This window comes from Lygodium microphyllum, chromosome 21 (genome assembly GCF_053477565.2).
Source record: "Lygodium microphyllum isolate KBCC chromosome 21, Lygodium_microphyllum_v1.1.10, whole genome shotgun sequence".
Classification (NCBI taxonomy): domain Eukaryota; kingdom Viridiplantae; phylum Streptophyta; class Polypodiopsida; order Schizaeales; family Lygodiaceae; genus Lygodium; species Lygodium microphyllum.
In genome coordinates this window covers 46,833,983-46,906,071 of record NC_141155.1, presented here as the reverse complement: position 1 = coordinate 46,906,071, position 72,089 = coordinate 46,833,983, and the positions used below count along the sequence as shown (strand labels likewise).

The following is a 72,089-nucleotide window of genomic DNA, read 5'->3' as shown; positions in this document are numbered from 1 at the left end:
AGGCTCACCAACATCTATCACCATAACATAATCCATAGAGGGCACAAATTGATCAAGCTGACATCTATCTCTAGTAGACCACTGCAATATAGGGTGGGGGCCTGTACCTCATGCCTAACTAACATCATGGTCCTGGGTCACTAGAGCATCAGCTGTTACACAGTGTCTAGCTAGTTGTATAGTAATAGAAGGCTCCTCTTGAAATATTACCCTGCATATCTCAATGACCTACTCAGGCTACTTATGCATCTTCTCCTCATGGAAAACATCATAGCTATGAATGACCTTTTGAGCTTGCAAATCCCATAGGTAATAGCCTATCTCACATGCATCCCCATAACCAAGAAAGATGCATTTCACAAACTTAGGATCTATCTTATTGTGCTTATCCTTGGGAACATGATAGAAAGCTTCACAACCAAAGAGATGAAAATGAGCATATGATAGAGGTTTTTCAAACCATACCTCCTCGACAACTTGATAGTTCAGACTAGTCCATGGGAATCAATTAATGTTTTGAATGTGACACATTAAGAACCCCATGAGAATGCTTGAGCGTATGTCAAGAAATTGAAAAGGTGTTTTGAAAATTACAAAATTTTATTCATATTCCACTTGTTGCCTAACTATAGTACTTTTTACATGGGTTAGACTTTGACATCCAAGTGCAATTGAGTAATGTTGCTTTTGCTGATATAGACACTACTATTACACGATTAGAGTAGGTAGAGTCATGCTTACAAGAAGCTTAGGCATCTAAGAAAACCCTAATTTTGAGTCTAGGGCTTGGAAATAATTTTTCATTGATCAGTGGAAGTCAAGTGTGACTAGGACACCTATAACCAATTTTAATGGAAGAGGAAGTATAATGCAAAATGTGCCCACACTGCCAGCTCCTCTAAATGTTGCTATGCCAATGGATAGCCAAATGGTTCCACCAAATGATGGAAGCCAAATGACGAACCCTAATGTCATGCCAACTAATCAACAATCCATCCTAAATCAGATGGCTAGGCTAGCTGTCTTGGTTAAGTCAAGAGCATGATGAAGTATTATACCAATATGATAATGGGATAGTATAGACAAATAGATGTAGATGTTAATTTTCTAAAGAAGTAGAAAAACTTGATAGAAAGTCAACTTCTTGAAGAGGGTGATCCATCAAGATCTAACCGTAAATGGTGTGGTGGTCAACACTTTTCAAAAAACTGCCTGAATGTTAAATGTGACATATGTGGAAAGCCTAGCCATCTAGCTAGTACTTGCTGGAGTAAAATTAACTCTCTTTAGCAAGGGAGTAGGTAGTCTGATTCGATTAATCATTGAACACAAGGAAATAAATTTGAGTAGGATGAGGGACCAAAGAAAATATTGTGGAGAGGAAAATCTATCATAAAAGAGGTGCCTAGTGGTAGTGGTGTTAGTCTTATCGAAGTTATATGTGTCAACACCACTAAGGCTTTCAATTTACGAGCCATTACAAGAGGGAAAAATATTAAATAAGGAAAATGGGATAAGGTAAAACCTGGTGAAGTAGACCCTAAATAGGATGAAAAGGGAATGCAAGTCCTTAACCCTGATGTAAAAGCCTATCCTCTAAAAGCTGTTGATGAAAAAGTTGATCCAATAAGGAGCTACCAAAGAAGAAGTTACAAGATAAGAAATAGGCACTTAAGCTTATTCAACAACCAAGAGAAAGAATGGTCTATCAGGATAAGAGAACCATTGCTAATTATCATAAATTTTACTTAGCAAATTCTCTTTGCGAGGTAAAGGTTGATGTGAACCTCTTACAATGATCAAGTTATCTTCAAGAGTGCCTAAAGATAAGAAGATCCTTTGCACTAGGTAAATTCTCAAAACCTTGGGAATAGCCTATGTAGAAGATGATTGGTTTGAACATATTGAAAAGCATTGTTGAAGGGTGGTAGCATATGTTGATGACGACATATTAGTGGATCATACCATTGTGGATAAGGGATCCTCCATCAACATTATGAGTTTACAATTTATGGAAAGGCTGAGATTGGAAATCCCAAAGGATGCCTCCACAATTCTCTGATGTGCTTGATGATAGTTTAAGGAAACTAGAAGGTTGCATTACCAAATTCCACAAGATTGTTGCTAATGTGGAATGTATTTTTGACTCTAGGGTTATTAGATTTGTAGGGTAGCCAAGCTATTAAGTATTATTAGAAAGGCCATGATTTTTGCAATCCAACTATCAAGTTGATATACCGAATGGTTGTTTGATTTTTAGCAAAGTTGCCACACCCATAATAGTTGATAAGTAAGAGAGTACCCTTATCTTTGATAGAATTAGATGCATTAGAGGATCCTTCTAGTAGTGAGACTTCATCAAGCGACGAATTAAGAGAGGGATCCACTACAAAAGATGTCTACCAAGAGACTCTAAATGAGCGAAGCTCAAGATAGAATCAAAGATACAAATGTGATTGAGCTAGATCTTGGTATGTTGAATGAGCCATGACTAATTAAATTAGGATCTATGCTTAGTCTAAAATAGGGGAAGGACTATGTGTCCTTAATCGAAGAATTCTGTGATATTTTTGCCTAGAGCTATGATGAGCTGAGAGGCATTCCTCTTAGTTTGGCTATGCATACTATTCCCTTAAAGGAGGGTAGCCACTGTGTTTGACAAAAAGTGAGGCATATGCCTTTTGAGATAAGTGACAAACTATTTAAGGAGCTACAACAAGTGCATAAGACTGACCTAATATTTTCTACATAACACACATAGTGGTGTTTGCCCAAGTAGTTAGTAAAAAAAAGAAAAATAAATTTAGCTCTGCATATATTTTAGGGAGATTAATTAAAAAAATGGCTAAAGATTACTATCCGCACTACCGTTCATTAATCAAATTCTAGATCAGTTAGTGGGTAGGGATATTTATTCATTTATGGAACACTTTGCTGGTTATAACCAAATGGCTATCATGGAGGAAGATAAGTTGAAAATGATATTTATTATTGTATTTGGTAGCCTTGCATATCATGTTATAGCTTTTGGATTATGCAATGCACCAAATTCTTGATAACATATGGTTGATAAAACTTTCGATGATATTTTCCCAGAAGAGATGAAGCTCTTCATTGATGATATGGGGGCAAGCACCACAAGGGAGAGGCAGCAGATTATTTTGAGAAAATGTTTTGAGTGGTGCAGGTAGTTTTGCATTGATCTCAATCCAAGTAAATACATCTTTGGAGTGCCCTATGGATTCTATTGGGCCATGTGGTTAGCTCGGCTAGTATTGCAATCAATCTTGAAAAGATAAAGGTTATCATCATTATGAGTCCACCATATATGCCTAAAGAAGTACATAGCTTTCTATCCTTAGTTAGATATTATTGATGATTTATTAATGCATTGGCTAAGAGGAAATTTCCATTGAAGAATCTTTTATCCTTTAACTTTCTATTTGATTGTCCTTGTCAAGTATCCTTCAAGGATGTGAAGCAAGAATTGGCAAAAGCACCAGTCTTGAAAGCACCTCAAAGGAGTGAGATATTTTATATATTTTTAGTAGTTATGATGTATAGTATTATTTGTTATTTAGCTCGGATTTGGAAGGAGAAATAGGATCATCCGATTACATTTGCTAGTCATAAATTGGGAGTGTTTGAGATTAATTATATATACATGGAGAAATTGTACCTTGGGATAGTCTTTACAATGAAGAAATTCAAGCACTACATCATATTTGAAAAGATAGTATTTTATACAAAGGTAGAGGGACTGAGGCTATTGTTGAATAAGTGGTTGGTGGCACAAAAAATAGTCTTGACACTAGCTTTGCGGCTCTAGCTGGGGCCTCATATACTCACCAAATAACCCCATGGCCTCACAGCCACTAGGAGCGTATAGAGACTATCAAAAGAATTTGTTTATAGATACAATATCTAGATTGTAGTCCAACCTAATGCCCTTTTCAACTCCAAGTAGAGGGAGTTCCCAAACATATCGATGGCTAGCACCTCATAATACAAACAAAGGGAGTACCTCCTAGCTTATCACTGTGGTCCCACTACGGCTCTTCTATATCCTAGGGATTGGTCCTAGGATGCATCATCTCAATATATAACACATACACACAAAGTATACTCTTCATAATATTCATTTTTTGGGAGATAGTATATTCCTCACCAAATTAGTCCCCAAGGAAACAATTATGCTAAACCTACAACATAGGGAGCCTCACACTCATCATGGGTCAATAGTTTGAAATCTGAAGGGGATGCAATGGCAGTGGAGAAGGAGAAGAGGAAGATGGGGGAGAGAAGAGCACACACAATGTAGGTGATGTCCAATTGAATTGACAGCCTTATTGCACTATTATATTATATATGAATAAAGAATGGGCGGTCACAGTATACACGGGTAGGCCCAGAGGCCTTTTACCCCAACAACCTCCCACTAAAAGGCCAATGTGACTAGGGAGTGAAAACAAAGAAAATAAAAAAAAAGACAAGGTGAGGAAACATAATCCAACGCCCAATCGAAAAGCGAGCTGTGCAAAAAGTGTCGGGAACCTCTGTAGAAGAAGAGTCAAGCATCCCCAAGTCCATGACATCCAGGAGATAAATGATCCTGCAACTCCCTATAATGGAGCAATCCAAGAATGCTTCTCATGAAGTATAATCTGTAGGCCTTAAAGTCACCATCTCCATAATCAAGGAGAATACATCTACGTGACATAGGCTCATGTGGCATACCTATAGATGCTTGGCAGCCAAACATCCTCAAGTAATCATAGGAGGGTTGCATGCCACTCCATGTCTCATGGGGTGTAATACCATCCAAGGTCAAGCACGTCGTCCTGTTAACCAAATAGACTGTTGTCATAAGGGCCTTAGCCCAAAAGCCATAAGATATCCCAGCTGTCGTAAGCATAGAAGTAACCTTTGCCTGTAAGGTTAGACACATGCCATGAGCAATCCCATAATACCGTGGGCACAAGAAATCAATGCCATACAGGTGACAAGAGGTCCGAAAGCTGGGAGAGAGAGCATGACTCTCATAATCCATCTGCAAGCACCCAGGCCTACTACCAGTAGAATCCATAAACCTGTCAAGCATAACTCCAACATCCTCAATCTATACCAAGGGAAAAGCCCAAACATGATGGGTAACATGATAAAAAAAAGGTCACAAAGTACGATGCTCCACCAAGTGACTGGGAAGGCATAGGTCCGCAATGAGTCTAAACGAGACAAGATATCCATCTCTTTATGGTGCATATGGCCTACGCAATAATGCAATAACAATGCATGTGGTATCTGAATAACTGCAACCATAGAATCTCCCACATGAGAGACATGCACTGGGTAATGAGAACCAACTCGAGAACCTCTGGCCAAAACCAAGTAACCATGACAAATCTTCCATGACCTATCCTGAAGAGAAACAGAGTAACCTACATCATGCAACTGACTGACATAAATTAGGCTCTTACTAGCATGGGAACATGTAGAACATCCCTGAGCATAAGAGAAGTCCCATTAGGCAAAGCTAGGTGTATGTTTCCTGTACCAAAAATAGCATAAGTTTGCTCAAGGCCCAAATCAATACATCCATCAACCTCCCTATAAGAAGAGAACCATGCTCTATGAGGGGTAACATGACAAGATGCCATAGAGTCGAAAAGCCAATCAAAGGCATGGGTCTGATCATTGAGCAAGTAACTGTAAATCCCAAGCACTATCCAAGTCCACTGATAAGTAAGCATCCCGCATATCAAATGCAAATGGGCAATCACAACTCAATAGACAACTGCCAAAACAAGGAAGCACCTCACTGCTCAATACTTGTAAGTGCATCCAAGTAATAGCCAAGATCCATAATCGAAGCATCAAATCCCATATAGCATCCAAGGTCATAACAGAAAAAGCCAATTCAATGTCCAACTGCTCAAGGGAATACTCAAATGAATGTCGAGACGAGCTCAAACAACTGCCATCCACAGCCAAAGCATAAAGCATTCACTAAGACATCATAACCCGTACTGGGTAGCCTAGGCATAAACCATGTCAAAGATGAAATGCCAGCTACAAAGAAGTGACAGTCAAACCCAAATCAAGCTCTAATCTCAGCTCAAAAGCATTCCCGAGCATAAACAAGACATGTGGCATAGTCCAAATACATCATGACATCATATCGAGTAGCTGGGAGCACCCCATGAGCAATAGGCATAACCCAACTGTAGCATAAATAGCTTTAGCCTTGAAGTTTTCAGCAGCATATAACCTCTGTAAACTGAACAAATTAGTGTCAATCCAAGCTCAAATCCATAGGCAAACCATAGGCATACATTCATGTATGTTTAGGCACCAACCGGGCATAATCAGGCATCAAATGCCAAGACCTGTAAACATAAAATTGAAGTAACAGGTGGCTGCCCTGTTTTGGACAGATCTGGGATTTTTCAAAATAGTCAATGGCTGAGCTAAATCAGCTCCAAATGGGTCTCACATAAGAGGCATAACATCCACAAGTGATCCAGTATCAATAGACATCAGTAGAAGCATCACATAAGCCATAGGCATACAAATACATGCTGTCTCAGATCTGAAATCTATTGTAGAAATTTTTTTCATCAAAATTTGGCAAATCCAACATCACCATTGCGTTCGGAGCATGCCAAAACCCCAACTTAGACTCTTACCTTGCATGAATCGGGTTTCGAATGCCCGAGATATGACAAAAAGAGTGATTTTTTTGCCAGATTTTGAAACAGGCGTAAAAAAAACGTGAGCTGGGTGGAGGGGGGTCTGCTGTCCCACATGTCAACAATGGGGCCCAAAGGGGGCACAAATGGGGGCCAAAGAAGGCCTACACCAAGCCTCAGCAAGCCTTGATAGGCTGGAAGCAAGATCCAGGTGAAGGAAGCTTCAAGAGGTGTGAGCTATGGCTGCCCACAACCTGTGAAAACCTTGTTGAGCTGCAAACTGAGTGAGAATAAAGATCTTATACCTTGTGTGGAAGGCCGGGATGAGCTCTTGAAGACCCGCTCTGATAGATTGAAGAGGATACAATGGCAGTGGAGAAGGAGAAGAGGAAGATGTGGGAGAGAAGAGCACACACAATGTAGGTGTTGTCCAACTGAACTGACGGCCTTATTGCACTATCATATTATATATGAATAAAGAATGGGCGACCACAGTATACACGGGTAGGCCCAGAGGCCTTTTACCCCAACAAAATCAAGTGCTATGTATCCAGAAGATAGTTCTCTTTATACCATGTCGATGCAATGCAATGCAAAGTGGATGACTTTGAGTGCACAAACATTTTACTTAAACAAAATTATCATTATGAATGTGCTCAAACCTTCTTTCCATGATTTTCCTCTACTAACAACTTTGCTGCAATGATAAGGCAGTGTCAGACTACTCTGTGCCACTATACCTCTTAACACTTAAAATAAGATCGAATCCTATAGGAAAAGTATAGCAAAAAATTTAGATTTTGAACTATATTCAATACATAAAACCCCGTTTCCTATAATTTAGGATTTTGCTTGCGATGGGTAGGTTTAGAGATATTTTCATTATGTTTCTTTGTAATAAAGCCAATAAACATGCACTAAAACATACAAATGGGGATAAATTGAGGCATATCCTCATGCTTTATCTCCATTATACTTGCACATGTAATCTAAATTTTTCATAAATTTTCACTTATAAAACCTATTTTTTCCTATTTTATTTTTTTAAAATCGTATTTTGGATATTTTTCTTATTTTTAAAATTCATTTTTTGTATTGTTAATTTTTTTAATTCAAGAAATTAATTTGAACTATAATCCATGTGAACATGATTTGGTCACCCGAAACCACGAAAAATATTAGTTTTCCTCTTAAAACATGCATTTCAAATTTTAAGAAATTAATAACTCACAAGCATGGATACAAATTTTACATTTTATGGTTCATAGCCCTCAAATACATCACTAATAAGCTTTTTTTAAAAAAAGAATCATCACGTATGAACAAGATTTGGTCATGAAATGTTAAAAGGAATCCAAATTTTCATTAAAAAATAGACTTACTGCCATTTTCATGTTTTGAGTCTCCAAAATTGATTTTACGCATATCAATCAAACCCACCATTGTTCTCCGAATAGCACTCATCATCACTACTTAGCATCGGCATATGGTCCCACATCAATCCAGCTAGATAACCGATCTCCATCTTGATCTTCTCACAAGAATCCCTGCATGAACAAGCCATTGGAGAAGAGAGAGGGAGGAGAGAGAAATATTGATTTTTTACCTTCCTAATCAAGCCATCATTTATAGAGCTGAGACTAGTGATTTGAAGTGAAAAATTGGAGCAACATGCTGGTGTGATCAAACTATATGTTTCTTCTTTGGCTCACTAGCCCTCCCCCTCTCAATTTCATGGAACCCTGTAGGGCCACCACATCCCTTCATGATTGGGCACTTGTACCTCTAGTTTTCGGCATCCAATTTGCAATTCAAAAATATTTGCATGACTGTCTTGGATTTTCGCACTATTTGAAACTTGTTTCACTTCATTTTAGCACCTAGAAAATTTATTGAAATCCAAGACTATTATGAGATTTTTCTTCGGAAGCACTTTTAAATCTTGCTTTCCATGGGTACTTAAAATTGTCTAATCTACATCTACTACTTCTAGCAAGCTTCTACTTTAGCTCAAATTAATGAAATTTGGCACATTCTGGCTCTTCTTTAGGCTTAAAATCTCACTCTCATTAGTGACATGAGATAGGGCGACTTAGCCCTTCGAATCCATGAACTGATCTGCACATACAGAAACCACAAAGAGCATCAAGCTGCTACAAGGAAAAAACACAACAAAACAAAAATAGAGCTCTCACCCTACTTCTTGACCACATCAAGGCATGAAAATCCATGAGGGATAGGCTGAGCATTCTGAGTCGAAGTCTAGAGTCAATTGCTAACCAACTGCTCCAACAGAGACATGCTAACAAGAACTATCAAAGAACTCATCCTAAGAGGTGGTTTGGCCTACCTACCCAATCTAGGGAAACTAGACTATGAACTCCCACTAGCGAGGACTCCTATAGCCTAGTCTATGATTTTTAGATACTTTTAATTTATCATTTTTTTATACTTTACAATGTGATAATCAGGCATGTAAAAAGGAGGGAGTTGAGTATATTGTGACCCAAGGAGGATAGGGCATCAGTTTCACGTCTTGTCTCGGTACCCAAGAACCTACTAAGCTCTCATGAAGCAATATTAAGTCATTTTCTTCTTTTCCTCACTTTTATTTTTGCTCCAATCATCCTTATTTGTTTTTATTTCTGGTTAAATGTAAACTCTAGAAAGACAAGATATCGGCCTTAGGTCTCTGACTCATCCCTAGGAACCTACCAAGCCTTCACAAGGCAATGATCATCTGCTCTTGGAAATTTTCATTCTTGATTTTCTTATTTTAGGGGGTTTGAATCCCTTTTTACACACCTTTATATTTTCTATAAGTTTTCCAAATATATTCATTATTTCTTCTCGTTCTATTATTTGGCAAGCTTCTCTATCCACTTGACAACTAATAGAAGTTCCTAGAAACAACTGCCTAGCAGGCTAGCAAGATAGGGTCATTATAACTACTCGTAAAAATGGCTCTTAGAGTGCTTGACAATGTCGTTACAAGAGGGGACAATTGCAAGTCCTCCCCCAAATATACCAAACCAAACCCTAGGACTTTATGCCTTGACTTGCTGGTCCCTAAAAGAAGAAAATTTCCCATAAACACATATAGATTCAGATTAAGGGAAAAACAACTCAAAAAGGAAGAATACAGCTGGACTTGGCCATGAGAAGCTTATGTCTTGCAAGAGGCTCCCACTAGGCACTTCTTTAGATGTGCCTAATGTAATACTAAAATAAAAAACCATCAAATGCACCCGCACCAAATAAATACATAGCTCTCTTGGCCTAATGAGATAACCCAATCCATTGCAAATGGCACTCTTGGCCTAATGAAATCAAATGTTAGATCTAACAAGAGTAAACCTCTTTAGCATAGTAAAAATATGGCTACGAAGCACACCATTCAACATCCTATTGTTGAAAAAAAACCCTTGGTCTCCACATAAATCATACTAAAGTACAAAACTAAACCAAGAGGATGGACTGCTCATGCCTTGCACTAAATGTATTAAATTATTAGCTAGCCCACTGCAAAAATGGCAAGGGGTGTCTGATGAATATGTCATTGAATGATTTGATACATCCATAAAAGAATAGGAAGATAGTCAATTGCTACCTGGATCATCACCCATATTAACCATTAGCATCCATAACAAGACATGTCAATAAGGAGTCCTCATAGTAGTCTTGGGCTAATAAGATTGGAAAATTCTAATTATCCCTTAGGACCATAGTTGAGAAATACGTCCTCAACAAAGGCATACTTTACCAACGAATCTACAAAGTGGTTCCATTGACAAGAAACTAGTTGACAAGTCACTATCTAAAAATTTTGAAGTATATCCAAGATGGATGATGACACATCCGCAAAATGGGATCCCTCACACTATAGGTGCCATTCAATTGGTTGATCACTAACTATGAGTCACCTTTAACCAATAAACGATAGATACCACCATGTCGGCAACCCCATGAGTAATGCCTTGTATTTTTCCATATTATTAGTAAAAGTGGTACCTAAATAAACTCCCATTTTCATAATGACTCTATGTCAAGGTTTTTGATAACCATACTAACACTCGCATGCTTAGTGGATCCTCATGAAGCTCCATCAAAATACAAAGTATAGACCCATTCTTCATTGATAGGCCACACAATACCAATTAGTCTACTTGTACTTATGGTATTCAAAGTCGAGCTGAGAGGGAGGATGTATGATAGGTACAATCTCTCCTTCCTCACTGAACTCAATAGGGACACTACTAATGGTATTCAAAGTCGAGCTGAGAGGGAGGATGTATGATAGGTACAATCTCTCCTTCCTCACTGAACTCAATAGGGATGCTACTAAGAACCCTATGACAATGGTGACAATAGACCTTAATATTCTACATAAAAGATCTATCTTACCACTCCGTAGTATGATAACGCTTACTCCACTAGATCACTCAATCTTGGTGGTAACATTGCTCTAGATATGAAAGTTCAAGATAAGGAATGATTGTGTCAATTCAATTGCCTTAACCTACTACAAGTTTAAGCTAGATCATGGAAGACTTGCAAAGGTACCAAGTCCGATGTCATCCCCTACACATAATAGGGCTTCAACTTATTAAAGTTTACTTTAGTTTTAAACTCTAACCCCTGTTGAGAATTCATTAAAAGAATCGTGGAGCCATTCTTCCCTATATGAACAATCTTATAAGGACCATCCCATTTGGGTTCTAACTTGCCACGAAATAATTTGCTACATGCATCATAATATAGGACTGAGATTATCACACCTATTGATAGGTAATGCATGATAGGCATATACCACGATAGAATACTAGAGGCTACATCAATTTTACATAAGTTCTTGCAATCACTAATATCAACCCACTCTTCCTTAGACTCACCAAAATCTACTAGAAACTCTATGATATCTTGCAACTTTGGTGGCTTTCTCCTAATCTCATAGTCAATCTCCTACAAAGAGACCAACCATAGTTAGGTGATCAGGGGGGTTGAAGATTGTTCAGTAATAACTGCAATCCCTTTGCCTTGGTTAAGAACACCACCTTCTCATAAAGAATATACTATCCATAATGGCTAAAAATGCTTCAAAAAAGGCACTTGTAAGAAAATGATTAAGTTGCTAATTAGTTGATATTTTGGAAGAATGAAACCACTAAATTTGGTTGCTCGGATGTGACTAATGAGAGAATATTCAATTCATTGAAGGATTCAACCATTAATTGCCCCTTATCTTTAATTTATGTTAGGGTCACCTTTTCGGCCGTTTTTGTCTTGAACCTTGGGAGGATTTGTATTTTTGCGATATGCCTACCAAAATCGTGTTCGTCTTCTTTTCACACACCAATCACTCTTTCACCATTGTATTTTTCCATTCTCTTCTTTCTACTCACTTTCTTATCACTTTGAGATTCATTTATCATTGTTTTGCTAAAATATTTAGTAATACCTCTACAAGTAATACACATGCAAGTACAAACTTACCATCCAACTAGATTACATTTATTCATATTTGAGAATTATACATCATCGAGTACTAATAGATGAGACAAAGGCTAATAGATTGCAAACTGAAGGAAAGAAACATATAGATTTGTGGGTGGATGGAAATATTTATCCCAAGGATCCTTCCATAGGTAAACCTCGTAATTTTTTTAATATTCATGACTACGTGAGATATGTTCAAGAAGGTTATAACGGGATGCTTGGCTATTGTACAAGGTTATACTTTACATCTTACACATACATGGCTCAAATGAACGAAATGAAAAAAGCATTATTAATTACACAGACAAGCATTTTTGGGCTTACAAATAGGAACCATGATCTTGTTTCCAAGATCTACAAGTAAGAACTGATTTATGCGTAATGGAGGAGCTTGCTCCTTGTCAATAATATAGCTCCACAAGGGGGGGGGGGGGGGGAGGGGGACTGGCCCATCTTCTAGTTCCCTAGTGTGTTGACAATTTCTCTATCTCTCTCTCTCTCTCTCTACATCTTTCTTTTCTCTCATCTATTCTCTCTTTGTGCTAGCATAATATTCACCATATATATTTTAAGTATACAAGAAAGTTGAGTGTGTATCTTGGATATTATAACAGTGGTATCAGAGCATGTCTCTTTGCTTTTCTCAAAGTAAAGGCAATCCTTTCAAGAAGAAGGAAAAGATGGCAACTGATAAAGTGCCTACAAGTGAGTAATTACAGGCTCAATTGACATACCATCGTAGCTTGTTGGAAATTCCCAATGTACGTCAATTGATTGACAGCTTAAGGGCAAGGGAAGAAGCTACATATGAAGGACAGAATCCTCCAAAAGATGGTGATACTGGAGGAAACACCATTGCACCAATTGATGGTGAAGGTGCAAAGCATTCAATTGTTGAGAAGCTTCCTAGAAGGAAGAAGGACTCTCAGGTCAAGAAGAGTAAAAAGACCTCACCTCGAGTGAGGTGGATAAGCAGGGAGCCATCTCCCTTAACAACGAGCTACTCCCTTGATTACTCAAGTTCCTCCTCCTCCTCATCGTCTTCTGTTTTCTACACTCTTAGTTCTAAGTCTCATGCAATCCGCAAACGAACAAAGAGGGACCATAAGAGGAGCAAGCTTAAGAAGACTAAGACTTTCAAGTTTGGGATAAGGACATAAAGTTTGACTCTTACTCTGGTAAGAGAGATCCTGCTAACGCATTAGCCTTTGTCAAGCAAATTGAAGTTGCTTTTTCTTATGGTAATTTCTCAGAAAAGTCCAAGCTCAAGCATGTAGGCATGCTCTTGAAAGACACAGCTAGTAATTGGTGGTTGACTCTCATTTTGGAGGGAAGGAAACCTACGACTTGGAAAAATTTCAAGAAGAAGTTTTATGTTTAGTTCTTGCCTCCTAATTTTGAGAATGATGTCAAGAAGGAGTGGGATTGGCTAGGCCAGAAAGAGCATGAGAAGGTCACTAGTTATGTGGACAAGTTTTGGTCTACTCTTCTCAAGGTTACTCCTTTCATGGAGATCAGCGATGAAGAGAAGAAAAGAAAGTTTGAAGTTGGCCTACTTCCTCATTTACACAGAACCATGAAGGTGTATCCACATGAAACCTTATCTCGCATGATGAAGTCTACCATCATAGCTCAAAGTTTGCATACACCTAGTACATCTCAAAAGTTGGAGATGAGTTCTTATAGAGCTAGACAAGATCAACTCTATGATCAACCAAGAGACATGACTAATTGAAGAAGACCTACCTTTACCCATGACCAATATTCAAAGCCAGAGGGTAACAATAAGAAGTGTAACTATCTCTCACCCTCTGAGATACAAAAGTACAAAGAGGAAGGAAGGTGCTTTCTTTGTGGTGAGTTAGGGCATATGAAGCCTGATTGTCCTCACAAAAGGAAGGAAGAAAATGTGGTTAAAGGTCCTCCTCCGCCATCCTCAAATTCTATTCCGGATGTGCAAGCTAACACTCATTCAAATGAGAAGAAAAGACAACTCTTAAAGGGTTGGGGGACACTTAATAATCAATTAGTTTTAATACTCTTTGATCGAGGGTCAACAGATAATTTTTTGTCAGCAGATACATTGAAAGGCTACAAATTCCACTAGATCGATTGGGAACACCAATTGGAACATCTTTGATATTTGAAGGACTTACAACCAATTCTACTCCTATCTAAGGGAAGTTGAATCTTAGAATTGGGGATTACCGTGACCAAGAATCTTTTCTACTTGCACCCATTGGTAACTATGATGTTGTTAACTGCTAGACGAACAAGGTGAAAAATCTGAAAAAGCTAAAGTAGAAGACAAAGGCCAAGGCAAAAGTGAAACGGAAGACGAAGGCGCGCCAAGAAAAATATGAAAGCACAAGAAATGTAGAAAATTTCTAAATAAAGAAAAAGGACGCACAAGAAAAAGCGTGAATCAATACTTTTGTAAAAGAGCGCAAGTGCATCATGGTTTAATTTAAAGAGCGTTGGGCTCTCACCAATGCAATTTGTAAAGGTAGATGGGCGGTAGGAAGGAAGCTAGGAAGATAGAAGGGCAATGGGAAAAAGGGCCTAGTGTCGGCCATGTAAAAAAGGGGATAAGGGGATGATCGCCCAAAAGGGATTTAGGGTTTTTTATATAAAGTTGAAAAGTGAATGAGAAGCTCATTCTTGTGTGTGGCCAAAAGGAGCTCTCCTCTTCTTCTTCTTCTTCTTCTTCTTCTTCTTGCTTGCTTGAGCTTGTGCTTGAGAGAGGGAGTGAGAGAGTGTGAGGGAGTGAGTATGAGAGGGTGAGGGACTGTGGGGTGGAGAAGCTCTCCATCTTCTCCTCTCTTCTTCTCTTCTCTTCTCTTCTCTTCTCTTGCTCGTGGTGATGGAGCTTGGAGCATGGAGCTTGAGGATGGAGCTTGCTTGAAGCTTGCACTTGGATCGTGGAGCTACCAGAGTGCACGGGAGAGGAGGTAACTCGAACGGCATGGAGGTAAGCTCACTACACCCGTAGATATGGATGGCGCGTCGGCTATGTGACAAGTAGCCATTAGTACTCGACTTGGAACACTTAAAGCAATAAGCGGTCTGTGGGTCTTGGCGATCGAGCGTGAGCTCCTGCATTTTGGTTCCGTTGCCAGAACCAGCGGATTCAAGCCTTGAGCACTTGCGCGCTTCGAATCGAGCATTGAAGTAGGGTCTTCTCCGAACCGGTGCTTGAGATAGGTAGGAAGTGAGGGGGTTGAAGATGGTATTCGATCTCCTTGGCAAGTAGGTTTTTTGCTTTTTTGAGGTTTATGTTGTGGGATGGAGTAGTGTAGGTATTTACTCTGTGATTTGGATGCATTAGAGTAGAAGAAAACAAAGAAAAACAAAGAAAATAAGCATTAGGATTTTTGCTGTCAAAATAGGGAAAGAGGGTTTGATTTGCTTGCCGATTTATATTTTGGAGGTTATTTGCTATTCCAAGGGTATAGAATCCTTCATTCATGTCTATTCTTGCATTCTGGAAGTTTGTGTGACCCCTCAAGACCAAAATCATAAAAAACGAAGCATTATTCGGCAAATCTGCCAAAACTGCGCTGCATTCGGCCCGTTCGAGTGACGGCCATTTTGAGCCGAACCCCAGAATAGGCCCTCGATCCTCGCCCATTCGGCCCTCGGTTCGGTCGACTCAGCCCTAACATTGACTCAACCCGTCCGAGCGATCCACTCGGCCCGACCGACTCGGCCCATTCACATTCGGCCCTCGGCCCGGACAATTCGGCCCTAACATCGACTCGACCTGGCCGACTCGACCCATTCAGCCCACTCCCATTCGGCCCTCGGCCCACTCGGCCCTCATCCCTCGGCTGGCCGAATCTGGGACTCGGCCCAAAAACTGCAATTTTTCCAGATTTCCATTTTGGCCAGAAACTAAGTTGCCACCACCAAAATAGACTCCATAAATCGTATAGAGCCAAAGGCACATCATAGATCTATCACTAGGCTACCAGAGGTCCTCCCAATCATGCATGGTATTTACCGAATGGCCCTTCGGGCCAAGGGGGACTGCCCCCCTCGGACCCCCGCAGAGGGGGCTCTGCCCCCTCCGCACCTCCCCTAGTAGGTTGGAGAGAAAACGCGCGCCACAACAGGTCCTCTAGATTAGGCCCTAGTGCTATAATGGCTCTACACAAGCATAGATCTTCACTTGCAAAGTAGCAAACAGAAGCCCATACCCAAACAAAGACAAACAAATACCCTAGAACCTCAATGGGCCAATCTAGCCATCAAGGGAAAAAAGGCCACACCACATGAACACATGTACATAGTATTCAAACTGCATCTAGTCGAAGCAGAATGCAACATCATCAAGCTATCAATGCGAGGATGACTAGACATGACAGTCCTGACGATAGATGTACCTTGAGCAGCGCTCCACAGACGACCCAAGACCTCAGTAGAGAATCCACGTCTGACTGCGCAGTTAGGGACTCAAAGGCATGTATCAGAAGGCTTGAAGCTGTAAACCAAGACCCGAAAGATGAAGATATAGTGCCACCTGCTTATCTTAGGGTCAAACTCATTGCAAAAAGAGAGCATAGTGTTGATGCTCTCATTGATGAAGGAGCAGATTTCAATATCTTGACTTTCGAAGCATGGACTCTACTAGGTCAACTAGAGCTCAAATCGACTGATGCAACTCTTAATCCTTACGGGGAGCAACCACAAGCACTTCTAGGGAAGTGCAGAATCCTTGTAACCATTGAAACAGAATTCTTGCCAGTCCTGTTCTATGTTTCTCCAAATAGCGAGAATTGTGGAAAGGAAATCCTCCTAGGAAGGCCCTTCAAAAAGGCAACAAAGTGTGAAGCCAACTATATAGCACACAGGATACACCTAACACTACCAGGCATGAGGATAATCACGACTTTTAGCAAGGATGACCTCACCAAACCTTGAGGGAAGGGCAAGGAGCATTCTGACATACCAAGCAAGCCTAGTAACGAGAGCAAGGAGTTGTTGAAAGAGTTGATACAAGCACAGGTTGAACGCAGAGAACTAGTGAGTGAGGCCATACTTGAAACAAAAAGGTTAGGAGACAAGGCCAAGGATAGGGTTTGGACTTACAAATATTGTAGAAGACCACGAAAGAAGCCCAAGCCTTATAGACAAAGGTATCGATGGAGAGCTAGCACAACGCCATGATGGATATCCAGGGCATTGCTTCGTGCTCAAGGGTATTATGCAGGCAACCGATGGATATGGGTACCAAAACCCCCTGCTAAACCACCTCTATCAGAAGCCCAAATTATGTCAAAAGCAAAGAGGTGTAGGAGGAAACCTAAACGAAAATCCAAGTCTCGAACCAAAAATATTGGAGTGATTGAGCCCCTCACAATTGAAATCAAGAAATCAAACATGACCTATCAAAAAGTAGATCCTTAGCCTAGCATGCTTAGCAAGCAGATATCAGAGATAACTATCGAGCGTGCACAAGGTCCAGTAGTGCCCAAGGAGCCTTTGACTTCCCAAGAGGATAATGAGCACCCCAAGCACAACATTGCTCATGATAAGGCTGATTGCTCAACAAAGCTAATGATAGAATCATCTAACAATCACAAACAAATTCTCCAGTCAGTGCCAAGCCCATGTAGGAGTCCCAAATCTCCTACATCCTCTTCACCTAAATGGAAACAGGAAGCACGGCAGCAGCAATCTCGTGCCGCTACTCAACCTGCACAAGTGAATGCGCAAAGGGCAACAAAAGACATGACCACTTTTGATCTGGCTAAGGACTTGACACTGTAGTCTACCAATGGTAGCCAGTCCACTGAACTAGCCACCACTACTTCCAATCAGGGACCACAGCAGTCACAACCTTTGGCTGTGACAACACCCATTGCGGAATATGTCCTTAGCAATTCACCTTTGGAAGAGATGTCACAATAAACATCCTTGACACCTCCAATCCTTCCAAAGCACCTAAGGCCTAGGCTTGAGGATACATCTCTCAAAGACTTGGCCAAAGAAATGGCGCATCTGACCAATGAACGAGAGATGAAGTGTGTGGTGAAGCTTGATCACAAGCTGACAGCCATCACACGTGCATACATCCATGTGGACATCGGAAGGCCAACACCAGAGCACACAAAGCTCATAGCTAAACCACTAACTTGGTATAAGCAGCAACATGTTTGTTTCTGCTATGCAGCTATTGTTGAAGAAGTCATGAAGGACATCCCCAAAAGCCACAGCTAGAGAATTGCACTTAATACCCACATTTTATACAGCTCTATGTGAGACAAATAGGGAAAAGGTTGAAGCAATCAAATGAAAAGGGAAAGGATAAGGTAGCTTTTCACAAAATTGGTACTCCAACCAAAGTTTGGCAGCCAAAATTGGCCACTGACTAATGACACTTACTGAGCAAAGCAAAGCCCTTTGGACATCAATACATGATTCCACGTACTTTTCCCCGACCTCATTGAGAGTGTTGGCAACTGCCCATGATGTCCAGCTTCCTAGCACTATCCAAAAACATCCCTTGTATGATAAAGTGCTTCTAGAAGAAGATCTACACATGGCTAGCAGGCTAGGAGTAGGGAGCATGGTACTTGATGTCAGTGCATATGTCTTCTGCCTCACTCAAGACCCTACAATCCTAGATCTCTATGGTTCCTATCAATACAACCCTGACTTCTTCAATTGGTTTCTTCCAAGCCTACATGACAAAAACCCTAAACCGTCTCATGGTTCTACACTAGAGTCACCCAAACCTCCAAAGCAAGAGAACAACAGATCTAAACACAACACTCACCTTGACAAGAAGCAATGGAGACAGGTTCTAATAGATAAGGACAAAAATCTAGAGCAAATACCTAACCAGGAGCAACTATCAATGCAATCAAATGTGAGGCTGAACAGAGGAGAATTAGCTGGACAGCTAGACTCTCCAAAAAGAGAGGTAGTTGAACCCTCGCAACCTAGCAAGATTGTTCAACCTAGTGAGGCCATAGCAAAATCCCATGACGACATGCCACAGAAAGAGAATGCTAAGGCCCAACCAAGCACATCAACTACTGACCTAGTTCAGGATCCTGAGTCCTTAAAGGATACACCTCTAGTGCCCAAGAGAAAGAGAAGAAAACAACAAAAACAACAACAGTTGCAAGCTACTGCAAACGACAAAAAGATTGGGACCAAGAGTACTAAAGAGATGATGAACAAAGCATCTCTCCTAACAACGGTGAAATCTCAGACACATCCATGTGTTCTGATAAATCAAAGCAACAATTACCATCAATCGTTGCTTGCGCGATAGAGAAACTTGCATTGATCAATCAAGAGTGGATACAACACTGTCACAACAGGATGCTAAGACCATGCCGATCACATTCGAGGAGAACCATGACACAACTACCATAAAGCCTCAGGAGAAACATGAAAACCTCAAAGAAGCAATCCTGGCATTGATCAATCTTGCTCATCTAGCCTGAGCCCCCAGCTATGCTAAAGCCTAAGGAAACCCTTAGAAATTTGCATGAGATAGCAACCGAGTAAGCCCTCATAGAACATAGAGATGTCGCAGAGTGCTTGACCGAGTGGGACACTAAACTGAAATTATTCGCATGTGTCTATGTTCATGCAGACATGGGCACATTCCCTAGGGAGCAGCTTGAGGAATATTTGCCTTACCCACTATCATGGGAAGAGCAAGAATATCTTGACGGACATTATGACAAGCTCTTACATGAATGCATGCGACTCATCTTTGACGAGGAGGCTGACGAACTACACTTAACCATGAAATTTAATGAAATGCTCTGCCAACCAAATCTCTTAGAGATAGAGCAACTAAAGCGACAATCAGAGGGTAGAAGCCAATTTGAAAAACGTTGGTTTGAAAACCGCGCTACAATGGCCGAACTTGGAGCCCAAATCATGACAGTCTCAGAGGAGCGACTGGCCAAATGGAGGTCCCAAAGAAACCTGACCTATGTGGCACCAACTTCATTTCGAGTTCTAGCTATAGTTCGAGGTATAGACCTAGCTGGAACTAGCCTAGAGAGCCCTTTGATTGATAAAGTTCTCACTGAGGAGGAGCTACATGTTTCCAGTAGACTCAGACAAGGCACCATGCTACTCGATGTTGCCAAATATTTATTATTGCTAAGTAGGCTACCATAGAAGCTAGATATGTATGCCACACTCGAGTACAATCCTGAGTTCTACAATTGGTTTTTATCCTCACGGAGTGACATGGCTTCATGAACATGTACATAAATAAACAACGTGTTTTATGACTGTGTAAATAATACCAAAAGAAGCAAAGGCCAACACACCCCATGACCAATGATGACCAAGTGCAAGTGATACGCATCAAGTCAAAACTAAGGGATTCAGGTTGGCGATGTCTTGTTTAGCTAGACATTTTCATTATGGTTGAAGCATGTGACTTGCATGTACTCTCACGTCTTTCAAAGTGAATGTAGAATGACACAGGTCAATGTCTAGAAGCGTTTAATATCCAAGTCACCACAAGACCACCAACCCCACAAAGAACCATTATGGAGGAAGTGACAAGAATACCAAGAAACAAAAGCCATGACGGAAACGCCACTGGATGAGAACCCAAGGACACCTCTGCAGAAAGCACATATTGCAACTGAGCATGGCCAAAGCATAATCATCGATTACCTCCTCCTTCTTGGCCAAACTCTATGTTCAGGCAGGAGCCATGCTCTTAACAAGGGAGAACATCTCTTCATCATCCAGGATTCAATTCACAAGATACTCTACCCTTGTCCATGCACAGATCACTCCAAGTGCTAGCTCAATTGTTTGATGTCTCACATGTTACAAAGAGGTTTGCAAAATCTCAAGTGTATCTCTTCATCTCAACAACAGTTCCTCTAGCATCAAGGCTAGTGACACAATCATCTCTGTAATATCCATTCTTCATAGCCTTTGGATCCCAACATTTCTCAATCCAAATGAAAGGCTAACAGCCTCAATGTATGGCATTGATTGTATTCATTTTTTTCCACCCAAAAGAAAGAAAGAAAGAAAGAAAATAAAATAAAATAAAAGGAAAAAAAAGCGCACACGCTCACAGCACCGCACCTAGGGGTCCTCAAATTAGGTACGTCCAATGACCTTGGACTGCTGGCTCCGTCCCTAATCCCCTAGCCCTCTGTACATCCCCCACAATTGTTCAAGGAACATTAAGGGTAGGACATACCTAGGGAGCTCGCCTCGCCTATGGTTAGACCTGTCACCCTGAACCACTTGCACAATTCTTTTGCACTCCATCTCAATGCAATTACAATCAACAGTGGTAAGCAAGGCATGAAAGACAATGGAAAAGTACACCATACTTTTCAAGCACTACAAGTAGACACTAGCTACCAAAAGCTAAGACATCAAGGAGCTCAATTATGCTACATTGCCTTGACAAGACCATAATGATGTCTCAAGCAATCTTCAAGTATACTCCCCATCTTCATCGACAAATTTTTCCATCAACTTAGCCCCTTGCTTCACTAACCCATTGCTATACCAGGAACCAGGCCGACAATCTAAGTAATACCTAAATACGCACGTGTACTCACTTAATATTCACACTATAACCTATACACGCTTTGGGTCCTCAAGTGCAGGACAATACTCCAGGCTTGCTTAGAGTTCGACCTATCTCCCAAACTAATCAAAATATGTCTTGTGCACGATAAGAAGACTAGCATTACCCCTTAGGGAGAGACCACATGAGAGGTTTTCAATTGCAGGTATTGAAGACTCCAACGAAAGTGTCATTCACTCTTCATCAATACCCAACTCTAAATTCTTATTCTTTATCATCCTGCAAGCCCGCAAAGAATCATCATGTGCAGAATCCCCAACAAAAACCAACACGTGCTAGCCATCAGTGCAATCCCCAACAAAGAACAGCCCTACCACCAACTCCAACAACCCTTCCACCAGCCACCTAGGCCACCAACAAGCCCCCAAGGACCTTCCTCCACACCACCACCAACACTCCTCCACGGCAACCACATGCATCCTTGCCACCCACGTCTTCGGTGCATGCTACAGCCTGCTACCTACGACGGTGAGTGCCATGGGACTGGCACTCGTCTAGGAGGGGGGTCATGTTAACCGTTAGACGAACAAGGTGAAAATTCTGAAAAAGCTAAAGAAGAAGACAAAGGCCAAGGCAAAAGTGAAACGGAAGACGAAGGCATGCCAAGAAAAATATGGAAGCACAAGAAATGCAGAAAAGTCCTAAATAAAGAAAAAGGGCGCACAAGAAAAAGCGTGAATCAATACTTTTGTAAAAGAGCGCAAGTGCATCATGGTTTAATTTAAAGAGTATCGGGCTCTCACCCGTGCAATTTGTAAAGGTAGATGGGTGGTAGGAAGGAAGCTAAGAAGAAAGAAGGGCAATGGGAAAAAGGGCCTAGGCCACGGTCGGCTATATAAAAAAGGGGATAAGGGGATGACCGCCCAAAAGGGATTTAGGGTTTTATATATAAAATTGAAAAGTGAATGAGAAGCTCATTCTTGTGTGTGGCCAAAAGGAGCTCTCCTCTTCTTCTTCTTCTTCTTCTTCTTGCTTGCTTGAGCTTGTGCTTGTGCTTGAGAGAGGGAGTGAGAGAGTGTGAGAGAGTGAATGTGTGAGGGTGAGGGACCGTGGGGTGGAGAAGCTCTCCATCTTCTCCTCTCTTCTTCTCTTCTCTCCTCTTCTCTTCTCTTGCTCGTGGTGATGGAGCTTGGAGCGTGGAGCTTGAGGATGGAGCTTGCTTGAAGCTTGCACTTGGATCGTGGAGCTACCGGAGTGCGCGGGAGAGGAGGTAACTCAAACGGCATGGAGGTAAGCTCACTACACCCGTAGATATGGATGGCGCATCGGCTAAGTGAGAGGTAGCACCATTAGTGCTCGGCTTGGAATGCTTGAAGCAATAAGCGGTCCGTAGGACTTGGCGGTCGAGCATGAGCTCCCACAGATGTTATCTTAGGCATGCCTTGGCATTACAAGATTAGACCTCTTCCCGATTTTGTTAAGAAGACCCTTGCATTTCAATTCAAGGGTTGGAACATAGTATGCATTGCTAATGCTGGAGATTGGCTTGTGCCAATGGTTAGTCATGTTAGCATTTCTAAAGAAATGAAGAAAGCTATTTCTACATACATGATTTTTGTGAGAGATTCAAAAGACGGTAATCATTCAAGGGAACTTGATGCCTCTAATGAACACACAATACCAACTAATGCTTCTAAGTCTCAGACTTTAAAAGAACCCCTCTCTTCAATTGATCAAGGCAAACATGATCTTGTTAAACAATATGAAGATTGTTTTAGTGATTCACTCCCAAGAGAGTTACCTCCTACGCTCCCGGAAGATCACACAATCAAGCAGTTCACCACCTAACCAATTGCCTTACCGAGTAAATGCAAGTCAACATTCACTCCCAAGAGAGTTACCTCCTACACTCCCGAAAGATCACACAATCAAGCAGTTCACCACCAAACCAATTGCCTTACCGAGTAAATGCTTTTAAGTCTCAGACTTTAAAAGAACCCCTCTCTTCAAGGCAAACATGATCTTGTTAAACAATATGAAGATTGTTTTAGTGATTCACTCCCAAGAGAGTTACCTCCTACGCTCTCGGAAGATCACACAATCAAGCAGTTCACCACCTAACCAATTGCCTTACCGAGTAAATGCAAGTCAACAACAGGGGATCCTAAAACAAGTAAACAAACTGTTGGAAAAAGGGTTAGTTCAACCTAGCTCCTCTCCATATTGCTCTCCAATCTTACTTGTTGAAAAGAAAGACGGTTCTTTTCGTATGTGCATAGACTTTAGATCTTTGAACAAGATCACAATCAAGAATCATTTTCCTATCCCAAGGATAGATGATATCTTGGATAAGTTGCAAGGGGCTAGTATATTTAGTCACATTGATCTCAAGAGTGGCTATCACCAGATATGGATAGCACGTGAAGATGTTCATAAGACAACTTTTTGTACAACATTTGGACTATATGAGTTTTTAGTCATGCCATTTGGTTTGACTAATGCACCCGCCACATTCAATTGAATGATGGAGAGAATTTTCAGACCTTACTCAAAGTTCATAGGAGACTTCTTTGATGACATTCTAATATTTTCAAGGTCTGAAGAAGAGCATAGAAAACATCTATCTATTGTTTTTCAAGAGCTTCGCAAGCATAGACTACAGGTCAATGCTAAGAAGAGTGAATTCTTCCTTTTGAAAATTCATTACTTGGGCCATATTGTTTCTCACAATTTGGTGAGAATGGATCTTGAGAAGATTTGAGCCATTGTTGATTGGTCTACACCTACTTCTGTACATAAAGTTAGAAGTTTCTTGGGCCTATGCTCAAACTACAAGAGGTTCATACGAGGTTTTGCATATGTTGCATCTCCTCTACATGACCTTACTAAGAAGCTAATGCCTTTTTGCTAGGGATCAAGGCAACTACAAGCCTTTGAAAGAATTAAGTTTCTTGTGACTCAAGAACCAATTCTTATAGTTCTAAATCTTCAAAAACCTTTTGAAGTTCACTACGATGCTTCTGGAGATTGCATTGGAGTTGTGCTTAACCAAGAGCATCATGCAGTAGCATGGAGTTGACGCCTCAAGGATCATGAGCTATATGCTACAATATATGAGAAAGAGCTTATGGTAGTGGTGCATACTCTTCAAGTATGGAAACACTATTTACTTGGTGCAAATTTTGTTATTAAAACACCAAAGTCTAAGATACTTCCTCACTTAGAAGAAGCTCTTCGAGAAATAGATGCACTGGGAAAATTTCTTATCTATGTTTCATTTTCAAATCCTTCATACATCTAGAACTAAGAAGTGGTAGTAGATGCTCTATCATGGTGACCTCAAGTGAATGCTATCACAATTGTTTACCATAACGAGTTCATGGATTTACCCAAAATGTATGCAACTAATTCCGACTTCTCAACCATATGGGATCAACTTAAGTCGATTACACCTTACTCAATTCGAGATGGTTATTTGTATCATCATCAAGAAATTTTTGTACCATTACCATTGCGTCACAAGGTAACGAATGAAGCACATGCATCTCCATATGGTGGACATAGGGGTATTCTACCCACTACTCAAGCATTGGAAAGATATTTCTTTTGGCCCACTCTTAGAGCTAGCATTGAAAGACATGTCCATGAGTGCAAGATATGCCAAAAAGTAAAGTATGACAGGCATAAACCACCTGGTCTACTGAAGCCATTACCTATTCCCAATGAGCCTTAGGAAAGTATAGCCATGGACTTTATCATGGAGCTTCCTCTCACATAAGTAGGCAATGATGCAATATGGACTATCATTGATAGATTCAGTAAGCAAGCTCACTTTATACCTGTGCAAAAGACAACCAATGCTGATCATATGTTTAAGCTATTTATTGCTCATATTTTCAAGCATCATGACATGCCTAAGTCCATTATAAGTGATCGAGATCCATGCATGACCAGCCTCTTTTGGCAAGCTCTCTTTGAGAACCTTGGGACAAAGTTAAAATTTTCATCCTCTTATCATCCTCAAATGGATGGGCAGAGAAAACGTGCTAATTCTATTGTTCTTGACCTTTTGAAATCCTATATCTCTCATAATCAAAGAGAATGGGAAAATTATTTTCCTTTAGTAGAGTTTGCATACAATAATACGGTGCACTCTAGTAGTGCAAATGAGTTTGTTAGAGACATTGATACAACTTTCACTCAAGTAAAAGATGCTATCCAAAGGACACAAGAGAAGCATAAATGCGAAGCTGATAAGTATCATCGTTAGATCTCAAGTTGGGAAAATATGTTCTTCTTCAATTTGAGAAGGCTTGCTTGAAGAAGCATAAAGGTCAAAAGGGTAAAGTGGTTAAGCTTTCTAATTGCTATTATGGCCCTTTCAAGATCACAAATAAGATAACTAATGTGACTTTTTGTTTGGATCTACCAAGTCATTGGAACATTCATAATGCTTTCCATATCAATTTGGTACGTCCCTGTATTGGAGAACCTCCAATGGAACCAATCAATGAAGATTTACCTGACATAGAAGAAACAAAAGGGTTCCTCATGCCTAAAAGAATTTTACACCATCATGACAATACTCTAAGGTCATGTAACGTATTACAGAAGTATCTGGTTAAGTTTAAGAATTATCCCCCATTGGATGCTCAGTTTATGACTGAGAGAGAACCACAAGACTTTCTAGATCTTCTTAAGGACTGTGTATCCCCTCTATAGTTGAGGTCAACTATTTTAGAAGCTAGAGGGATATCACTAAATTGATTGCTTATCACGCATTCTCTATTTAAAAAATTTATGTCAATAAATTAATGGCTCACTTTTCTTTAAGTGTTGATGATGATCTAGCATGGTCATGAGACCATTTTGAGACCAATATTCCTAGTGCATTACTTAATGGGGTGATCCGAGCATTGTGACGGGGATATCTGGTACAGACAATACAAGTTATGAAGGGGGAAAGAAGTGTCTGCCAAGTGTAAGAGTATACACAAGAACCAAGGAGTTACACATAAATGAAGATGGATTAAGTTCTAAGAAGAGAAAGTGCATTAGCATTGTGTATATGTATTTATGTATGCATCCGAGGACTCTTGGGAATGTTTGCTTGTGTGTAATGAGCATTGCATTCATTTGGGTCATCCACTCCCTTGCAAGTCAAGGTTTAAGGTCTTTTCTTTCATTAAGAAAGATGAGAGAGGGAATTCTCTCACTTAGAAATACAAGAGACGTGATCCTCTAGAAGTGAGGAGAGAAGTGATTTTCTCTTTCTTAAGAAAGATGAAAGAGGGAATTCTCTCACTAAGAAACACAAGAAACGTGATCCTCTAGAAGTGAGGAGAGAAGTGATTTTCTCTTTCTAAGGTCTAAAATGACACAAGCTTTTGTGTGGAATTCAATCTTAATGTTGAGGCTCAAATGCAATTTTATGAGCTCTCCTTAAGGTGGTTGCATGGACCACAAGTTAAGAGTACAGTTTAAAAAACTGTTTACAAAAAAAAAAGACATGGTGAATCCATTTTTAAAATATCTCAAGATATAAAGACAATCTCCAAAAATTGCCCATCAAGATTATCGGAAACATCGAGATTTACAACTTTTGCGTTGGACGTTTTTTCATCCAAGCAACACACAAAAGGGATATCTTGAAATTGGTGCTCTAGAGTAGGTCCTAAAATAGCCACATCTTGCATGAAGATCAACTCAAGTCTCTCTCCAAGAAGAGACTCTTGAAAGCCGATAAACGAGAAGGCTCTCCTTGGGTGTGGGAGAGGTGAAGGAAGCATCACTTGCCATGCATCCAAGAGGAGAAGAGAAGGTGCAAGTGCTGCGGAAGCTCTACTGAAATCAAGTGTTGTGGAAGCTTTGTTGAAATCAAGTTTCAAGCGGAGAAGAGAAGGTGCAAGTGCTATAGAAGCTTTGCTGAAATCAAGCGCCAAGAGAAGAGCCCTACACATATTATGTAGGAGAGAAGGAGACTCAAGAAGGATCAAAAGGTGCCAACTTCCAAGTTATGCAAGTGTTAGCTGGTTGTATACCATGCAAGGAACTGTGATCTTGTTTCCAAGATATACAAGTAAGAACCGGTTTATGTGTAACGAAGGAGCTTGCTTCTTGTAAATAATATAAATCCACAAAGGGAAGGAATGGCCCATCGGCCCATCTTTCAGCCCCTAGTGTGTTGTCAATCTCTCTCTCTCTCTCTCTCTCTCTCTCTCTCTCTCTCTCTCTCTCTCTCTCTCTCTCTCTCTCTCTCTCTCTCTACATATTTCTTTTCTCTCATATGTTCTCTCTCTGCGCCAGCATAATATTCACCATATATATTTTAATTATATAAGAAAGTCGAGCATGCATCTTGGATATTATAACATAATGGAAGCATAGTGGTGAGATAAACTGTTGAACACAAGACAAAAGAGAAAGAAAGAGAAAACATAGAAGAAACACTACACATAAGAGAACCTAGAAGAATACTTGGGAAATGGAATCCATATACCAAACACAAGATAGTTGCATAGAACAGTGAGAAGAAAACAAGAAAATTGGGTGCAAAGCACCAAGAAGAGGATTTGAGTGGCACAACAAAGAGCCTTGGGGGCTATGTTGAGAGCTTAATAGCTGTAGGGGGCTTATGTTGTATTAGGGGAAACAAGCTTTAGCATGTCTCCTATGCCTTGTCAATTGGATGATGGCAAGATTCATTTGCATGATAGGACATTTCTTAGTAGTTCAAACTCAAGTCTACTTGTTAGAACTCTATCCATACGTAATAATAATGACTCCATACACATATGTCATGCCTTGGCATCATTTGGGCCAGTGATGTGCTCGAATTTCTTTACAATTTTAACTTTTCTTATCTAGGGATTTCTCTCCAAAATCCAAATTAAGAATTAATGGAAGCATCAACCAATCACAAACAAAATTGGTCATTTTCTTGTACCACAAATTGCACTTTTACCCACTAAGGGGGAATTTTCCCTTGGATTGAAATTCTTTTTCCCAATGGTGTATTTTATAAATTGCCTAGCCTTTCTCTCACCTCAATCTCTTACAAGGCCAAAAATTTGACCTCAAATCTCCCCTAATGATACATGTACTTTTCCTATCTCTATAATATCTTTATAGGTAGTTTTCCAATACCCTTTAAAAAATTTCCCTAGGTAGTTTCACTATCTCTAGAAATACCTTTATAAATAGTAACATAGTACGTTGTAAATAGTCCCAAAGTACCTTCATGTACAATCAACATACCTTGTAATTAATATCCTAGGTAGACCTAGTTCTTCAATATCCCCCCAAAGTACAAAAGTGTGCTTGCTCAATATCAAGTTGTTATTTTAGAATTCTTAACTAATCAAAGCTAAGAGGTTTGGTGAATATGTTTGAAGCTTATTGAAGAGTGAAACAATGTATTAAGCCTTTTTCTTAATCATTGACTTTCTTGCTCATAAAACGATAGTGAATCACAAAACACGTTAGCGGCTTCTTCCCTGTTGATTCTTGTATCTTCAAGCATCCGCCTTAGCTATATGATTGGATTATTGGAAAGTTAAATATTGGAGATGCTATCAAAAAACACTTTAGCGGATTCTTCACTGTTGATTCTTGTATCTTCAAGCATCCGCCTTAGCATAACATTAGTTGCACCCCTATGTTCAACTTTGGTAGAAGACAATGCAATAATATTGATGCAACACTAGTAAAGCAACGACCTTACCCAATGAATTCAAAGCATGCTCACATCGTCAAGGAAGAGATTGATAAACTATTGAAGGATAAATTCATCTATGAGTTTGAGCACACAGATTGGGTATTACCCATCGTGATTGTTCTAAAAAAGAATGAAAAAATGTAAGTGTGCATAAACTACAAAAAAGTCAATGCTGGAACTAAAACCTAGGATAGCTATGGTTTTCCCCATTTTTTAGCTAGTGGCCCTCCACTTTTTATTTTGTGAAGCACCTAGAAAGTATTATATATAAATAAAATGTAAGGTTTTAACATAGATATTGAGGCTTTCCCTCATGCCATGTGTTAACAAACTGTAAATTTCAGTGTTGTTGATGAATTTTTATGATTGTAGATATTTTATATTAATTATTGTTTAATAAATCATAACAAATTACCAACCTTAATAATAGTCAAGATTACTCTTACGTCCCCCTCATACCAATATAACATAAATCAACATAATGTGTGCACTCTTAGTTTGCCTAAAATTAGAAACACCATATTTTATATGAATATTTCTTTTTAAAAATAATATCAAGTTGTTTTTCTTTCTCTAAACTTTAGAAATATTCACTAAAACATCAAAAATTATACTCTCAATTTTTCCATGAGATATCATAATTTTTGTTGATATAAAACATAATTTTATATTAATAAAAACTATAATTTTCACTCAAATTAATCATTTTTGAATTTTAAAGAATATTAAATCTTCTCTTAAAAATATTTAAAATTTTCAACAAGGTTTTATAGCATAAATTTCATAAGAAAAATATTAAATCGGATAAATAATCACCCATAAATTTTATGAAATTTTATATATGTAGTTTTAGATTCATTTTTAACCATTTTTAAAATTTTTTTAAAATAAAATCAAGTATAAATAAATACCAACAACCATTCATAGTGGAAAATTTGGCTTTAAGGCATTAGATAGAAATTCTAAACCAAGAAAATTATAACATGACACTACTTATTTTTGTTAAACGAGACAAGCGCTTATTTGGAAACATGCGAGTCGTAATCGCGTCTTTGGAGGTGCACGACATGTAGTCCCTCTCTTAAATAGAAAAATCTCCACATTACTTCTCCTCAATAACTCTAGCTTTGTATCTGATAATTTTGGGCACTTGAATAATCACTTTTATGATTAAGAGATTAGCCTTTAATAAAAAGCTTAAGGGTATGGCTTTCTTCATCAAACATGGTGACAAATGAAGGGGGAGGAGACTAATTGGATATATTGATAATCTATCCACCAAACTACGCACGAAGTAGAGCAATTCGAAGCCAAGAAATTATTGTTGAAGCCTGAAACTTCACTTGGCCCAAGTATATTGAGGCTTCATTTTGGCCATTAGAGGAAAGACATTGGCAATGGAGGAGAAGAACAACAATTGGCATCAAATACATGTCTGGCATTATTTGTAGGTCTTGCACAGGCTTTATGAGATTTGATTTTGCCTTCCTTGAAGTAAAATCTATTGCTCCCTAATGACATTCTACAAGGTGCCCCCATCTGGATGCAATGATCATACGCTTCCTTCCATACAATAATCATCTAGTTTGAGATTTCCTCCTCAATTAGATCCAAATCAAGGTCATGATGATAGGCAATGATTACAAAATTAATTAGCAGGTGATAGCATTGATGAGTGATTTTTTTGCATAAACAGGTTGTTTTTCCTTCAATATGTAATCATAATCAGTGGCGTCTCTCTCCTCTTCTTTGTGAGTATTCTTCTTCTTTTTCTTCTTTGAAAACTATATTATGCTTCTTATTTGAAAACTATCCGTAGAATACAGATGTACAAGCCTATGAGGAAGAGAACGAGACACCAAACCTTAGTACATTTCTAAGACGAGGATCTTGTCTCTATATGCTTTTTAGTCTTCTCCTTCTCTCCATCTCCTCCTTGTTGCCCAAAAGGTTCCTCCTAGCATCGTGGCACCATCTCCCCATTGGCCTCCCCTCATCCTCAACCTCTTTCACCATCTCGATCAAGATCACAATGCCTCCTTTCATCATGTTTTTTTCTAAAGGCCACCTTCATTTTTAATTAAAATTAAACTTTTTCTTATAAACCTCAACCTCATTACCCTTAATCTAATCAAACTTCCAAATTACCTCCCTACAATTATACCATTTGAACCATTAAAATCCCTTTCTTGAACATTTAATTCTTATGAGATCTACCCCGTGGGAACTCTTGTTATAATGTTGTGTGTCACAGACATTCCCCCTCTTTGTAAACTCTGCACAGAAGATGAAGATAACCATCATGTTCTAGACTTATGTACCGATGGCGAAAGAGGAAATCCAAGACTACAAGAGCACAATTGGGCTTATATAATCTTTTCAATTTTACATATTGGAAACAATATAAAACTCTCTACTTCGTCTATTTTGCAAGGCTTAAAATCTAGATTGCAGCTACCTCATACAATTCAATCTCCCTATATTCTACAATTTTCCATTGACTTTAAGATTCTCTCAAGAATGAGATACAAGATTCAAACTATTATTACTCTTATCTACCCCAATTACCTTACAACATCTTATGCTTGTCAAGTGCGGAAGTTGAAAGCGTAATTGTCAATCTATTCAATTTTCCTTTCTTTAGTGATTGGTGGCAAGTATAGAATGACTGAGAGGACCAAGACCATCCCCAATACTCCTAAGGTTGTATCATTGAATCTACCTATATCATTAAGATCATCGTACTATCCTTCTTTCCTTGCCAGACTGCAAAGACCGTCCTCCAAAGACAACAACTACAAACATCGCATTTGCATTAATTAATGTAAAAAGATGGTAATAGTATCTCAAACGTATAAAATTTTGGTAAAAAAATTAATAAGTATTGATATGTTTCTAGGTGTTTTAAAGCACATCTATTGTCTACTTTTGCCTCTAAGGAGTGAAGATATTGAAACAATCTTATGAGGAAGTGCAAAACCCACTTGCTCACAAGAGATTGAACTATCTTTATTCCTGTGGTGCACCATAGAACAATTATTGTGGGTATAATGCATAATTTAAATTATATCTTACAAATGTGAAAAGATGGAATTACTAATGGAAGAAAAGAAACATTTGCATGTTGAGATACTACTTACAGTGAGATCAATTTTTTAAATCCAATGTTCTAAGTCCTTATTCTCATCAAGAATATGAAAGACACACAATACCTCTTCCCAAAGAAGGTTCCTTGTACCAAGGTATTAGAATTTACTTATAGTACATGGTTGAATGAGGTTGGGTTCTCTATTGCTTGGTGTTTTCGTTGGAAAATATGATGTCTTAAGTAAGAAAGTTGCTTGTCGTCTATGCTACTTGAAGAGCGATTGGAGTTCTAGTAAACATCAATGCAAGGGTATCTTGAGAGTTTCTACCTAAGCTTGGGACTTCTTTTTGTCTTTTGCTAAAGCTTCAAAACAAATACATATAAATGCAAGTTTTGTTTCAAAGTTAAGATTTTCATCAACTTGTTGTCAACCCAAGTCTTGTAGTAAAGAAGTCCGTTGAGCTTTGAGTCTCCCAACACAGAATATTGGTGGTGTTCTAATTAACAAGAAATTACACAATCTCTTTTGACATGAAATTAAAGAATCTCATTTGATTCATCTCTAAACCATCATTTTTTTGTTTTGAGGTCCTATAGCAAAAAGAAACCTTGTGTTAAGCATATTTTACATTGAAAGCTAAGAGGCAGTTTTGTTCTTTCAAAAATTTTTGATCTTATGAAGAATTTGTGTTGGTGATAATATATCCATTGGTCTAAATTCCTAAATGAATCAATGCTCCTTTGCCTCTCTGATTGGTTTATATTCACATTCTATCTCAACGTGAAGATGATAGAGAGCTCTTATACCAATGTTACAAGGATCATTGGATGATTGATCCATAGTTAAAGATGTGATCTACAACTTTGAGTAGGAATACTATGTGAATTAGAAAAAGTAGAAGAATAAGTAAGTAACTAATGAGAAGAAGAAGAAGGAGAAGAGAGAATGAGGATGGAGAGAGGTAACCAAATGTTGAAAATTTTCAAATTTGAATATTTGCTTTCACTTCTATCAAGGCAAGATAGGATCTTCATTAATTCAATCATCAAGTCATATTTACAATAGGCTACATTTCAAGGTTTGATGCAATCCACGAGAATATTATGATAACGACCTTTTAACAAATTTACATATGTTTATTTATCAAAATATAATTTTATTTAAAAACTAAATAATTATTTTTATTTCCTAAAATATTCTCTCTCTAGCATATCTTATAGGGCATTTTCGAGACCTCAAATCTCCTTCATATCTATTATGTTTCATGCACAAAGTATTCTGTAAATTCCTAACCGCTCAGATGGTTGTTTTCTCTATAGTATACCTGCATTTTCAACAATATCTTATGGATTAGACCTATCACTAATTGTGTTTTTCATTTGGGATATTTCCTCTTTGTTGAGCAACTACCACTTAAGTTGAATGACCTATTTATAAGTGGACAAATTTCTATTTCTATTGTATTCTATATTGGACTAGTTTGTTTTGATTTGGGTGCCATTTAGATGTGGTGGGCAATGTGAGACAAGTGTGCTTTTTGTTTCCCATGTGGATATTGTCCACATCCTTCAAATGTGGGTCAAAACTAGATGACTCTGGTTAGCTCCAGGAACCTGATGACTTGAGTTTTGTCTATCAAATGCATTGAGCAATGAGAAGGGAGTTGATGCAAATGTCTGGAGCTGAAGCAAATGGTTTGACATGGTCTTGAATATTAATGAATAGTGAATGAACAGTAAATGCTTTATATGTCACTGCATTTTGGGACACATGACAATCTTGGATACTGTCAGGTTCATATATTGACTCCCATGTATGGTGGCATATGCATGTGACACTATGAGGATTTTTGTGGACTGAAATACATTGTGATTGGTTGATCTTAGCTGACTGGAATTTGCAAGTAGAATATTTTGCACTTGTACTTGCAGTACATGATGTACTCAGTGTCAGATTGACATGTCTAGAACCCCGCATGCAGAAATAGATCTCTGAATTGCTGTAAGTGTTCTTGGGGCACGTACCCTATGTGTTGAGCTCAAAGAGGAGCTACTGTTTACTATTATTTTTTAGTCTACAGACTGCTTGTCTGTACATGAACAGGTTGCCCAAATACATGCTAGTTTTGCATTGAATGCAGGCTGTACATGCAAGCTGCAATACCTAGGTGTTTGCCAAGTGTCAAGAGGTGTATATATCATTGTTTTTCAGGCTGAAATACTGACTGTCTGAGCACATATAGTGCTGAAAACTGTCATAAACAGTTGTTACAGGGGCTGAAATTGAATCGTTAGGAAGATTTTTGGCTTGCAAATAGTCAGGCAGAACATACGACATGGCAAATGCTGACAAGACAAACAATATTACCCAGATCATGGGGGAGAAATTGGACAGCCATAATTATGCCATATGGAAGTTTCGCATGGAGAACTTCTTAATCGGGAAAGGATATTGGGAGTTGGTGATAGGAGTAGAAGCCGAACCTAAGCTCCCAGAGAGACCTACAGCTGATAAAAAATGATTACACCGAGCTTGGACAGAAAGAGCTCACTAGGTGTTGCATTGGTTGTCTCTATGTATATTAGATGCCATGGTAATGCAGATAATGAACTGCAACTCTCCTAAGGATGTGCAGGACATTTTGATCAGGTACTATGGCACCACTACAAGTGCCAGGAAGATATAGTTAAAGTAGAAATTTAACAATATGGAGAGAAAGAGCAGGTCTATACAGGACTATGTGACAGAGATCAAGACCATTGTGGATCAGCTGGCATCTGTTGGTACTCAGGTTGAAGATGAAGATATGGTTGCTGTGACTATGAATGGCTTGGGCCCTAAGTACAAGTCTTTTGATACTTTTGTGTCTATGTGGACTGAAATGCCTGATTTCAATGGACTGGTTGCATTGCTTATCCATGAGGAGGTTAAACTTGGCTTGGCTACAGGGTCAAGCAGTTCCAAAAGCAAGGATGCAGTCTTTTATTCCAATCAACGCGGCTGTGGCAACCGTGGTAGAGGCTATGGTTCTGGTAGAGGAGTCCATCAAAATGCATCCTATGGCAATAATAATTTACAGGTACCGAATGCAAGAGGTGGTGGAAACTTTAGAGGTAGGGGGAGATCTAGCCCTAGAGGCAAAGGCTCCTGGCAGCAGCAGCGTCCATTTGACAATCCGAATAAGGATAAGGATTTTCATTACTGTAGAAAGTATGGTCATATTGCCAAGGACTGCTGGAGGAATCAAGGCAATCAGAAGGGCAAACAGCATGGACATTTTGCTACGTCCAGTCAAGCAAATGATGCTTTAGGAGATAGATTGTTTTCCATGTAGTATGTGAAAGATAGGGCTGCTGAAAAATCCACTGATAATGTAGTATGGTACATTGATTCAAGGGCATTGAATCACATGACCCTCATGGTGATTGGTTCACTAACATGGTAGCTGAAAGACATGGCTATGTATGCACAAGTGATGACACACACTATAGCATTGAGCATAAAGGAAAAGTGCATCTTGTGGCTCATGATGGCAAAGAGAAAAATGTGCATGATGTACTACATGTCCTATCGATAACGAAGAACTTACTATCTGTAGGACAGATGACAAAGCAGAACTTGCAGGTTAAGTTCAATAAGCATGGATGCTTTATTGAAGAGTTTGGAAATGGTTGCAAGTTGATTGCTCGCGGTCACAGGAATGGCAGAATGTTTACTCTTGATGCCAATTTTCCAGAGCTGAATTCAGCTATGTTTGCCCATGGTTCTGGCACTATCAAAGATTTGGAAATTTGGCATAAGAGAGTGGGACATGTGAATTTGCAGCGGCTGCAAATTATGTAGAAAAAACAGCTTGTTACAGGCTTATCCAAGTTCCAATACACAGACATTGGTCATGTATGTGATGCTTTCCAGTTTGGTAAGCAGTCAAGGTTGCCATTTGTCAGGCATGTAAGGCAGAGTACACATGCGTTGTAATTAGTGCACTCGGATGTCTAGGAGCCAGCCCATAAAAATCCTAATGCAAAGGCCATCTCCCCCAGCTCCACCACTACCACCACCACCACCACCACACTAGAATCACAAGTGTTGATGGAAGCCAGGCACAATGGCTCTTCATGAGATCCTCCATTACCAAAAGACCACACACCTCCTGATACCAAAGGCTCCATTACAAAAGCTAGTGCATGAAATTATGGATGGCATACTCATTAAGAGTAGTAGAAGGCACTTCCTAGATGGAACACGCTTGCAACAACCCGATCGCTGGACTGCCCAAGCCCTCCTTGCACTACAGGAAGTTGCCGAAGCTTATGTCATCAACTTGTTCGGAGACTCGGTCTATGGAGGAGTACATGCAAGGAGAGTCACCGTCACCAATAGGGGTTTGTAGATAGTGAGGTTCTTCCAGCGATGGAAGAATAGTCCTCGTGGAGATCAACAATGATAGGGGTGTACTACCTATACATAATGTAGCTTCCAAAGAGATTTTGTAAAACCATGGTTGTAATGGATCCCATGTAAAATGTTATGAATATGAATTAAAAAACTTTGGTGTGTCTTATTTTTGTTGATTCACTTGTTATTTGTTTTATTTATGTCTTTGAGTTATTGTTACATGCGTTCGAACGAATACATGTTGCACACGAACTCGATAAAGCACTACGTATTAAATTTAGGGTACGAATCATGTTGTGTATAAATCTGATAAATAAACGTAATATTCAAGTAAAAAACAATAATAAACGATGTGTATGACAAACTACATTGCACGCAAATCCAAAAAAATCGGTTTTCATTACTTCAAGAGAAGATTACAAATTACATTACATTGGTGATGAGATATCATTTGGCACTAAGTACATCTACTCTCTCCTAGGCTTGTTTGAGTTAGACTCCCCATGGTCATAGCTATTATTGATCATAGGCAACAATACATTGTGCCTTAGTAGTTCTTGCCTAATGACATTGTGGTCTTCAACGCCAGCAACCATGCCATGGGCCGCCATGGAAATAAGTGGTTCAGACCTAGTACTAGAGAATAAGTAGAGGAGCTTTGAACATCGAAGCAACACTACTTTCTCTAAGCTAGAGTTTGCTAGTCTTGAAGAACCCAACCTTTGTTAGTTCCCTCAACTTCATGAAGCTCTCAGAAAAAGCTAGAGAGCATGTCTTATGGAATAAAAAATATTGCTCACAAGCTGGCTAATATACTCCTTCAACACCGAGTCCCTGTCTATCTAATTAAACTTAACAAGATTGAGCAAGGAAAGGAAACTAATGAAGAGCCATCCTAACTAAAAGAATATATAGATGTATTCCTTAAAGAGCTAACAAAACTTCCTTCACCAAGAGAAGTTGATCATGAGATCAAGCTAACATCGAGAGCTACACCAATAATGAAATGATCCTATCATATGTCCATTCTAGAAGCTATTGAGTTGAAAGAACAACTCAAACAAATTTTGGACCAAGAATACATCAGACCAGCTAATTCACCATGGGGAGCCCTGGTGTTGTTCCAAAAAAAGAAGGATGGGACCCTCCATCTTTGTATCAACTACCGTGGGCTAAACCAAATGACAATCAAGAACAAATGTCCAATTCCAAGGATAGATAAATTACTTGACCTTCTTCAAGGTGCATAGATCTTCTCAAATATTGATCTACGATCATGCTATTATCAGATAAGGATCAAAGAAGAATACATTCCAAAAACTACATTTATTACATGATATGACCATTATGAATTCATTTTGATGTCTTTTGGGTTAAGCAATGCACCCACAACCATTAACAAGCTAATGCAATACATTTTTCGGTCCTATATTGATAACTTTGTTTATGTCTTCTTTGATGACATCCCAACCTACTCAAAGAAGGATGAATATAATGAATCACAACTCTGAGTTGTCCTTGAAACGATGAGGATGCACAAGATTTATGCTAAGAAGAAGAAATGTGCCTTCTTTAAAAGGTAGATTGAGTACCTTGGATTTATAATCTTTGACAAACGGATTATAGTAGACCATACCAAGGTGAAAGATATACAAGAATGGGCACCCCCAATGACAATTAAGGAAGTCCAAAGTTTACTAGGCTTAACAGGATGGTATAGGATTTTTATCAAGGACTATGCCTTGATTTGCTGCACCCTTGACTAATTTACTCAAAAAGCAGATTGTCATCCCCTAAACCCCCTACATTCCTCAACTCCACCCTATTTTTGTGGTGGAATCCACTCAAAAAATAAGGGGATCTTTCTTTTTTTTCACCCATGTAACAACCCTTTTCATCCTCTAATATGGGATCCACCAATCTTCCAAATGTGTCACAACTACAAGCCATATTTATTTTTTCCCAATAAATAACCCTTTTTATTTTCTACAAAAATGTATTATTTTTTTTTAAGCTATCCGATCATATTGCAAGTTTTTCATACCCATTTTTATATTCTATTTTACATTAAGATGCTTACAAATCAATTTATATTTTTAAAACTCTACACATGTGGTGCTTGGGACTCTCCAAAGGTAGTTAGATAACTACTTTATGCCTAGCCTATTGGAAAATAGGTCAAATGATGTATGCTGCATGATGAGGAGACTTGTATCCCATAAGTACAATGAGGAGAGTGGAGAAGCTGGAAAGCTATAAAGGCATGTACTTGGTTCACTTTTCAATGAAATGTTATTGTACTTTGTACTTCACTGTGAATCCATGTCATGTCCTACTCGGGATAGTGTTTATGAGTCCAAGCATTCTATCTTGGAACCTGATTCAACTGAGTAATAGTTAGTGTCATTTGCCTATGTTGTCATGGTTCTAGTTACTACATTCCAACCTCCATAGCTACAGCCATGCTCAAGATCCATGTCCTTCAACATGGTATCAAAGCCCAGTTGAGCATGGCCAAGCTCAACTCAGCTCCATTCTCTACTCTCTCTGATTTTCTTGACCTCAATTTAGCTTAGGTTAAGTCTATGACCTCATCTCCCATTTCTTCTTCTCATTGTTTACCTTGGCAGCCATAGCCAAGCAGCACCTACCATGCTTGAAGGTCCCAGATCTCTCTCTACTAGCCAAATATCACTAAGCTTCCTTCTAGGTAAATGTTCCCCTGCTAGTAAAGATTATTTTTATTCCTTCAAGCATCAACATACCTTGCTATAGCTTAGCTCTATCAATTTTCTCAATTTCTTCCATGTGTGTCCGCCATAGCTAGGATGACCCAGTCAACTTGGAGCTTCTAGATCTCATCACATAGGCCATATCTTTGAGAACTTTCTTCTAGGGAGATCTTCCTAAGCTTAGGGCGCCCCTCTCTATTATCTCACAGTAAGACATTGTGCATTCTATAGCTCAGCATTGTCGTTTTTGGAGCTCATTGTCCCTATCAGGTGCAGGTCTGTTCGATCGCTTCCTTCTTTCTCCACGTGTTGCGATATGGCTCAAATGCATAAGGCTTTTGAAGACCATGTCACAAGCTTTCTTTCCATTAAAATTTTTTAGAAAATGATCAAGTATCCAGCTCACATAGAGCAAAAAACCAAGCTGCACCAAAAACCCTAACTGCAGACTCCATAGCCAGAAACTTGAAAGCTTGTTTCTCACTACCATCATCAATAGTGATTTTGATCACTCTGACATTGCCTCTGAAGTCTATTGCAGATCTGGAAGTGCCCAAGGATGCTCAAAAATTACCCAACAACATCAAGCCCAATATCAAGATCTTCAAGACATAGTATCTATTGATACTCAATTAGTGTCTCTTAGCACTTGTGTATTTACTCAGTCATGAACAAGTTACTGACTAATTTTACCTCAGCTTCTCAAAAACTCATTCTCAACACTTGTAATGATTTAAAGCCCTATTGATCAAATCCATCTGTAAGTCTCAATTTCTTTGTAAAAACATAGACACTGGCCGAGTGTTCTCGTGGTAAGACCTCCTTCTAAGATGACTGAATTGGAGAAGATAGCAAAGTTTAATGGTGAATACTTTCACACCTGGAAGGAGAAAACCATGTACCATCTCATGAGGAAATACCTCTGAGATCTCTGAGGAAGGTGTTGTAGAAGACCAGGCCTAAAACAAAGGCATGGAAGAAGATGAACAACAAAGCTCTAGGTATTATTGCTTGGGATCTATCAAATGATGTATTACACCACATCTCTAGCATCAAGTATGCAAAGAAAGCATGGGAAGAACTTGACAATATCTTTGGTACACAAGCAAAGAACTCAAAGGTAAAATTACTTATTCAGTTTTATAAGTTGGATGTAAAATACAGTTCATCTATGATTGTACACATCAATAAGTTCAAGATCCTTAAAACTCAGCTAGCAACTCTTAAAAAGAACATTAATGATGATGAGGCAATAGCAGTGCTACTTGCTAGTGTTAATCATGAACCATATGAGAACCTTTTCAACACTAAGTAATGTTCACAGTCTCTCACTCAAAGACATTGAGCACTCACTGCTTGATGGAGAAAGCAAATTTAAAAGCAAGGATGTAAAAGAAACTAGCTCAAGGGATAACCTCTTGTACACCAAGGGTTCTAGTGAATGTTTCCACAAGAAGAGAGCACAACAGGTGCAAGATGATCACCATCAAGGTTAGTTTATCAATGAAGGAGAAGAAGAAGAAGAAGAAGATGCTTTCACCACCATCAAAAACTCTGACATATTATTCTAAAGAATTTTTTTGTTGTATCTTTCCCATAGTGGATCATGTTTTTCCCATTGTGGATGCTTTCTTTCCCTTAGTGGATTTGTATTGAAAAAAACCCTTTCCAAAAATGTAAAATTTCAAGCTTGACTTGACTAGGCTGCCCATGAGCTAGTCTCTTGGGCCATGACATCATGTAGGGGGGGCAAAGGCCAACAAGTGTAGGAATTCATATTTGAGGGGGGGTGTTGGAAAATAGGTCAAGTGATGCATGTTGCATGATGAGGAGACTTGTATCCCATAAGCATAGTGAGAAGAGTGGAGAAGCTAGAAAGCTATAAAGACATGTACTTGGGTTCACTTTTCCATGAAATGCTATTGTACTTTGTACTTCACTGTGAGTCCCTGTCATATCCTACTCATGATTGTGATTATGAGTCCAAGCATTCTATCTTGGAAACTAATTTAATCAAGTAACAATTAGTGTCATTTTCCTATGTTGTCATGGTTCTAGTTACTACATTCCAACCTCCACAGCTACAGCCATGCTCAAGATCCATGTCCTTCAACACTGCCACTTCTCCAAGTTCTAATCAATAATAAAGGCTAATTTTTGCCTCAAATGTTTAACTTTTTTCCTCTTAAAAAGTAGTGCTTTTTGTACATAAATGTGGCTAACCATATTATATATTCATCTAAGCATTTTTCACGCTCAATTTGTTCCTCTGATTTATTTAAACCAATATTACACTAAGAAAATCAATCTACATTCCTCTCCTAGCTTGTATTTTCTAATGGAACCCCTTAGGGACATTAGTGACCACCATAAGAAGAAAGTGGATTTGCATGTTCATGTGGACAATGAGTATCCTATGACAAAGACTCCTTATGGTAACCATAACCTAGATGTAAGAACAATTTTGCAATATCCTATAGAAGGAAAGAAAAATATTGATCTTTTGGTTGATGGTTCCTTGTATCCAAACGGCCTTAGTACAAGGTGAAATCCTCATTTTAATTTTATATCTTCATTACTCACTTATGGTGGGAATGGTAAACAAGGTCTACTAGGTTATTGCAAATGCTTAAGTGACAACATTCACATATATCAATATTATATAATGCTCATCACTCTTTCTTACAATCACAAGGTTCTTTGAATGAATTTCAAAAAGCATTCGTTATCAAGAAAATAAAATTCTTAAGTTAAAATAAGAAATGAAGCAATACAAAGATAGTCTCTGGTATAAGGAACAAGCAATGGTAGAGGAGGTGCTAAGAAAATCATCTAACCATGCAGAAGGAGAATGCATCATTGAAAGTAGCTTTTAAGTAAGTGGAGAAGGAAAAGAACGTTCTACAAGAAAAGTTACAAAGACACAAGTAAAATCCCATGGGCTACAAGAAAGAGAACATTGACTATTATCAAGGTTGTCTCTATCAATGAGATTAGTAATATCCCATTGGTATACTATCTTGATTTACTGTATATCTTGATGTTGTCTACGTTTCTTTTTTAGGAAATTTATTTATGATGTTGGAGGCCAAGGTCAGGCTTAGCAGTTCAAGCTTCTAAAGGCATTCTTGAAATGCAAACATCTTATTGCAGTTTTGAGAGACCTTTGACATCAAGCACTCCACCTTGCTATATTGAATGAGGTTCTTCTAGATGTCCTTAATAGTTTGCCCATGGTAGAAGTTCAAATAGCATGTGATATAGTTAGTATTATTCAATGAGGTTACAAGGCATATATATTATGATAGCATATACATTGGCTTGTAAGAAAACAAAGCATATGATTTTGCCTCGTCCATTTCGAGTTGGAGCTATAAGATAAGACTGAATTATATCCATTGATGATTTAATAGGACAACTTTTTTTTATCATTGAGAAAATGGAAGTGGAGGGAAGTGAATTCAAAAAGATAATTTATCATGAATATAATGAGTTCAATAATATTTTTATTGACCTAGTTGAGTTGCAATGCACTATGGCTCATTTCTGCAAGGTGTAATTCTTAGAAGGTATTGACTTGTTGTAATATTCATTGAGTATTTAATATTATATAATTATTTCTAGTAGCTTTGTATCAATTATACTTGTCAAATATGGTTCCTCATCTTCATTGAGCAACAACACAAAGATAGCCATCCAAGAGAGAAAGTCAGTTTCATGCTAATCAACTCCATATGCCCTACCTACCAAGGGGTAAGTGCCTTGAAGGGAGTCAAACTTTGACAAAAATAACCTAGTCCTTTGTGAAAGGCCACTGTGTCATTGATGTACGTAAGGTCACACGGCACCCAGTCCTCATTGGAATCCTAAAATATCATCGCATACTCTTAAGATAGGTATTCATGTATTGGATAGGGTGTTGCAAGCTTGGAACATGCCATAAGATCATAGAATAAAATGTCATGCTGGGATAAAAGACTTGATATAGTTTTGACCTCCCCACTGCGGACTCTATGGCTTGGAAAATTTGCATTAAGTTAGCAATAGCATGATCCATTTTAAGAGAAGGGGGTAGATAGGAGGCAAGGACAAAGAGTGTTTGGCAGAGGAGAAGTGGTTGGAGAGGCCCAAAGTGAAAATGAGGACTAATTATTGGTTTAGATAGGTAATGGACTTTTGAAATTATTAAAAACCATAAAATTTTAAAAAGGAAATAAACTAAATTATAAAATAATTCATAATTTATAGTATAATAAAATTAAAAATAATTAATTAATTAAAAAATAAAAACCCCTAATCTATTTATGTGTGATTTTTTATGCATCGTCTATATTCACACAAATTCTAACTTGTTGCAAAGCACTCAATACCATATAATTCTTCTCTATTCTTTTGCTCATGTAAAAAGAAAATACTTTAATAAGTTCCGAAGTATATTCATCGCAACATAAGCAAAACGACACTAATATTAAGCAAGCTTACCTTCCTACAACCAAGTCAAAAGTTAAAGCTCTCAATACTTACACTTCCTATCGGTACAAGATGCTTTTGTAAATTTAGCACACTCGAAAAATCACTCAACATGACTAACTCAAGCATTCCATCCACCATATAAACTTGAATCTTAAAGTCTTGTTCCATGTCTTTGTGGACTCTAAGAAATTCCATTAGCATGCCTTCTTTATCCAACATTGGTAAGAGAAGCACATGTATAACTATAAACATGCAATCAAGTAATGAAAGATAACACTAAGAAGCACCACTCTATACAAAAAGATGTTACCTTTGTGCTACCACCCACCTCATCCCATCCTTCTTCAAGTTGAAATTAAAGAAGTCCTCATATAAATCCTTACAAATGAACATGGAGGGATGGTGATACGTATTAGTAGTTTGGAATATATAAATTGGCACAAACCATGAATAGCCCACTAATATTAGAGCTCTCATGAATCTCACAATGGACAATGAATGTCATGCATGATCTTTAACTTGAATTTCTAGAGCAATCACTCATCCAAAATGGGTCATTCCAAAGAGTTGAGAGATGAACAAGGAAATAATATTTCAAGAGAAATATAAGAATCAACTGATGTAGCCACCATATACATGAATAAGTGAAAGAAAATCTTGCGATCTAGAAGATATTCAAATTATTTCTAGTAATCTTTATCTCACCCACATCAACATGTATGGATTTGAGAAGAATGCTACTTAAGGAGAGAGAAATATAAGTAAGAATACTTCAAAGTAGTGGTAGAAATGGAGATTGAAGAAAGTGAAAAGCCAAGATTTGTGTAGAAGATATTGGTGACTACATGGCTATGGTTATGTGAGCATAGAAGGAGAGATTAGATGAGAAGATTTATGGAGTGAAGGTAAGAGAATGACCAAACTAAAAGTAGAAAGACACCAAAAAATGGTTTTTTCAATTATTTATGACATAAAAAGAGGTTTTGGGGGGGAGAAACCCCCTTTTTTTAGAGTTTTTTTTTTCAAAATTTGGGGTACCTTTTTAGATGCCCAGTGGGACCCATCTAATATGGGGGTGATATAAGTGGGGAGAAGGGGGGTAAAGGGGGACATAGGGAACAAGCCTATAAGTGTAGGCCCAAGGGAAAAAAGGAAGTAAATAAAATATACACACCACTCCCTCTCCTATTGATCCACCTCAAATATCCTACAAAAAGAAAAGCCATTAACTCCTAAGCTAAAGGGCTCTTTTTAATTCTATATTTTCCCCAATGATGTGTGATAGTTATGCACCATCATGGATCCATGGTTGGCATGGCATAGATGTATTGGTGGTGGAATATTCTTATTTTCACCTTAGTTTAGTGATATATAAAAGCCATTTGTCTTTTTCTTACCTTATATTTTTGAGCTTCTTGCTTGCCCACATTGCCTTCATCCCTTTCCTTGGCCCCATAATGCTTTTGTTCTTTGAGTTTTCTACAACCATGGTATTTAACCACCCGATGGTATTTAATTCCATTTTTCTATAACCATGGTGTTTGATTTTCCAATTGTATTTGATTCTATTTTTCTATTGGATCATCCCAAGATTTTCCCTATGGAAGATCTCTACCTCTTGAAATTATTACATTTTGTGAAGCAATTGGTAGTAACATTATGTGAAAATGCTAATCTATGGGAGTAGGTCCATTTCTAGCAAGAATCTTTCTAGGAGAAGTGACAATGACTTTTACCATGTCAATCGAGTCAATTTCACAAACTAGATTTGCAAGCACTTGTAGGTTATGGAGACTAAGAAGACTATATTGCAATCTCAAATAGCCGATCTAGAGGATGTGGACAATTCTATTATCATATACCTAGATACCTATAGGAGCTCAAGCAAATGATGTTATAATAAATGTGAGATGAATGGACCAATCCCATTTTCTAGTTCCATCTAAGTCTACAAGATCCATGATCTCAATTATCTAGTGCATAAGATTGTAATGCATTCGAATGTCTCTATAGTCCCTATGGAGAGTCAACTATCAATACATTTTTGTCTACATTTAATAGGAGGTGTCCAAGTGCCAGTTAAAGGAGCTCCTCTATCTCCTCCCTATGAGATATAATCAAAAATCCTATCAATGTATAGGCCAAATAATGTCATATAAAAGGGGGACCCCTGCTTCACCCCAATGGGCAGAGTAGTGAATAGGTGTTGAGAGGCCTTCAAGTGACCATAGTCTACCACTAACCCTCTCGTATAATGCTAGAATCCCCCACTGAGCTCCTATAAGGCACTCCCATAGCATGTAGTCTATGCATCAACTTATCTCTCGCATTGTGCCAAAAGCTTTACAAAAGTCCAAAAAGCAACAATAGATCCATCTACCATGAGCTTTTCCCACCTCAATAATGTCCATAAGTGTAATGTGATCCAATGTAGAGAAACCTCTCCTAACCATCCTGCCCCTATGCTCTAATACCCATCTCTCTAACCAACTTCTCAACCCATGCTCAAGAATGGAGGCATATAACTTGGCCAATGTATATGATCATAATAGTTTGATATTTACTACATAGAGTAGGATCACCTGATTTGAGGATAGGCACAATAATGTTTGTGTCACAACCCTCTAGGAAGCCCTCACACATAGCTCTATTAAATATCTAAATAGTAGTCCTACCACTAAGTCCTTAGCATGAATCAAAGGCTCAACTACTGATCCATCATGATCTTATTCCTTACCTCTACTAAGTCTATCGCTAGCATCTCAAACGAGGAGAAGTGGCTAACTTGCTAGAATGTAGAGATTAGCTACATATTGCTCCCATTTATTGGGAGATGTAATGTGCATGACAAGCCTCTCTAGAATTCTAAGTCAAGAACAGCTAGTGTAGGTCTCTCTCCAACTAGGCTAGGAATGATATCTTCTTCCACCGTATGAGGAATTTGATGAGTAGTTTCACCTATTTATGGGTAGTGGATTCTAATTTTACCTATCTCTATAGGTGAGCTCTAGTCTCATGGCACTTGTCATCATACTAGCTACTCCTAAGTATCATCCTAGTAAAGACTCTCTATGGGGGCCATGAGTGTGGAAAAACTATACATGCTACTATGTCTGGAGCCTCATTGAAGTATTAGGTGAGCTCATATAGTTCAATGTCAATGTCTAAATCATATAAAAATCTAAAGATCTTTGCTTCATAGATGTCCTCTTTCTCTATGAAGAAGTATATAAGGTGTTGGTAGGCCACAATAGAATTTTCTCTCCCTCTAAATTTCTCCTCAAATTCTCCCACATCCAATCATAAGGCTCAATTGCAGTTCCAACCCACATTGTTATTTTGACATGAGAGAGAGAGAGAGAGGAGGGGTACGGGACAACTCTGAGAGAGTGCATGGCATCTTAGAATGCAGGGGATCAAGTTGTCAACATGCTACAGATTGTGAGTCTATGAGCTTCTAATACTACATTATTTCTCCATTTTCATTAAATGGAGAAATAATTATTTCAATAGGTTTAAATTACCATATTTATTTTTTATTGGATTTAATAGTTAAGATTATCTTTGAGATTTGAAGTATTTTCAAATGCCTACGTTTAAGTGTCAAAACCGATTCCTCACTACCTTATCCCACTCTCTAGTGTGCAAACCTCCTATTCCACCATATGGTAAGGATGCAAGCACCTTCAATGTTTGTTTCCATCTAATGTCCCAACAATGGAACCAAAAATGTAGCCACAAATGCTAACTTATGGATATTGGGCAACATGCTATAAACTATGAGCTTGTAATACTACCTTCTTTCTCCATTTTTGTTAAATGGAAAAATGATTATTTTGGTACATTTAATTACTAGATTTATTTTTTATTAGATTTAACTGTTAATATTATCGTTGAGATTTGAAGTATTTTCAAATGTCTACATTTAAGTGTCTAAATTGATTCCTCACTACCTCATCCCACTCTGTAGTGTGCAAACCTTCTATTCGACCATACGGTAAGGATGCGAGCACCTTCGGTATTTGTTTCCATCTAATGTCCCAACAATGGAACCAAAAATGTTGTCGCAAATGCTAAACAATGGATATTGGGCAAACTCCTATTCTTTTAATTGAGATATGGGACCTAGGTAACCCCACTTTCCCTATATTATTGGCCATGGCCCATATGAAAATAAAGAGTTATTTAAAATAAAAAATCTTTGATAGACTAGAGAAGAAAAAAGAGGTATCTATGGTGAGTTGGGTTTGCAGGCCATAACATATCTACTCTTCTAAAGTGCAAGAGTCTAGATTGTTTTACACATGAGGCCATATATACACATAAAATTCTTCCATTGAAACAACTTTATGGGCGGAACTTGGGGGAATGCCATGACAACTCCTTTGGTTCTTGCCTCTCACAAAATGACAAAAAGCCAAACAAGCAAATCACCGAGAAGCCAATTACATGTCTATCAAAAGAAGTCACTAAAGACTGCAACTAGCAACATGCAATAACCTAAGGTGGTTGCTACTTCACAAGAGAAATCAAGTGTTTGAGAACAAACCATTCAAAGTGAGGAAACAAGCCAATCATATTTCGTGATGCTTCTCAATCTGAAAGAGAAAATCAGAAAGGGAAACAATAGAATCATTCATCATAGAAAAAGAATAACCCAAGATAGCTATCAATTCATTTCAATGTCTCAATCCAAAGAACCTATGTCACCTAAAGAGGAATAGGAGATGCAATATTAGTAGTCTATTGTCATTTCCCAAGCCAAGAAATCATATCATAATAGGAAAGGAAAGGAAACTCTGAATGATCTACTATCAAACGCCAAACTTACTACCTAAGGCTTTTAAGACCATGACTGCTTCCAATCACTCCAAGGATCCAAGGAGTTGTCATTGACTGCCAACATTACCAACTCCATTGAAGCTATCGTTACTACTTCCAAATCAAGAGTAGAATCAAAACAATAGTAGCCCTCAATTGTGACCATAACCACCAACTCAACCAAGTAAGAAGCCCCTAAAGGAAAATGAATATAAACTCTAAATCAAAGAATACACTTAACATAGCAATCACTAAGACATGCTCTTCTCAACCAAAACCTCCAAGACACTTAAAGCTTAAGATGATGAAGAGATCTATCATGGAAATAATGTAGGAAATGGCATTAAAATAGAAACAACCAGCAAGAGCAAGAATACATTTGCACATCTTCTTGATGATTGTAGATAACCCATAGGACTCATTTCCAATACTACACGAGCATTTTTTTCTTGATTTTCTCTTTCCATACATGCATTGCTAGAAGATCCTATACAAGGTACAATATCAGCAAAATAAAAGACAAAAGGATAGATCACAGTCGAACAAACATAGTGTACCATCTTCTCTATCATAGGTGGAACAAGAAATCGTCTAATGACTATTGTAGAGCAAAGACAAGCTATATTGGCTTCCATAAGTGAACTAACATATGTAGCTAGTGTGAGACTTCTCATGAATTGAAAACCTATTCCAACCCCCTCTAAACTTCGCAAAATTCCCACAAAATAATATATACATTTTGTGAGTGGAATACACCAAGAAAATGTAATGTTGGACATAATTTTGTATGTATCATTCCTAACTATAATGCCAAGACTTCTGAACACCTATGCCTCATTCCAATATAATCCAAACTTCTATGAATGGCTTGTTCCACAGCAAATTGATGATATACCACATTCCTATACCTTTATTTATTTATTTATTTATTTATTTTTATACATAGCACCTTGTGTTTGTGTATAAATAATCTTTTACACAAGACATATCGCGCACACACCGAGCTACGATACAAGGTAGAATGGTAAGTTCAAAACACAATGATGTTTTTCACTTTTCACAATTACATATTACTTTGAAGTCCATCACCACATAAATGCAAGTAAAGAATATGTGACAAGCAATGCAAGTTCAACTTGAAGAAGGCATCAACGAAGCGAACCTCTTGAAGATCCAAAATGTAGAAACATCAAAGATGCAAGACCGCCCAAGAGCCTTAGCAATCTTCAAAAAAATACAAGACTCAGCAATCTTCAAAACAATACAAGAACCATCAACATTAAGGCACTGACCTCCTCAGACAAGGCATGCTTTTACTCATACTTCAATGAAAATTGATTTTCTCAAGAGAAGCAACGACTTGCTTTATCAATGACTAAAGTCTTCACCAAAAACCTAAGCTTGGTTCCCCTTTAGCAACAACTTCATTAACCTCAAGGCTTGTGCTTCAATTTCATTGGCTCAATGTTGGTTTTACACACTTCAATGCATAAACTAATCTTGAGAACTAAGATTACTATCATCAATTCAATCCTAAGGCTCTTAACCTAACATTTTATTCAATGTGTGACTAGAAGCCTAATTGTATGCCACTTTGCTTAATTATTTATTCAAAATTAAAATAAAACAAAAAGAAATACACTCTTAGGCACTACATATCACCTAGGCATTCTCAAGTTAGTTACACCCAATTGCATCAATCGACTAGGTCTATCTCCAACTACCTAAGCCTCTTTTCGACTTCCCTACATTCACTCAAGGCTCATCGCAAGCAAGACACACCTAATGAGTTTTCACTCGTCTAGCCTATTGTCCTACACCATTTTTTTCTCTTCACTTCATTCACATTTATGCTTGCAAATTAACCTCAAATGCAAGCCAAAAAGTATCATTTAAGAAGAAATGACCAATCACATCTACTACATGTAGTCGAGCCATTAGAGACCATGTCCTTCATGAACTATACTTGGATTGACTTTTAGTTCCCCTATTCTCCTTATCAGGTGTCCTCACAATCTTCTTGAGTTTCAATGTGAAGAAAAAGTTTTCTATTAATAGAATATAATATTTACAATCACATCATTTAGATGTAATATTAGAAAGCTAAGGTGAAGCATTGCCCTATATTGTTAAAGGAAAGAAAAACTTTGAGGAAAAGATACTAAAGAATGGAAGCACCACTTCCCAAGGACAAATTGGACAATACAAAGGCACAAAATCAAGGGCTGTAAAAGAGTTCTCATTTGGTCTCTAAGAAGTTAGGTGCTAAAGATAAACAAAAAGTTCATGAAGATCTCACCATGGCATCCTCTTTGTTTGAGGTCGGTAAAAGTAGTCTAGGGAATTCTATCAACTTAACTCAAAGTTATGGGCATAAAGTTGGCTATAGATGTTTAGTAAAGGCTTTAGCTAGAAATATGAAGACATTGATTGGAACATTATAGGTAAGATCATTTCCAAGGTTACATATATGCCACACCAAAACACATGGATCAAGGATTGTTGGTTGAAGGAAATTTCTCACATTTGCATTGTATGTCACAAGCCCCATCAAACAATGGAAAGATGTTGGCATAATGAGAGGCTGACCATTGCATCTACTTCTATCAAAATGCCCTAAGCTACTCCCATACCTATTACAAAAACAAATATTTGTGATGATTGCCATTTTCCTACTTTGGTTCTTTCGAAGATGGAGAAAGCTCAAAATGCAAATCAATTCATGAAGCTCTCTATAATCCAATGTTGCTAGCCCATAGAGAATCAATTGGCTCATGAGAATATGCATCATTCGTGGATGGCACAATTCTAGTTCATGAATATTACTTAATATACAAAGTGATGAAAGCTCAAAGGTTCAAACATGATTTACTACATATTCAACGATACTTCAAAACATACTCGTTAGCCAAATCAAAGACATCTTAGATAAGCCTAGAATAAACCGATCATGTCAGGTTGCATAAGCCTCAAATAGACCAACATGTTAAAACAAGTTCAGAGTGTTGGTTTTCCAAAAGGTGCAAGGGTTCAAAGTTAAAAAATTCTAATACCTCAATATCGTGAACCTATTATAACACGCAATTTCAACCTCAGTCCTCAAACATGATTGCAAAGAGGCTACACTCTTTATAAAAGCACACGAGATAACAAGTTCCCTACACAATAAATGCCACTACAGCTAGCACGCAAGGTTACACTATAGCTCTTTCTCCCTCTCATTGTAATGACAGATTTTCAAAATGCATTGGAAAGGTCACGTATTAAGCTAGAACTTTACACAACTTTACACTGACAACGATATTAGAAGTCCATACAGAGAAAAGGCAAATTTTCACTAGCCAAAGTAACTAATTTTAAGAGGGGCAGTTACTTCCACCAATTCCTTACTAATGATTGGTAGGACCACTTCTACCACCATCTTCCCGAGGAACAGATATCACAGGATAATATGGACATGAAATTCCCATGTGGTTACAAAAATGGATGGATACATGTGGAGAAATGGACAGATGTTTACTCTCGCTGCTAGCAAGTGCAAGTCCCCAAACACATGATCAAACATAGGCTTCATCTGATTCTTGTTTATGATTGGCTCTCTCAGTCCTACACCCATCTTTGAGATATACATAGGAGCCATTTCTGAAGCTCTCTCCCAATTTCTAAACTGCTACTTTAATCAGCCACACAACTGTGATTCCCTGCAGCCACAAATTTTAAAGTACTAAAGCCTCTGGTATGGTAAACAAATGCATGCTGTTGATTTCTTAGTCTTCTTCCATCACTGCTCCATCTAATGTGACATCATCCTGTCTGCGTTTTTCTTCCTCCTCTGCAGAACAAGAACTCAGGTATCAAGAAACAGTGCTAGTAAAAGCTATCCAAATATAGGTGCGGGGGGAACAGTCAGCACCAATGGTCACAGTCTAGTCAAACATAAGGCTTTCATATGTCTGAGAATCCATCACATCCCAGCGAAATTCTAAATCCAAAAGCACTGAGTAACACAAATAAGACAACATTCCTTACATATTGCAGCAATGAATCTGTCAAAAAGAGGTGAAAATGAATGTGCAAAGAAACACATTGCACACAGAGGAGAAGAGCCATGGACACTCAAGTTATTCTGGGCCGACTGATATGATGGGCTGTGGTTAGAACATAAAACATCAGAAGCACTAGGTATTACCTGGATGTCTGGAATACCCTAACTGATTACCTGATCCACATGCATATTAAACTACCATTTGGATGCCTCGTAAAAATAAGTGCAGTAAACAAAGAAATTACACATGAATGCACAGACATCAATTTTAACCATTTGAGTCCTTGGAACAACAGCAAAGAAATATATCACACAAAAGTTCAGTGTACTGACGCATGAGTTCAATTAGTGCCCTCTGAGTCCGCCTCTCCAATTTCTCCAATTTCTTTGCAACTCCCCTCCGTAGATCCCAGTTGGCTTTCTTTGGAGCAATGCTTACAAAAGGATCCTGTGCAAGTACATGACAACAGGAATTTCTATCACACATCACCCTTGATTTTGAAAGCAAGCCATTATGCTTGTCTGCAGACAGGTGTGTTAGCACCAACCATCATTAACCAGGCCTTCAAAAGATGAAAAGATAACAAGAAATGCAGCCATACACTTAGTTTAAATATTATTACGTAGACAATGCAAGAAGGCAACCAATGTTTGAAGTAAAAGGTGGGAAATAAGGAAATGCCAATCAAAAATCATCAAAAAGTATTACTTATGTAGCAAGTTCTTTGTAAACAAGAAAAGTTGACACAATAACAAAAGACCGCATGATAAGGATTACACTTGTTATGTGCAAAACCCGAACAAGCCACCCATTACTGAGAACTAAAAGAATGGGCTACAAGTGTTAAGAGCACAACCCACCCCATGATATCACCTCACCTTGGTTGTATCAATCAGTGTGAGCTTAGTAAGAGCACAACTCCACGCTTTAGACAGACTTCTTTGGCAGGTTTTTGTATGGTAGGACATGAGAGTTGGATAAAAGGATGGGTGTTTTACAGTAGTAATCAAGAAGAAAAGCTATGATTTTACTCCTAATACAACCAATTATGCAACAGTTCGCTGAAGATGCAATGACCTGACTGATTTGGTTGTCAGAGCCAGAATAGTCTGTATCGGAGTAAGACAACCCATACGAATATTAAAAATGAAATAGGTATAGCAATGGCCACACAAATAAATTGCCATGTGACAGCATCTCTCAAATAACAACAGATCCATAGATGATTGCTAGTGATTGGTGTTGTGATTGAGAAGTGTTCATTTTATTATCCATCTAAAGTTACCAAAATATTAATGCCATTAATGTGACTGTGAGACCGCAACACCAGAGCGACAACCCAATATATTATCAAATAGATTTGAACAGGAAACTTTCAGTTGGATAGACAAAGTTGATATTTTATTTGCCATTATGCATGAAAGTGTTCAGATTCCAAGACTAGTAATTTTTGTTGGGGGGGAAATCCCTAGTACAAATCCCAGTCCATGTGTTTGAGCGGCCCAAGTAGTCCCAAGTAGTGTGTGGAGGTGCACCATAACAAGGGACGGATATCCTTGTGTCCAAGGGGCCATAGGTAGAGATCCAAGGGACGTAAGGGGATACCAAACACAACCAAACTAGGATAGGCAAGTGTGCTCAGCCTCATGTGTGGGTAGATGGCAAGTATGCCATGAGCAGATGGGTGGCATTCCTAGCAGCAAAGTACATATTAACAAGTGTGTGTGTCATGTACGATCATCTTCTACCTATGAGCCTCAAACTGAGTTAGACGAGAACATTAGGAGCTCTAACATTATGACTGTTTTGTCATTTATGCATTTTAGACACTCCAAATAGAGATGGGGATTCTTGTGCCTGATTGGCTATCATGGATGACGGCACCCTTGTGCAGATGACTATCCTATCCCCTCTATCCACATCAAAAAAGCTGAATGAGATGTTAGAATTTGCAAATTCTATGGGCAATGCCCAATGTTTTTAGATATTTGGTTTGTTGTGTGAACACAACTACATTAATAAGTTATGTCACCACTTCTAAAGTTAGTTCTAGAGTTAAATTAACTCTAGTTGAGTTAGGAATAGGTCCAACTTACTTAAGACTATTGTACTCCCATTCTATCATTCTATCACTTGCAACTTTCGAGTGTCGAACTGCTACCCACTCTTGCTCATTGTGAGTTGAAGCTTTGACAGCTCTCAGTCGCAAATTCCCCTGCAATGAAGGTCCACATCATCAAGATGGAGGAGATTCGGGATGAGCTTGCATCCCTTGGTAAGATTGTGTCTTCGAAGAACTTAGTTGTGACTCTTCTCTCAATCTTTCATCACCAAAGAATGATATGTTCTACACCACCTCTCCTCACCTCTTGTACGAGGGACACTATCACTTGGGAGGAGCCAATCCTAATGATGCTCGAGTAAGATACACATGACAAGGAGACAAATTCTAGCAAAGCTAAAGCACAAAGCCATGCCTTTGCAACATCATCTTAAAGTAAAGGGCGCACCAAGCAAAAGAAAAGGAAGAAGTCCAAGAAATCAAAGTAACTTTAGCCTCCGGTATAGATTGAAAGGGAAAGTGCAAAAAGGATATCCCAAGTATCCATACTATGGGAAGCCCTCACATCCTCAGGAAAAGTGCTAGAAGAAATACCCTAACTTTGGTCTGAGAGCAAAGGATGAAGCAACATCATTGGAGCCTCCCTCTCCCTCTACTTCTCAATCTCCACTTGCTATTACTCATAAGTCACTGTTCCTTCACATTCATCAACAGGAGCCTTCTTTGCTTGTGTTGTCTCCTAGAGGCCTCAGCTCATTGACAATGGTGCATCAAGTCATATAACTCCTAAAGGAGATTGGCTACAGGATCTCCATCCATTTGAGAATATAGTCATTGGAGGTGACATTTCATTGTTGCCTATTTGTGGCATTGGCACCTTGCATTCATTGCCTTACCATCCATTTTTTAGCTCCATTTTGGAAGTTCTACATATTCCAGATTTGGTCTTTTGTCTCCCTATTTATGGCTCTTCTTCAAGAGCCATTCTTTGTGACAAGTTTGTAGGAAAGGGGGACTGTACATGCTCCATTCCACTTCCATTGTGGCCCTATGAGGCATATTTATGTTGCCGCACCCATTTCCAATTCTGCACCACCAATCCCACAAGTTCTATCGCATCCACTCCCTCTCCTTTAGTGGTTCCCTCATACCCCCCATCCCTTTCAGAGGGGACGATATCAATGACATGGCTATGGAATCCTCAGTCCTTTGTGTTTCAAAGGGGAATTCCTAGGATTGTGAGAAGCTTCTTCAAGCATTACAATCTATTTCAGCCATTTCCTTCATGCAATGGCCTCTTTCCTTCCTCATCAAGCCACCATTCCCTGCCATTGCATACCCATATTGCTACCTCATCTATTGCTTCTAGCACAATTGCACAATTCCGTTGGACATATGGCACACGAACAATATCAATAGCCCATATCTTTCACTACCCTTGGAAGAGCACAATAGTATCAATATCCTTAGGCTAGCATTTCTCTAGGTACCCTAGGATATGTTAGAATTTACCAATTCTATGGGCAGTGCCCAATGTTTTAGTCTTTAGTTATTTTTCAGTTCTTAGTGTGAACACAACTAAGGTTATAAGTTGTGTCACCACTCTTAGAGTTAGAGTTAGAGTTAGTTAACTCTAGTTGAGTTAGAGCTAGGTCTATCTTAGACCTATCTTGTACCTTTCATTCATCAGCATATGGCACACATGTGGTTGTGCTATGACAGCAGATTTCAGGCCTTCCCTTGAGCACTTGACACGTCTTGTCTGGTGTAAAGTACAGCCTATGGCCACGTTGTCCTTTACGTGCTAAAGTAGCTAATCTTGTTACCTTGTGCAATTAGGCAGTATTCTGATTTGCTATCCCTTAACAAAAGCCACACTGTCAGCAAGCATACCTCGGTTCCGTTCACCACAGGCGCTGAAGCCACAGGATCTTCGAATTTTGGAATAGTTGGAGGAGCGACCTTGTTAGGCTTTAGCTGTTTGTCCCTTGGTATGTAGTTCCTGAACTTGACTTCTTGATCCCTGCAGTAAGACACAATTCCTTTAAAAAGATGATTGATGCTCTGGGCTGCCTACCTCAGGACCATCCGAACTTGAAAAACCAGTGAATATGAGAGGAGACGCACGGTCCCGTACGTACTGCCGCTCTTCCTGGCTGTCGTCTTCTTCTTGTTCTGCTTGCTGGTTTGCGTTTTCTTCAACTGCGAGCTCCGCAGCGGCACGCAGAGCGCGAAGCCGCTCCCGTCTCTGCTCGGGATCTTCTGCCATTGTTCTCTTCCTTTCCGAAGCTTCCTAATCAATGTTAAATATGATGATGATGATATATCAGAGGGTGTCACTCCTGGCAGTTATTCATCTGAGAAACCTTCGTATATCTATAAAGGCTAAAGATTCCATTGGGTTTAATCCAATCCTGCGCTTAAAGGCACCACAAAGTCGGTCAATCCCAAGATTTGAACCCTTGACCTAATATGCATGTCAGTTCTACTCTTTAATTTTCTCGCATCAATTTTTCAAATGTTTAATTGGGCATCATCCAAATCTCTACACCCCTTCACAGTAAAAGGCACCACAAAGCCCTTCCATCCCAAGATTTGAACCTTGAACCAGCCATTGCTCATGCAGTTATCCTGCCACTCGAGCTACTATTTGTTGGTTTAGTGATTAACGACAAAGAAAATAGATTCATCTTAATAGAGGTTGGGGGTTGGACTTCGATATTTAATATTCTTCTTTCACATGATTCTTTTATCACTAACACACACAAGCATTGTATCTTGCCACCTGAGCTACTACTCATTTTAGTTGTGTAGTGATCTATGACAAAGAAAATAGAACCCTCAAATTGGAGATTGAGGGTCATAATTGATATTTAATGTTCTTGTTTCACATGATTATTTTCTTGCTGACACGCAGGCATTGTTGCATCTAATTGGATGATTTTTTGTGGTTATGGTTGGGGCTTCGCTCCAACATCCAAAATTGGATAAGTTTTGTGATAAATCAAGTGAGAACAATGCAATTCTTCCCAAGCATCACATTGTCTCCTCTATTAGTGCATGTGGGCATTTCCCTTTTGGCTGCACAATCTTGAGCTTGCATGCTTGTTTGTAGTTGTGTTTGCTAGCTTGATTGCTTATTTGCTTGTGTTTGATTGTTGTTTTTGTATATTGTATGAACTATGTCATATTGTTGTTGTTGTTGTTTTTTGCTAGCTCATTTGTCCACATATGGTCTATTAGTAAAGTGTGCTTGATTGTAGTTGTACTTAATCATTGTTTTTTGTGTGTTGTTTGTAATGTGCCATTGTTGTTGTTGTTGTTGTCATCGTCGTCATCATTGTTGTTGCTACTCTTATTCTTATTATCATTGCGCATTTTTATCCTTATGTGCCTATCAATGAATTGTAAGTTGTTTGTTTCATAGGGTGAAAGCAAATGATTGCATTAGTTCTTGTAACTTTTTATAGTTTTCTTTCTGTATGAACATCTCTTAATATCGAAGGATGATATTTTGAGTTTGTTTTTAATAGATTTGTATTTGGTGGAGAAATCCTATGGCTAAGTGGATTTGCAAGTTGAAATGGAAGTTAGAAGGTAGTGTGTATCACTATGAGGCTAGACTTGTGGAGGCAAAGGGTTATGCTTAGCACAAGGGCATTGACTTTGATGAGACCTTTGCTCTCACTTAATATATGACTACAATTCATGCATTAATAGCTTGTAATGGTTGGAATTTACATCAGTTGGAGATTTAAATTGCATTTCTACATGGTGATTTGCACGAGAAAGTGTATGTAATTTAACCTTGCGGTTCTCCTTAGAAGGGGCAAGAGAACAAAGTATTTAGAATGAAGAAGTCATTATTTAGTCTGAAGGAAGCACCTTGAGCTTGGTGTGCGAATACATGCATACTCAACTACGTGTAGTTTTCATAATAGTCCAAGTAAGAGCATCTTATATGTCATGCACTAAGGTGATGTACCTCTAATCATTGTGGTTTATGTCGATGGCATACTACTCGCTAGTCCTAATGAAACACATATTGTTGGTATGGTATATTTTTGCCTATTGCATTATTATTTGGGTAGTTAGTTCAATCAATGTGATGGAGGTATTGCTTTGTGCCAAATAATACATATTGAGACATTATTGTAGAGTTCAATCAATGTGATGGGGATATTGCGTTTGTGCCAAACAAAGCATGTTAAGACATTGTTGTAGAGGTTTATTCTTGATGATTGCAAGCATGTTGCTACTCTTATGGAGATAAGTTTGCAATTGAGCCTTCATGATGTCAGAGACTACTTTGATATCTTTCTCTATCAATAGGTTGTTGATGCTTGATTTATGTATGCATCACAAGGCATGACATTATGTTTGCAATCTGGACATGCAATGAAACATATTTTTCATTATTTGAGTGGTACTCCATACATTGGGCTATTTTATCACAAGGGGGTTCATTATTTCCGGATTCATATATATTTTAGCAACAAATCATGGCCGATGAGTTGGAGAAATTGAAACATCCTCATCTTGACATGAAGTATGAGTATTCCTTAGTAAGAGTGTGTTCATCTATCCAAGTAGCATCTTCCTCAATTACTTCTAAGAGGCTTAATACTAGTGCTTAGGATTCTCTTTGTGTAATATATCCCCCTTTTATAATAATAAAAATAGTACAAAATTTTTTATCCCTCTCCCTCTCCCTGCCAACACCACATCGGGGAGGGAGAGAGAGGGAGTGAAGCGAGTGATGGGGGCATGCAGCCCCCCCCCAGATGGAGGGTGGCGCCATCTCCCTCCCCCCCTCGTGTGGCCTCCTCTCCACCATATAAGGGAGCCTTCCCCCTTCCTTGGGTAGTGCAACCTTCCCCTCCCTCCTGCATTGTCATGTCCTCCCCCCCCCTCCGTTTGCGGCAACGGTAGCGCCCCCCTCCCTATGGTCTCGACATGCAGGAGGCCCCCCCCTCGTCATCCTGGACACCCCCCCCTTTTTCGTCGTCTGCAACGAAACCCCCCCTTGATCAACATGGAGGGAAAGAGAAGAGAGAGAGAGAGGAAGAGAGAGGAGAAGAAGAGAAGGTGAAGAAGAAGAAGAAGAAGAAGAAAAGGGAGAGAGAGAGAGAGAAGGAGAAGAAGAGAAGAAGAGGGAGAGAGAAGGAGAAGAAGAAGAAGAAGAGGGAGGGAGAGAGGAGGAGAGAAGAAGAAGAAGAGGGAGAGAGAGAGAGAAGGAGAAGAAGAGAAGAAGAAGAAGAGGGAGAGAGAGAGAAGGAAAAGAAGAGAGGAAGAAGAAGAAGAAGAGAGAAGAAAAAGGAGAAGAAGAAGAAGAGGAGGAGAGAAAGAGAAGGAGAAGAAGAGTAGAAGAAGAAGAAGAAGAGGAAGGGAGAAGAGAGAAGAAAAAGGAGAAGAAGAAGAGGAGAGAGAGAGAAAGGAGTTTGGAAGCTTCCAAAGCATCTCCTTTAGGAGGTGTTTCACCCGCAAGACCCGGCTTAATTTTTTCTTAGTCTGTGGCCACATCGATTCAAGTGCAAAGATCGTGAGGATTGGTGGTTGGGAAGTTGATGGACAATTTGCAAGAAAATTCTTGTGCATCTAATAGCTATCCCCGCACACGAAGGCCACTAGATTTCCGCGAAAGATGGCACCCAAGAGGCACGCAACTAGCAACTCTGGAGGTGTTTCTACCCAAGGCGGAGGAGTGGCTGCTAACGGGGTTTCGATTGTCAAGAATCAGGTCCATGATCCCGCACTTCTTGTTGATGAACTCAATATGTTAAATGATTACGTAACCTCATATATACAAAGTTCATGAAATACATATCGAATAAATTCATAGGGAATTTTTGCATTAGACACTCTCACAAAAATTGTTTCATTGCATTGTTTAAGAAGGTTCTCTTGAATTTAATAAAAAAGTCTAGCGCATGAGTTGCATGTATATTTGCAAACACGGGATGACTTCATGGAAGTCAGCTGCACTAATGGAACGACTCAGTATTACCTTCGTGTCCCAGATATATTAATTGCTCCATCGTGTATTGAATTGGAGATGGTATATCCTAGGGTCTTCTCTTGGGATTGATAGTGAAATGCGTAAAGTATCACAAATACATGCAAGGAAAACTTCTACATGCATGGGAAAGATTCCCGCATAAACAAGCAACATGTTAAGTCGCATGCATTGAAAGGACCTTCGCATGTGTCGTACAAAACTATTGTTTGTGACTAGTATTTATCATGGGTTTCTTTCATACCTTAATTGCATGATCATGAAAAGATAAGTGCATGGAAGGGTAGACATATCTTAAGGGTCTTTCTCTTGAATTGATTAGCGAAATCAAGGAATATGGTTGTCGCATCCATACTAGATGCATACAAAGGAACTATTGCATGCATGGGTGATATCAAGATTGCACACATAGAAAGATTGCATGAAATTAATGTGCATTAGAATGCTTGAATTCATGCTTTGTACATTGGCCTTGAAATTGTTAAGTAAAGTCAATACTTGTCTTAATCAACGTAGTTAGACAAGCTCAAAGAAAGGGTTAGAAAGGGGAAAAAATTATTGCATGTGAGTACTATTGAAAAAGGGGGTTAAGATCAGGTACTCTTGTATCACCAAAAGTATCCTTGGTCAATTAGGGATCGAAGGAAAGATCACATAGATACTTTAAGGAATCTAGGAGATAACCAACAAGTTGACCAACCAAGGACAACGAGGTTGTCCACAACCTATTTTTACCAAGAGACCTAAGGTAAGGATACTTAGGGTTGGCAACGTACAAACCCTAACCCAAAGATAAAGGGGAAACAAGCAACCTAGCTTGCCAAGCCCTTGGGATCTCGCCAAGTCGCAAACGATCCAGGATTGAATGCTGGGAGCATTCAGGAGAAAGGAATCATACCTTAGCAGTTGATCGTACAAACGGCCTCCGAAATGATCGTGATTGTACACTTAGGTACATTGTTTGAACTTCTTTTTTCAAGGAACTAATTCAAGGCAAAACACTTAATGCTTCAGGTTAAAGCCTAGAGGGAGAGGTAGGTCTAGTTACCTCCGACTGCCTGCCTGGCCCTATCCAAGGGGGTTGTTAGCCGCGGCGGGTATATGGACCTAACCTGCCGCGAGAGGTCTCTCCATGGCTGCTTGGAGCGGGAGGATGCTTGGGTGCCAAGGGAGGCTATGATACCAACTGTAACATATCTGCTCGTCACTTGTGGGACACGTCTTAGCAGCCCATCAGAAAGAGAGTCTAGAAAGCGCTGCCTGGCACTCGCAAGGAATGTCACAGGGTTTGCGATCTAGGTCTTCCCAAGTCTGCCCCGAGTGGAAGTGTCTGGTCGTTCCCACTTAGGACCGACCTGAAGTCAGGGATTCTTTCCTACCAGCAAAGTCTCTAGGAAGTAGCTAGCGTCGAGCTCCAGATGAACCACTTTGCGTAGGAACAATAGAGTCGAAGCGGATTTATGATGCACTTGGTTCATGGAGAACGAGAAACGAGAGGGATGCGAAGCTCAACCTCTCTGCCCATAAGGCATAGTCCCATTTCGTTTCCCTAAAACAACATAAATTGGGATCTTAACTCTACTAATGCTAGGTCTTCATAGTCTCGTTATCTCGTCTTTTGAGAAAAGTTCCCAGCTAACCGAGACCACCCTTCCATAGGACAAACCAAATCACGTCCAGCGCACTTTCCTCAGTTTGCGTAGTTATCTAATTACCTACCACATTATGTTTGACATGCAAAAGCAGCTTCCTTAATTAATCAATTTAGACATAGGTTCCTTCTCACATAACTTAGGCACTGACACAAAAACAATGTCAAGCAAGTTCCTTTTTCAAATATCTGATCTTTATTTATCATAATCTCGGAGTACATCAAGTATCCTGCCCGAAGGCTATCCCAGAAATCTACAGGATTACTGCTCCAAGTTCCACCTGTAGACTAGTACACAGGCCTTGAGATCCCATCTCGAGTCACGTCAGCCTCTCATGCGGGATCCGTAGGCAAGGAATTGACAACCAAAGCCTCCCATGGCATCCAAGCATCCTCCTGCTCCAAGCAGCACCCACGGAGAGATCTCTCGCGATGGGTTAGGTCCATATACCCGGCGCGGCTAACAACCCCCTTGGATAGGGCTAGGCAAACAGTTGGAGGTAACTGTTCTTGTCTCTCCCTCCAGGCTTTTAACCTAAAGCATTAAGTGTTTTGCCTTGAATTAGTTCCTTAAGCAAAGAAGTTCAAACAATGTACCTAACTGTACAATCACGATCATTTCGGAGGCTGTTTGTACGACCAACTACTAAGGTGTGATTCCTTTCTCCCAAATGCTCCCAACATTCGATCCTGGATCGTTCGCGACTTGGCGAGGTCCCAAGGGCTTGGCAAGCTAGGTTGCTTGTTTCCCCTTTAACTTCAGGCTAGGGTTTGTACCTTGCCGACCCTAATTATCCTTACCTTAGGTCTCTTGGTAAAAATAGATCATGGACAACCCCGTTGTCCTTGGTTGGTCAACTTGCTGGTTATCTCATAGATCCCTTGAAGTATCTACGTGATCTCTCCTTCGATTCCTAATTGATCAAGGATACTTTTGGTGATACAAGAATACCTGATCTTAACCCCCTATCCTTAATAAGATCTCCCCTTACCAAGGCTGTTAGTCATTTCACTTAGAAACATCATTTTCAAAACAACCAAGCATAACTTGGGTCAACAATCCACACCTCACCAGCTTACCTCAAGCTAGGAAGACATCCAATCCCAATAATCTCAAACAGGATCATGCAAGCAAATGTTCTTGGTAAGTTAACTTATTTTGACTTGCTCTTCCCCTTGGGTTTTACCCCCCCAATTCCTTACACCTCTTTCTCTAGCCAGTAAAGCTAACACACTTAGTAATCTTACTGGTCATCCTTATCTTTCCTACAAGTAGAGCTTCAAGATACAAACCACCTAAGTTCTAGATGTATGTGATCTTTACACTTTTCCTAGTGCGATACTATGCAGAATTTTCCAATCAAACTCATCTTACTCGCAGTTGGGATTCTTAATGCATTAATACAATCCGCGATCTTTAACTCTTTTCACATTTAGTCAATGAGTAATTAACCCTAATATGCAGGTACTTGTATGGCCTAAGTTTCCTTGCATCAGTGCAAATGCATCATGTGAATAGAAACTATCATTTCATGTGGCATAAACCTATGAGAAATTCATTATTCTATCATTTCACGCGAGCTTTTGAAGTAATGTTTGCAACTCTTGAGTACAACACTCAATGCATAAGATGATCGCAATAATTCCCCTAAGGCATGCCCATCCCTCATGTGTTTTCTTTATGAAATTGACATGATCTAAAATCTTCAATGGTGGTATTGTACAACTCCTATGGCAAGCTATGCGTAGCATTAATGAGTCTACATATTTTAAGTGTGATGATATAAACATCTAGAGAAAACAAGAGTTTGAGGAACCTCGACTTGATTCGCAAGAGTAGGGGCATAATTGATGCTTGCCTCTCCGTCTGTATCTCTCGTGTCTCTGGCTCCACTTATGATTGAGGCTCGTCGCAATACTCGGCTTTGGTGCCATCGTGGAGAACTCCGCCAAGATCTTCTTCTTCTTCTTCTCTTCTCCTCCTTCTCTCTCTCCCTCTTCTTCTTCTTCTTCCTCTCTTCTTCTTCTTCTTCTTCTTCTTCTTCTTCTTCTTCTTCTTCTCTCTCCCTCTTCTTCTTCTTCCCTTCTTCTCCTTCTCTCTCTCCCTCTTCCTCTTCTTCTTCTTCTTCTCTTCTCCTTCTCTCTCTCCCTACTTCTTCTTCTTCTTCTTCTCTTCTTCTCCTTCTCTCTCTCTCCCTTCTTCTTCTTCTTCTTCTCTTCTTCTCCTTCTCTCTCTCTCCCTCTTCTTCTTCTTCTCTTCCTCTCCTTCTCTCTCTCCCTCCTCTCTCTCTCTCTCTCTCTCTCTCTCTCTCTCTCTCTCTCTCTCTCTCTCTCTCTCTCTCTCTCTCTCTCTCTCTCTCTCTCTCTCTCTCTCTCTCTCTCTCTCTCTCTCTCTCTCTTTGTGTCATGGTCACGGGGTGGCGCCTGCTGGAGTCCACGGGGGGGGGGGGGGGGGGGGGGGGGGTAGGGGGCGTTGTTTACGAGGGAGGGGAGGGTGGCGTACTGACAAGGGGAATGCCTGCTTGCTGACACGGAGGGGGGGGGGGGGCGCGCTGTTCTTCTTGACCCCTAGGGAGTGAGGGGGGCCGCTGTGCCTCAGCCCCACAAGGGGCTTTTATAGAGGGGGAGGGAGGAGGTGGCTTATTGGGGGGGGGGGGGGGGGGCAAGACGGCCATCTAGCGGCCGCCACCCCTCCCACCTGGGGGGCTGCATGCCCCCCTCTCCTTCATTACTCACACACACACTCTCTCTCTCCTTGCCATGCAGTTGGCAGGGGGAGTGAGAGGGAGTTTTTAAAAAAAAAATTAAAATGAAAAATTTTTTAGGGGGGTTCTCATGGTGGGGAAAGGCACGAGGGAGCACGGGGGGGGGGGGGGGGGGGGGAATATTACATCCTCTCCCCCTTAGAGGGATCGAGATGTCCTTATCTCGAGAAGACCTGGGGAAGACAAGCACCTTCTGCACCCACGAATGCTGACATGCAAGATAAGAAATTTCTTCTTAAGCAAATTAAGGCACCCGAGTTTGATGGAGAAGGGTTAGACGTCGCAACAGAAGCAGAGATATGGATTGAGAAGATGGATGACTATTTCTCTACTTTGGGAACTACCTCCATGAATCAAGCAATGATTGGAAAACTAAAGTTAGTTGGCCAGGCTCGGTTATGGTGGAAGCAATGGTGCAAAGATCAAGGTATTTCTGAAGACGTGGACTCAGTTGAAAGATATTGTACACGGATGATACCTTCCGCCAACCTACCAGACCTTAAAGATGAATGAATTCTTCAAGCTCAAGTAGCTCGAATTAACCCTGGAAGCTTACAACTCAAAGTTTGTAATCCTACTAAAATATGCGCCACCTATGGATATTGCACAGCAAGTATCCAAGTTTTGCCATGGCCTAAACACTCCTCTGAACCACTGTCTTGAAGCAATGTGTCCAACGGACATGCAAGACGCATTACTCCGAGCGAATCCAGTCGTCCAAGAGCTTAAATTGGGCGATTGTAGCAAAGATGACTATGGATATCAGGATAAGAGATGCCATATGTGCGGAGAGATAGGGCACATCCGTAGGAGATGTCCCTACCGTCAATGCTTTCATTGTAATGAGCTAGGACACATCCAAGCAGACTGCCTTGATCTAAGTCCAGAAGACATTGAGCCCCCAAGAAAACGGAGCTACACAGGTGCAGTCTATGGATATATAGATGAATCAGATGAAGACGAAGATCTAGAGCCCACTAAACCTTATTAGGAGGACTAAAATTCCTAGAAGCTTAATCGACATGTAACACAATTGAGAATAAATCCTACTCTTGTACCTATGGTTAATTCGAATAATATGAGTGCACTACTTGAAACATTAAAGAATAGCGTAGTGGATGCATAGTGGGTCCTAACCCACAGGTCGTAAGCCCCATTAGTGCTTGTCTTCCCCAGGTCTTCTCGAGATGAGGATATCTCAATTTCTCTAAGGGGGAGAGGATGTAATATCCCCCCCCCCCCCCAAGTGCCTTTCCCCCCCATGAGAACCCCCCCTTAAAAATTTTGCAAATTTTTTTTTAAAAATTTACTCCCTCTCTCTCCCCTGCCGACTACATGGCGGGGAGAGAGAGAGTGTGTGTGAGTAATGAAGGAGAGGGGGGCATGCAGCCCCCCAGGTGGGAGGGGTAGCAGCCGCTAAACGGCCATCTCCCCCCCCCCCCCCCCCCCCCCCCCCCCCCCCCCCCATAAGCCACCTTCTCCCTCCCCCTCTATAAAAGCCCCTCATGGGGCTGAGGCACAGTGGCCCCCCCGCTCCCTGGGAATTTGGACAAACAACGCGCCCCCTTCTCCATGTCAGCAGGCAAGCAACCCCCCCTCGGTCAGTATGCCACCCTCCCCTCCCTCGCAAACAGTGCACCCCCCACCCCGTGGACTCCAGCAGAGGTGCTGCCCCCTGGCCGAGAGAGAGAGAGAGAGAGAGAGAGAGAGAGAGAGAGGAAGAAGAAGAAAAAGAAGAAGAGGGAGAGAGAGAAGGAGAGGAAGAGAAGAAGAAGAAGAGGGAGAGAGAAGAAGAAGAAGAAGAAGAAGAAGAAGAAGAAGAAGAAGAAGAAGAAGAAGAGGGAGAGAGAGAAGGAGAAGAAGAGAAGAAGAAGAAGAGAGAGAGAGAGAAGAAGAGGGAGAGAGAGAGAAGGAGAAGAAGAGAAGAAGAAGAAGAGGGAGAGAGAGAGAAGGAGAAGAGAAGAAGAAGAAGTAGGGAGAGAGAGAAGGAGAAGAGAAGAAGAAGAAGAAGAAGAGGAAGAGGGAGAGAGAGAAGGAGAAGAAGAGGGAGAGAGAGAAAGGAGAAGATGAGAAGAAGAAGAAGAAGAAGAAGAAGAAGAAGAAGAAGAGGGAGAGAGAGAAGGAGAAGAGAAGAAGAAGAGGGAGAGAGAGAAGGAGGAGAAGAGAAGAAGATCTTGGCAGAGTTCTCCACGATGGCACCAAAGCCGAGTATTACGATGAGTCTCGATCATAAGTGGAGCCAGAGACACGAGAGATGCAGACGGAGAGGCAAGCATCAACTATGCACCTACTCCTGCGAATCAAGTCCGGGTTCCTCAAACTCTTGTTTTCTCTAGATGTTTATATCATCACACTTAAAATATGTAGACTCATTAATGTTGCGCATAGCTTGCCATAGGAGTTGTACAATACCACCATTGAAGATTTTAGATCATATCAATTTCATAAAGAAAACACATGAGGGATGGGCATGCCTTAGGGGAATTATTGCGATCATCTTATGCATTGAGTGTTGTACTCAAGAGTTGCAAACATTACTTCGAAAGCTCGCGTGAAATGATAGAATAATGAATTTCGCATAGGTTTATGCCACATGAAATGATAAGGCTTCCATAATAATTTACATAAAATGACGACTTTCATCTAGTTTAGTGTGTGGTTAATTGGAAAGACTCATGGTTTGCATCCATGATTAAACTAAACACATGAAATGATAGTTTCTATTCACATGATGCATTTGCACTGATGCAGGGAAACTTAGGCCATACAAGTACCTGCATATTAGGATTAATTACTCATTGACTAAATGTGAAAAGAGTTAAACATCGTGGATTGTATTAATGCATTAAGAATCCCAAAGTGCGAGTAAGATGAGTCTGATTGGAAAATTCTGCTTAGTATCGCACTAGGAAAAGTGTAAAGATCACATACATCTAGAACTTAGGTGGTTTGTATCTTGAAGCTCTACTTGTAGAAAAGATAAGGATGACCAGTAAGATTACTAAGTGTGTTAGCTTTACTGGCTAGAGAAAGAGGTGTAAGGAATTGGGGGGGTAAAACCCAAGGGGAAGAGCAAGTCAAAATAAGTTAACTTACCAAGAACATTTGCTTGCATGATCCTGTTTGAGATTATTGGGATTGGATGTCTTCCTAGCTTGAGGTAAGCTGGTGAGGTGTGGATTGTTGACCCAAGTTATGTTTGGTTGTTTTGAAAATGATGTTTCTAAGTGAAATGACTAACAACCTTGGTAAGAGGAGATCTTATTAAGGATAGGGGGTTAAGATCAGGTATTCTTGTATCACCAAAAGTATCCTTGGTCAATTAGGGATCGAAGGAGAGATCACATAGATACTTCAAGGAATCTAGGAGATAACCAACAAGTTGACCAACCAAGGACAACGGGGTTGTCCATGACCTATTTTTACCAAGAGACCTAAGGTAAGGATAATTAGGGTCAGCAGGGTACAAACCCTAGCCTGAAGTTAAAGGGGAAACAAGCAACCTAGCTTGCAAAGCCCTTGGGACCTCGCCAAGTCACAAATGATCTAGGATCGAATCTTGGGAGCATTTGGGAGAAAGGAATCACACCTTAGTAGTTGGTCGTACAAACGGCCTCCAAAATGATTGTAATTGTACACTTAGGTACATTGTTTGAACTTCTTTGCTCAAGGAACTAATTCAAGGCAAAACACTTAATGCTTCAAGTTAAAATACTGGAGGGAGAGGCATGAACAATTACCTCCGACTGTCTGACTGGCCCTATCCAAGGGGGTTGTTAGCCATGTCGAGTATATGGAGCTAATCGCCATGAGAGGTCTCTCCGTGTGTGCTGCTTGAAGCGGGAGGACGCCTAGGTGCCAAGGAAGGCTCTGGCTGTAAATTCCTTGCCTCCGGATCCCACACAAGAGGCCGACGTGACTCGAGATGGGATCTCGAGGCCCATGTACTAGTCTACGGGCAAAACTTGGAGTAGCAATCCTGTAGACTGCTGGGATAGCCTTCGGGCGAGATACTTGATGTACTCCCGGATTATGATAAATAAAGATCAGATATTTGAAAAAGGAACTTGTTTGACATTGTTTTTGTGTCAGTGCCTAAGTTACGTGAAGGAAGATACCAACTGTAACGTGTCCGCTCATCCGCTTGTGGGACACGTCTCAGCAGCCCATCGGGAAGAGAGTGTAAAAAGTGCCGCTAGGCACTCGTCGCAAGGAATGTCACAGGGTTTGCAATCTAGGTCTTCTCGAGTCTGCCCCGAGCGGAAGTGTCCGGCCGTTCCCACTTAAGATTGACCTGAGGTCCGACCTGAAGTCAGGGTTCCTTTCCTATCGGCAAGGTCTCTAGGAAGTAGCTAGCGTTGAGCTCTAGATGACCCACTTTGAGTAGGAACAACAGAGTCGAAGCGGATTTATGCTGCACTTGGTTCATGGAGAATGGGGAACGAGAGGGATGCGAAGCTTAACCACTCTACCCATAAGGCATAGTCCCATTTCTTTCCCCTAAAACAGCATAATTCGGGATTCTAACTCTACTGATGCTAGGTCTTTATAGTCTCATTATCTCGCCTTTTGAGAAAAGTTTCTAGCTAACCGGGACCACCCTTCCGTAGGACGGACCAAATCACATCCACTGCACTTTCCTTAGTTTGCTTAGTTATCTAATTACCTACCACATTATGTTTGACATGCAAAAGCAGCTTCCTTAATTAATCAATTTAGACACTCTATAAGTCCCTCCCTCAAGCTTTCATATGTACTCCTACTCTCCCTCACTCTCAAGCAATGATGCTCAAGAGGCTGAACTAAAAGAATGAAGAGTGAAAGCTCTCAAAGTTGCACATACAAGAATGAGATCTTTGTTTTATTCTTCTACATACTATATATGCTAGGGTTTTGTTTTAGGGTTTCCACTTAAGTTGTATACCCTCACCTTTTTTCCACTAATTTCACAACCAATTCTTCTTCATGTTGCATGCATTTTAGCTTACATGGATATGGTTTTTGTAAGATAGAATAGAGATTTCCCATAATGCTCACATCCATTGAGGGTCTTCTAAATGTAACCTCATGTGATAATCGAATTTGCATGGGAGTGAGCCCAACTCTCACTAAAAAATCACAAAAATTGAATGTCCTTATCCATGGTAGTAGTTGGAAAATTTATAAGAGCACCCTATGGATGTGTGGTGCCTATATTTATACATTGAACTCTTCTAAATTTTGATCACAAACCCAAAAGTTTCTGAGTGTCCTATAGTCCTTTCTAATCCTACTTGCTTCCATTCTACTCTTTTAGTTTGACTTGAATAGTCCTCCTTGTGAGGGTTGGCATCTACCCCCTAGTTGGCTCAAAACCAATCCATGGCATGCTCCTTTGATTTGGTTTGAGGGTTTTCATGGAGATTCGAATCATGAGCTTATGGGGAACTCATAGGATGGGAGGGGAATGTAAGGAATGGTTGCTACTAATAATAAGGGATAGATGGCCATCAGCGTTGAGGGATCTTTAGCTCAATATTCAGTTTACCTACATAGAAGTTGTGCTCTTCCTTGGGGGTATGTCTAACTAGTAATGGAATGATAAACTACTCATGTAAGTGTATTTGGGAGATGGGTCCAGCACCAAAGGCAAGAGCTCTTTCTATATGTCAGATACTTGAGGACCCAATTAGTGATGGGGTGGTTGGTGTGATGGAGTTCAGGATGACGTGCCTATAGAGAAAGATTGGAATGTTCGACCCTTGATGTGCTTGTACATCTGAAGTGAGGAAGAAGGGCTAGGGAGTTAGAGCTAGTAGATCAAGCCATTAAGCATAACTAAGCTTGAGGACCCCTAGGTGCAATGAATGTGCCTACATCTAACCTATTCAGAGCTATTGCTACCTTTTTATTGATTTTTTAAATAAGAATATTTTCATAATTTTTATAATAAAATGTAGTTTTACTTTTCAAGAAGCGGTTGCAATGGACTAGGCCACTCTTGCTTGAAAAGTACTCCTTTAATGACTCCTTATTGTTATAGGAAAATTTGGGAAGAATGGGTATATATTGAAAGGTAGAGCTAGAGTGGAAGCACATAAGCGAAAGTAAGAGCTATAGCAGATGAAGAAAGATATATATATATATATGTATGTATATATATGTATATATATGTATATGTATATATAAGTCACTAAAATAAATAAATAAAGTGATAGTGATAGGCACCTGCCACCTATAGGGTAAAGGTGTGTAGTCATGGTTTGTGAAGTAAATATAGGGAAACATAGGTATAGGCGTCTTTACACCCAACAACCTCCCACTTAAAGGAAAATATGCCTCTAATGAGGAAAGAAGAAGAAAAAAGTGACAAAGAAAAAATGTACACAAAGTACAACAGGATGAGAAAAGGAGTCATCTCATCCAACGCCCGTTATCTTTCTAAGGAAGGCAAACCATTCCACTAAGAGACTTTTTGTGAGAATATCTACTGTATTCTTGTCAATCTTGAGATCTTGACAAGCTCAACAAACATGTCGTCTACTTTCTCCCTAATGAAGTGATAGTGCACCTCAATGTCTTTTGTATTTGCATGGAAGATTAGATTCTTG

General features: G+C 39.5%; 1 protein-coding gene across 1 annotated transcript; it reads right to left on the bottom strand.

Moving 5' to 3' along the window:
• Positions 1-52,306: 52,306 nt before the first annotated feature.
• Positions 52,307-57,442, bottom strand: LOC148017966 (Cwf18 pre-mRNA splicing factor). Its single transcript, XM_087662172.1, has 4 exons — positions 57,209-57,442; positions 56,961-57,090; positions 53,338-53,452; positions 52,307-52,791 (listed from the first exon to the last, which is right to left on the bottom strand). The coding sequence occupies exons 1-4, from the start codon at positions 57,334-57,336 to the stop codon at positions 52,727-52,729; spliced, it is 438 nt and encodes a 145-aa protein (XP_087518298.1). The 5' UTR covers positions 57,337-57,442; the 3' UTR covers positions 52,307-52,726.
• Between the last annotated feature and the right edge of the window lie 14,647 nt (positions 57,443-72,089).

What these genes read in the sequence shown, in the direction of transcription:
- LOC148017966 (XM_087662172.1), bottom strand. Translation starts at nt 57,336, where the DNA reads ATGGCAGAAGATCCCGAGCAGAGACGGGAGCGGCTTCGCGCTCTGCGT. An exon ending in CTGTGGTGAACGGAACCGAG is followed by an intron (nt 53,453 to 56,960) that starts GTATGCTTGCTG and finishes GTACTTGCACAG; the next exon opens with GATCCTTTTGTAAGCATTGC. An exon ending in GGCACTAATTGAACTCATGC is followed by an intron (nt 52,792 to 53,337) that starts GTCAGTACACTG and finishes CTTGTTCTGCAG; the next exon opens with AGGAGGAAGAAAAACGCAGA.